This window comes from Mirounga leonina, unplaced genomic scaffold, assembly GCF_011800145.1.
Source record: "Mirounga leonina isolate KUSES-001 unplaced genomic scaffold, KU_Mleo_1.0 Mir_82, whole genome shotgun sequence".
NCBI classification, from domain to species: domain Eukaryota; kingdom Metazoa; phylum Chordata; class Mammalia; order Carnivora; family Phocidae; genus Mirounga; species Mirounga leonina.
In genome coordinates, this window is record NW_023270825.1 from 58,132,975 (window position 1) to 58,205,063 (window position 72,089).

At 36.5% G+C, this 72,089-nt stretch overlaps 1 protein-coding gene across 1 annotated transcript; it reads right to left on the minus strand.

Annotated features, from left to right (window-relative positions):
• Positions 1-5,433: 5,433 nt before the first annotated feature.
• On the minus strand, positions 5,434-46,095 carry TTC6 (tetratricopeptide repeat domain 6). Its single transcript, XM_034992250.1, has 11 exons — positions 46,035-46,095; positions 45,438-45,598; positions 41,618-41,752; positions 37,792-37,905; positions 34,854-34,973; positions 29,051-29,124; positions 18,592-18,802; positions 15,639-15,791; positions 14,407-14,577; positions 6,012-6,237; positions 5,434-5,570 (listed from the first exon to the last, which is right to left on the minus strand). Exons 1-11 carry the CDS (start codon positions 46,093-46,095, stop codon positions 5,434-5,436), a joined length of 1,563 nt encoding a protein of 520 aa, XP_034848141.1.
• Positions 46,096-72,089: the final 25,994 nt, after the last annotated feature.

Below are 72,089 nucleotides of genomic sequence, written 5' to 3' on the forward strand. Positions count from 1 at the left end.
AATGGTGAAATAAAAATGTCCTTAAGCCATACCTGAGTTTCTGGTACATAATAGGTTTTTAACAAATGATGATTGCCTTTTTCTTACCTTTCTTACTGCCTACATAATAAACTTTCTACTGTCATTCCTACCTGGCTTTTAATATTAAAGATAAAATGTAAGATATTGTCCATTGACTATATTTCAAATTAAAAGCTCAAGATAACCTTACTCCTATCATGCATTTATCTAAGGCTAATTTAGATACACAGATACATAGACACGTTGACATAGATATAAATACATCCATACATATGCCAGTACAAAAGAAATGTTAAAGACTGAAAATCCTTTCTCTGCACTAATGATCATTAGGCAGAAGGCTTTGATGTCGGCACGATAAAGATTAATAGACTGTGAGTTAATCTTGTTTTACTTCTCTCTAGTGAAAAGAACCGGGAGGAGCAGTGGCTTTTTGCTTTTTTTTTTTTTTTTTTTGAGAGGGGATAGAGGGAGGCAGAGAGAGAGAATCTCAAGCAGGCTCCAGGCCCAGCACAAAGCCTGACACGGGGCTTGATCTCAAGATCCTGAGATCATTACCTTAGCCAAAATCAAGTGTCAGACACTTAACCAACTGAGCCACCCAGGCACCCCAAGGAGCTGTGGCTTTTAGAGTAGAATAGAGATTGACTCGCAGCTCCATCTACAGCTATGTGATCTTGATCATAAAATCTGATCTTTTAGAGCCTCAGTTTCCTCATCTAATGAAACCTACTACCTTGCAAGACTGTTGAGATGATAGAGACGAGGTATACACTTTGCTTAAAGTAAATGCTAAAAATCATGATTATTACAGTTATTATTTTCAACTTTGACCCACAGCCAAACTATATAAATACCTCATTGCAGAAAAGATACTATTACTCTGACTCCATTCATGAGAAAAGAAAAGCTCTACATTCATTTCTTTTAAATCTTCGAAACTGTATCAGAGTTTGGCTATACATAACAGAAGCCGTTCTCATAATTTTAAGCTGAAAGAGATTTCATACAAAGAAAGCAGTGCTCACGTCATTGTTAGAAGGCCTAATGAAGCAGGTTCTAGACTGAGCCATCAAAAGAGCACAACAAAATTGGCCAAACCTGGGGAGTCTGCTCTGCCATAAAGAGAAAGGTAGAAAATCAAGAAATGGGCCCAGCAGCTATTGGCTCCAGGAAAATGTACAATTCACCCAGGATCAGAAAACCAGAGCCATCAGGGTTGGCTGCAGAATAATGTTGCTAGATAAGACACAGGGCGCCCATTTAAATTTGAATTTCAGATCAACAAAAAAAATTTTAGTGTGTGTCCCATACAATGCTCGGAACATACTTAGATGAAAAAATTTGTTGTTGATCCGAAGTTCAAGTTTAACTGGGTTTCATGTGTTTAAGTAGGAGTCCTGAATTACCCCTTCTTTATTTGAAAGTAAAATTCAACCAGCTGTCCTATCTGTTTATTTGCTAAAGCTCGAGTTCTGCTCTAGAGCCCCCCATAGCCTACTGTTTTAGTATCAGCAGAAGGGTGTCTTGCATGACGCTGCTTCAACTCAGCCTCAGGAGATTGTGTCAGATTGGCAGAAACTAAATCACATCCGCAACTCTGGCTGCAAGGACATTTGGGAGACGTAACTCTTAGCTTCTCAGTCTCTGTATTACGGCAGGCATGCGAGAAATGCAAAGGAACATATGACAAGCAAACAATTCACCACAGTAGCTACACGGTAATATTGATTCATTGCATTTGTAATTTCTTTTATTTTTACAAATATATCTTGAACATCTCTTCTTTTTTAGTCAGTATAACTATTAGGGATACAGCACTAAACAAAAAATAAATAAATAAATAAATAAATAAATAAATAAATAAATAAATAAATAAATAAAGTCCCTGTCCTCATAGAGCTTAGATTCTAGTGGGGAAAAAAAAAAAAAAAAACACTAAATTACAGAAAATAAAATTGAGAGTAAAAGCCACTTGTAATCCTACTACTCTTCTTCTAGCTTGATGTAACAAAAAAAGGTAAAAAAAAAATTTCTTTATTCTTTTCTCCCTCCAATTTTATTTCCCAAGGATTATCATCAGTAAAAGTTGTGTGTGTATGCTTGCACATGTATTATAAATAAGCTAAATGTGATCACTAAGTCCCATGATGGTGGGAAGGATACGCCTCAGTTCATCTGCAGAAGAGGTCAACATTACTCAAGCTAATAAGAAAAAGACAGAATCCAGATATCTCCTTCCTCTTCCCTTGAGGTCCTCTGTGCCTGATTTAGCTCCCATAGCTTTCTGGAAATCACTTTCTCCCTTGGTCTTCATCCTCTCTCCATCCTGCCTCTATCCTGCTGTCTCCTTTACTCGCCTTGGATCTTCTCAGGAAAGACAGATTCACTTGGAGTCAGAGTGGAGCATATACAGCACAGGGCAAACGTCTCTGCAGAGCCCTGATCAATTTTCATAGGTCCAGTTTTCATCTGGTGACGATAACATGTCCCCAGTCCATTATTGTGAGGATGGAGGGAGATGAAGGGGATAGAAACCTTTCTGTCACTCTCCCCACCTTATACCCCACTCACAGTTAAGTCTTAACTCCTCATTCTGGCTCCTTTGTCTAGCACTAAGGATTTTTCATGTCTGACTCTGATTATGTAAGCATGGTTTCCTGGTACCATTTCCTCACAAAGACTCTGCTCCAGCCACTCTCCAAACATGCTTTATTTTCCCATTTCTATCTCTGTCCTGACATCCAGTCTGTATGGAGGGCCTTTCAATCCAATGCCTCTGCCCATGGGCACTGACCCCTGCTCAGGATCCAGCTTCAGTGCCTCTTCCTCGGTGATGCTGCCTTAGATTCATTCTTGCAGAAGCTGACCCCAAGACCAGGATTTGAGGACCAGAGGTTTATTTGGGAGGAGGTTCCAGCAAGCTGGTGTTGGGAAGGAGAGAGTGAGGCAAGAAAGAGGAAAGCCAACAAAGAGTATGTACTGAGGAGGTTGTATGGTGGGCAACGGAATGGGGTGGGGTGGGGAGGCTCATCCTAATTGGAGAAGTCAGGGAGCAGTACCCCCCCAAGTCAAGAAAGCTAAAGTGTTTATCCCCCACCTTCCATCCATGGTTGCTGAAGGTGGCTCCTAGTGACGTGAACTCCCCTGTCGTTCTGACCCGGCTTATGTGTGGACTGAGAGAAATGCCTCAGGTGGAAAGTGCAGGTGTGTGCAGGACGCTGCCAGTGTGCACAGAAGCGGGGTGCCGAGGGGATCTGGACAGGGGGGACATGTAGCGTTTTGACAAGTTAGACATGATTTGCACCATTATACTATTATGGCCTTTGGTTTGTATCAGTCCTGCCTCATCTTAGAAGTATTTGTGTGTGATCAGAAAAAAAATATTAAATTATTCATTGTCTTAGCCTGGGTTAGCCCAGAAAGCAGATCCAGAGGCAAATGCTTCTGTGCTATGACTTTATCAAGACGTGCAAACTGGGGAACATAGGAGCGGTGACAAGAGGGAGTGAGGCAGGGAAGGCAGAAGCAGGGACACAAGGTACGTTTTGAAGTTGGCTGCAGGGAGCATCCTCCGGGAGGCTGTATACAGTGTCTCAGGACACCCCACCAAGAGAAGGGAGGGAGAAGAATCTTTCTTCCCATCATCAGAGGTTCATCTGACAGGGATTTAGGCCCCTGCACATCAGATGGGCGAGTACTGGCAGAATCCCGCAGCAATCCAACACCTCAGCACCAACACAGATGCCCTGGGGCAGGGGCCATGCGAAGCCTGAGGCAAGGGGTTGTCTGTGGGTGCATGAGCTCGGTCTGCATCTCACCTGTGGCCTGGGCTGGGACAAAACTGTCTGGAGACAAGTGAAGGCAAGTGATCCAAAGTGGCTTATTAAATGTGTCTGACTCACCAACCAAAACAACTCACTATGGGTGACCCAATCCTCATTGTGGACCCCACATATGCCTAGAAGATTATCCTGAAATAGTGTGATGCATCTCCACAGTGGCTTACAAATGAAAATCAACCTTCTATTGTGAAAATTTGGTACATCAAACTTAAAAAAAGGAAACTGAGTAGATAGAGATATTCTTTCTGAAATGTCTGATCTCTGTGAAAACAAGTCTCTGAGGAGCTAGAGATATACCGGAAGAATGAAATGAAGAGGAAAATAAGTAAGTGAAGCAAATGTGAATGAAATCTTTCTTGGGTGCCTGGGTGGCTCAGTTGGTTAAGCAACTGCCTTCGGCTCAGGTCATGATCCTGGAGTCCCGGGATCGAGTCCCACATCGGGCTCCCTGCTCAGCAGGGAGTCTGCTTCTTCCTCTGACCCTCCTCCCTCTCGTGCTCTCTCTCATTCTCTCTCTCGCAAATAAAAAAAAAAAAAAAGAAATCTTGTTCTTATCAGTAAGATAAAGAGAAGGGGTTCTCTGGTTCACTCAAAGATCCTTTATAGACATTCTATACAGAATTTTTAGCTGTCTTGGGGCACCTGGGTGGCTCAGTCGTTAAGCATCTGCCTTTAACTCAGGTCATGATCCCAGGGTCCTGGGATCCAGCCCCGCATCGGGCTCCCTGCTCAGCGGGAAGCCTGCTTCTCCCTCTCCCACTCTCCCTGCTTGTGTTCCCTCTTTCGCTGTCTCTCTCTCTCTCTTTCAAATAAATAAATAAATAAATAAATAAATAAATCTTGGAAAAAAAAGAATTTTTAGCTGTCTTTAATTTTTACTCATTAACTTCTTTGAAGAACTAATTATAAGTGTATACAAAGTTATTATATATGTTTATGAAACTTTCATCAAAGAGTCAAAAAGAACTATATCAAGGAAACGGGAAGGTCAAAATTTTTATAGATACTGTGCTGGAAGGGAGGAAACATGTAAAAGAGAAACGTGTTCATCTGGTGGAATAGTATAAGTACCAGGAAGAATACGGGTCTGTGTAGACATTGTTTACAGGAAGAGAGAAGAAATGTACTTAATTTCTTTATAGCCATCAGCTCTGTATTTATTTTTTTAAACCTGGATACTGTTAATACATTATGAGTACGTATTGATGAAAAGGTCAATGACACTTTTTCTATAATCATGAAGATTATATTATTTCAAAAGGAATTAATTTACCTTGAAGAAAATATTTTGAATGTTAATATTCCTTTAAAAACATCCCCATTTAAATGCTGCACCCTATGAAGAAATTGTTATTATTAGCTTTCTCAGATATGCAGAAAATGATCTAGATACTTTGTAATTAATATATAATATAAATATATTGTTAAAATGAATTGAAAGGTTATATGGATAACAAAACATAATGAATGCAATAATGGAGATAGCGCAACCTTTTAAACAACAAATAAGTTTCAATTTCGGGAAGAAGAGCTGTGTAGATTGCTGCAGAAACCATAGTCTCTGCAATCATATCACTGAGGCATATTCTTGAAGGTTGAGCGCTTGAATATAGTCAGCCACAGCTTCCTCAGTCAGACCTATTTTACCACGAACGTCTGCTCTAAGCTTATATACTAGGGGATCATCAGGCTTCAAAGACAGAGCTGTAAAAGAAAAACATTTCAAGATACGTTTTATGATAACCCTGGAAAATGGTCTCATGTTTTAAAAATAAAAATTGTATAAGAACTTTAGCATTGCTTATTTGGAAGCATTTTTCTTCAAATGCAAGTATTATTTGGTAAAATTAAAAAGATTAAATCTAAGAAAACTAACTTGAACACAGTACAATGTCTCTCCCTGAAAGGCTGGCATTGTTTATGTCTGGTTTCCCTAATGATTTTCTGTATCTCAGCTTATCCACGCTTTAAATTATTCCATGAAGGAATCTATACTGATGGCATTAAAGATACGCTATATAAAAACATTAATTCTTATGTAAGCTTACCTAGACAGATAGACCTGATGATTTTCTTCTTTTTATTGTCTAAAAACAAACATATCAACCACTGTGATTTTACCCCAAAGTTATAAAACAAAAATACCTTTACTTAGGTCTTCCTCAGCTAGTTCATATTGCTTTAAACAACAGTGTAAGTGTGCTCTGTTAAAATATACTGCAGCCCAGAAGGGACAGCTTTCAACCACATATGCAAAATCTTCTTTTGCTTCTTTGTATTTCTCTAATATTGTATTGGCAATAGCTCGATTCATGGTAGCACATTCATTTTCTGGATCAAACTTTAAAGCCATTGAGAAGTAGTCACTGGCCTATAAAATGTGAAGATGATGATAATTTGAATATATTTTAATTGGCAGCTATATAGCAATCTGAAGCACTTTTGCTCTTAATTTAAAATAAGGACATTGTCGAGGAATTCTTAATCTCAGGAAACAAACTGAGGGTTGTTGGAGTGGTGGGGGGTGGGAGGGATGGGGTGGCTGCGTGATAGACATTGGGGAGGGTATGTGCTATGGTGAGCACTGTGAATTGTGTATGACTGATGAATCACAGACCTATACCTCTGAAGCAAATAATACATTATATGTTAATAAAAAAAGAAGAAGAAGAAGAAGAAGAAGATAGCAGGAGGGGAAGAATAAAGGGGGGGAAATCGGAGGGGGAGACGAACCATGAGAGACTATTGGGACTCTGAGAAACAAACTGAGGGTTCTAGAGGGGAGGAGCGTGGGAGGATGGGTTAGCCTGGTGATGGGTATTAAAGAGGGCACGTTCTGCATGGAGCACTGGGTGTTATACGCAAACAATGAATCATGGAACACCACATCAAAAACTGATGATGTAATGTATGGTGATTAACATAACATAATAAAAAAATGCTAAAATAAAATAAAATAAGGACATTGGCATGCCAAGGAGGAAGTGGAAGCATTTCATCCCAGATAGAGTTGAAAAAGAGGTGCATGGGGCGCCTGGGTAGCTCAGTTGGTTAAGCGTCTGCCTTCAGCTCAGGTCATGATCCCAGGGTTCTGGAATTGAGCCCTGCATCCAGCTCTGTGCTCAGCGGGGAGCCTGATTCTCCCTCTGCCTGTGCCTACCTGTCTGCCTACTCATGATCTCTCTCTTTCTCTATGTCGAATAAATAAATAAGATTTTTTTAAAAAGAGGTGCATTGTCTAGACATTGTAAAAAACAATAATAAAACCAGCCAAAAGTCAGTTTGCTTTTTATTATCACCACGTGTTGGCAAATCTCGATAATGTCAGTGATAAAATACTACTCCTTGCTGAGGCGAAATGCTCCACTACTTACCCCTCAAATCCCACATCCTTATACAGCACCAGGAAAAGGTAAAATATAAATTAGAAAGGAAGGTCATAACAAGATAAAATGTTAGAAAATTAATATTTTTCATATAAAAGCAGAGTATCTAAGAGCTAAAAAGGTAAATGAATTTTCTAAATAAGATTCTAAACCATAACAAAAAGGGATAAAAACTTAGTGACACTATGAAAGTTATGAAGAAGGAAGAGAGGAAAATAATCTACTTGTCAAGAAAATCAGACTCTAGATCATTCTCTACTCATCATGGAGCTGAAAGGACCCTTCAAAGTGTGGTCTGTAGACTGGTTTTGGAGTCTCAGTCTGAGAAATCATTTACTACAGCTCTGTAAAGAGAGTAAGTACAGAAACTAAGAGTAAACCATTAGTACCATTTATAGCACTTTGACGTGGCTATGACATTCCAGCACATGAATATATTTCCACTAACCTGTTTATATTGTGTTTTAGTAACATATTGATGAATAATAAGTTAGAATTTTTAAATGGCCTTTCACCACAAATAGCTTCAGATGCTGATTAGACATCCTACTACTCAAGATAGGAATCTCTTCTCTAATTCCATGATGGATAAAAATTTGGCTTCTACTTTAAAACTTACTTCACTTAAAGGAAAAGTCATTTTTAACAATACGGGTTGTTCTCCGATTTTTTACTATTCAGTTTTTCCCAACACACCACAATCTTGTTTCTATCTATCTCCCCCTATTTTGTGAATTCCAGTCTTGCTAAGGCTGTAGATGTCCTCAAGACCAATGGACATTTTCTAGTTCTTTACTTTCGGCACATTTCTGTGGCATGGACACTTCTGATCTCTCCTTCCTTTGTAAAATTCTCTGTCCTTGGTATAAGAGTGTCTCTCTGGTTTTTCTCTTACCTCTCAGATCATTCTCTCTGTCTCCATCACTGAACTATTTTTCTCTATGTTTCCCAGGGATTTGATTTCAATTCACTTCCATCATGAGTGAAATGGAACACTGGTAGCATGGTGGCCAAGAGCTCAAACCACGGAGCCAGATTTCTAGGTTCAAATCCTGGCTCCACCACTTGTTATCTCTATATCTTTGGGTGAGTAACTTTTGTACCCAGTTTTCCTGTCTGTAAAATGGAAGTAACAAACAGAACTCTACTTCCAGTGCTGCTTTTAGGATTAAGTGAGGTTAATATGTAAAGTATATACAAAATAACCATATATATTCAAAATATCAATTATTTTCAACTCAATTATTATTGATATATCATTTCTTCCTAGTGTCTACAAACAGAGAGACAACATAACCCTAAGGCAATTCTCCATGAATTTTGCTGCCTCTGACTTTCAAGAGGCATTAGATCAAGATTGTATAACCCATCTCATTTTTGGATGAAACTATTCTATATGGCAGCTAAGTGCAATTAGAAGAATCTGTTAAGAGGGTGGCAGAATTGACATCTTTCTGTGAAGAGCTTAAAGAGAATTCACTCCCGAACAGAAGGCTGGATGATCAGAATCATCAGATCATCAGAAACGAGGCAAAGAAATGACTCCAAGTAGGGCCAAGACTTTCTTCAATAAGTAACTTAGGTTTCATTTTAATTAACCAGTAAATGATCAATAAAGGCCACACTATTCTACATCACAAAAGAATTACTTCAATCAGGTAGGAGCCAATGCCTACCTCAGCTAAGATAAAAGAATTCAGTAACACACAATAATATGGCTAACTGTGAATAATACAACTTTCTATTATGGCTTCTAAAATATATTGCTTAGAAAATAAAATCCTATCCATGAATGAAGTAACTTGAAGTATAGGAGTAATGGCTATGAAACAATTAAAGGCCAAAGACACCTACCACAATGATGGCCTTGATTTTTTAACAATTGGTCTAATGCCTTAATATCTCTAATTAATTAAAAAACAGACCCAGCTATTTTTTTAAAGTCACCATAGTTCATGACGCATGCACGTAGCTCATCCAAAAGTGATTTAAAATTATTAAGTCACTAATTAATGATAAAAGAAGCCAGAACATATCTAGATTTGCAGCTTCTAGGGATTATTTGATCTATTGAGGGACCCTTCTTCCTGCCCCTAAATCTTCCTTCCAGGACAGTTAGAAACAAAGGTTGAGGAGGTAGGGAGCAGGGAACAGAAGCCATTTCCTCCCCAAAGAGGCCTCTAGCATACTAAAATATAGCAGAGCTGCATAACTACTTGCAAAGTCTGCTTAACTCTGGAGGGCATGTACACTGTGAAGCCCAAGCATCCAGTATATATCAAGACAGAGAGGAAAGAACACAGAACTTAATGTTGTCTGGTTACTACACTTCCCTAGTATGCTCACCGTACTACTCTCTGTAACAGTTACTTCACATTTTCTCTTTTCTCCTCAGAACTCCTAGCCACCCCACCCTCCTTTTAAGGGTCCACGCCACTCTTACTGATAACTGATACTCATATCCCATAGAGAAAATATAGTCAATAAGTAGAAAGGCCTACTTGTCAAAATCTGCCTGTCTGCATTCACCTGTGCCCCAACTCTCTGCCTTCCCTCACAACATAATCCATAGTGTGTCCTGCTCCCTTCAGAGGTCACCCAACAACTTCCAAACTTTAACCTCAGTTCTCAAAGATTTTGATCCTGATTATCCCTGCCACTTTCTCCTGCCCCAACAATTTCTTCTTTTCTACTACATTTTTTATTAACATAGGAGCATGAATCACTATCCTTTATATTTACAAAATAAAGAGAACTTCTTACCGCACTCTACCTCATTTCACTACTTCTCATTTCACTACTTCTTGTCACAGAACTTCCTGAACCAGTTGAACTGCTCTAATTCTTCACCTCACATTTCCTCCACAACCCTTACCTACTCAAGGCTCTGTCTCACCACTGTCGCAACAATGTTCTTGCCAAAATCCTCAGGGACTTCCTCCAAGCTCCTCTTCCTTGACCTCTCCCAACAGCGTTTGACTCAGGACACTTTTCCCTTCTTAAAGCACATGATTCTCAAGGTGTTATCAGACTCTGCTGCTTTTCTTCCCATCATCCTGGCTGGATGCTCTCTTCTCGGCCTACTCTCTGGCGTCTCCTCTCTGCTTCACTCTTAAACATTGGTCTTCCCCCAGAGCTTGCTCCTTGAACCCCTTCTCTCCACTCAGGCACTCTCAATCTCCTAGAGGCCTACACATGTGCTCAGACTGATAGAATAATGCTTATGTGAGACTGTATTCAATGTTCATCACTCCTAATATTTTCTTGTTTGTTTTCTATTTCTTCCTCCAATAAAAAGTAAGTTCCATCAGAAAAAAAAAAAAAAGCCTTTCTTATCTTGTTTAGCTCTGCACCCTCAGGGTATTATTAATGCCTCATACGTGGCAGGTACATCATAAATATATGGAGATTGAAGGAATGGAGAGCTAAGTGGTATAAGGAAGTATTTGCTGAACTTTTCCAGCAAAATAGAGACAAGAAGCATAGCCTCTTGGTACATAAAGATGACCCAATGATCATTTTATTAAGGGATATGGTGGCAGTATTAGGTGGCACAAGAGAACACAGAGGTTACAGGTCTCAGAGAATGCAAGTAATAAAAACAGCTTTTTAAAATGAGTATGTCAGGGGCTCCTGGGTGGCTCAGTCGGTTAAGCATCTGCCTTCGGCTCAGGTCATGATCCCAGGGTCCTGGGATCGAGCCCCAGGTTGGGCTCCCTGCTCAGTGGGGAGCCTGCTTCTCCCTCTCCCTCTGCTTCTCCCCCTGCTTGTGCTCTCTCACTCTCTCTCTGTCAAATAAATAAATAAAATCTTAAAAGAAATAAAATACAATGAGTATGTCATCTTAGAAGGCAAGGGTTGTGAAAAGTTGTGAGAAACACAGAGCTTGTGGTAGAAGCCTTCCCAGACCAGCTAGGCTAGAGAGGACATTTTGTAAAGTCCTTTGTCATAGCATCAAAGGGAGAGCAACTTGGACAGTTACCATGGCTCATCACCCTGATTCCCATAAGAATCTCTGCTATTAGGCAAGGAACAAAATTTATCTCCTCCAAATGTGAGTAACGGAAAAGTAATTTGCCTGCCTTCGTTGTAAAAACAAGGATGAAAAATGATAGCTTAATTTTTAGAAAGAGAATAGAAACTCACCAGATAAAAAAGTATTGGTACAACGTAGACAAAAATTATAACATAACGTTTCAAAATGAACTAGAAAAAAATTGCTAAGGGAGCAATTGCCTTTAAGAAAAAATAAATCAGGGCGCCTGGGTGGCTCAGTTGGTTAAGCGACTGCCTTCAGCTCAGGTCATGATCCTGGAGTCTAGGGATCGAGTCCCACATCGGGCTACCTGCTCAGCAGGGAGTCTGCTTCTCCCTCTCCCGCTCCTCCCTCTTGTGCTCTCTCTCTCTCTCACTCTCTCTCTCAAATAAATAAATAAAATCTTAAAAAAAAAAAAAAGAAAAAAGAAATCAGAAATCAGAAATGAAGGATCTCAGAAATGAGGCAGCCAGGAAGGTAAGACATGGAAATGAGATGAAACTAGAAAAAAAAAATTTATTTTTTAAAAACCTGAACTATAAGGTCCACAGGGGATAATAGAGATTTCAGAGAACAAAGGAAATATTTAGAGGAGAGATGTGAAAAAGGCAAAGAAAATGAAATAAAAACTAAGAGATATAAAACATGAGAAAAAATAATTGGTATATAGAAGTCAAAGGGCATCTTATATATAATAATTGGCATTTATTCCCAATGAAGAGAATAATGAAACAAAAAATTTTTATACTAAATTCAACAAAACTTTTCTGAAATCTACATATTGAAAATGCACACTGTGTACTTTAAAACTGACTCCAAATGGTCAACTCTGAGACATATCTTGGCAAAACTTTTTACTTAAAAAAAGAAATCTTTGGTTATCTTGACAAAAAGAAGTCACTGATAAAATAATGAAAATCAGGTTTCCATCAAAAAGATCATTTTTTGACACCAACATACAAAACCAGAAAATAGGGAAACAACACTTAAGACACTCAAGGAAAGAAAAAGTGACTCAGAATTTTAAACCCAGACAAGCTGCCTTAAGTTGTAAACACTGCAGGCAAACAGCTATGAACATAAAAAAGATTCAAGGAATATTGTTCTCATGAGCCCTTCCTCAGGACTCTGCTAGAAGACCAATTTCAGGCAACTAAGAAATGAGTGGTTGGGAGGGAAACTTTGGCAAAAAGCCTGGTGATGAGAACTGAATATACTTAACTGGAGAACTAAGACTAAAATGTGAAATAAGGGTAACAAAATAGTTTGCAAATATTAAGCCCTTTGGCAGTGGAGGAATAATGAAACTCACAACAAAATGGGAGAATAGAGACAGAGTAGAAGGCTGGCGCCAGCTGACACTGTAAGCTTATACACGTTTAAGAATAAAAATATAATTTTTTTAAAGAGAAAGAATACTATTAACTAAAATCAACAAATGGATGAGAGGGAAGAGTAAGGGAAGAAGAGATTAAATGGCAATTTTATTGTTGTTCGTAATAGAGAAACTAAAGAAATAAGGAACTAAGAGTATAAAGGTATTTTTATAAAGGTAATCACTAAAGCAAAACTGTAAACCTACTTACCTTTGAAAATAATTAAAGTAGACCACAGAATAAAATATATCAAATACGTGTACAAAGGAAATATGACATTAAATAACAGAACGAAGATCAACCATGCCAAAATTTTATTATTATTATTATTAAAAGCTGAGTATTTTCAAATTGCCATCTAAAGCAAAATCTAACTCTATGCTGTATAAAAGAGATACAAACCTGAAATAAAGGATTCTGAACTGAAAATAAAGGGAAGGGCAAAGGAATACCAGGCAAAAGCAAACCAAATGAAATCAGAGGTTATGATCTTCATATCAGAATTTATTCCTAAGACCATTTTCAAGAAACAGAGGGCATTTGAAATGCATTCACAATTCATATGTAATGCATATGAATATCTGTATAAAATAATAATGTGGCAGCAATTTTCATAAAGTAGAAATTACAAGAGATGTAAAGAAAACACTAATTTTAAGGTACTTACACCTTTTTCACTCCAAAATAAACCAAATGAAAAACAAGTGTGGATATAGGCTAAATTAAAAACATAACTTATAAGCTAGATCTTATATGGATATTTTTAACTTTATATCCTTATAGTAGAAATTCTTTTTTGAAAAGGCTCCTGGAGCATTTTTTTTTTAAGTTGGCATATACAAGACCACATTAAAATTCAATAAACTCCAAAATTAGAAAATATAAAAGCCCTTCCACCTGGACATTTTAAGTGTCCTATTAATTTATTCTTTAGTCCAAGGGGAAATAACATTTCAGGTGTAACATTTTAGGAAAAAAACAAACAAACATTACAGGCTGAAATACATAGGATACTGCTGGAAGCAGTACTTAGGGAAATGGCCTAACCTTGACAACTCATCACAGTATAAATTAAAGAGTGACAATAAGTGAAACTTCTGACTCAGAGACAGGCAAAGAACAAGATAAGTTGAAAATAAAGAACAAAAGAGTGAATATAAATAAAAAGTTAAAATTGAGTTTGAATTATGTAAGTGCATTACAGTGCAAATAAAATAAATTCAAAATATAAAAAATATCATCTAATAACCCAATACTTTCATTTCAGACATTCTAAAATGATTAAGATGTTATAAAACCAGAACTGACATCCTTATCACCTCACTCCCAGTCAAATGCTCATGTGACTAAAATTTAGGAAAGGTAGCAATTAAGATGAGTTAGATAATCACATCAGTGTAAAAGAGTCTTGAAGGAAGTCTGAGATTTGTCTAAGTGGGAGCAGAGAGAGGATTCTAGGCCAGAAGCTGGCAATAATGGACAGCAAGGCAATGGCCCACATTTGGGGAAAGTCCAGAACAATGTTTACTGGACAAGTGTTGAATGGTTGATGATAATGAGGAGAATAAATCCATAGAGATGTGAACATGTAATAAATAATCACAAACATTCTTATGAAAGAGAACTTTTTAAAAAAGAGCTAATGAATGATTAGCCTGTGATGTAAGGATTGCTTTTTGAAATTCTATATAACAAAGAAAGCATTTAGTGTCAAAAATAAAATGTTAAGGAAAACTCATTACCTGAGAAAACTGCCTATGGTGAAAATAGATATTTCCTGCATTAAAGTAAGCCAGTGAATACGTGGGGTTTAGAGAAATTGCTGCTTGATAGTCTTTCATTGCATTCTGTTGTTGACCCATAAACTCGTTAATCACACCACGATTTGTCAAGAATTCTGCTGTAGTATTGATCTGCAATATAATAGTATGAGTATTTAGCATCTGGGAACAGTATGTATCTCCAATTTCATGTCTGTAAAAATGAATGTTATGAAATCTACTTGTGGGAAATGAGTAATTTTATAGTGCAGGTGAAACCCCATTAGAGCAAATATTTTGAGAAAGGACTCGGTATGAAGTTGATTCAGTGTCAACCCTTTTGTTGATTTGGTTGCAATAAAACAAATAATCTTAGTGCTTTACTCAGTTCCTTTCCAAAGGATAGACATGGTTGGCAGGAAGCTTATTTGTTTGACTCCGTTACACTGGAGAATAAATTAAATAGTTAACATGCTTATTTGTCCAAGTAGTAGCAATTATCTTTCAGTTCTTTCCTTTTTTCGCATCTCAAAGTTTACAAAATCTGCCCATTTCTACAGAAACAGAATCCAAAAGCTATAAGAAAAGAAAATTTTCTGTCACTGTATACAAAACCTGAGGGTTTTATTTGCCATTTAACTACAGAAGAATCTAGGGATTTGTATTGTTCTTTCTTTAGTTCCTTTGAACCCAGAACATTTTTTTATGTTTTGCATTCATTTTTTATGACAAAATAATATTGATGTCCCACGAAACTATAAATTGCATTTACTGAAAGGAATCAACATTTATCATGAGTTTATATTTTGGATTTTAAATGTACTGCAGTTATAAAATTGGCAAGACATAAAAACTCTTCAGGAATCTCTTGGGAAAAAAAAAATATATATATAATTTTCCCTACAAGTTACTTTAAAAAGTTACAGAGAGGGGCGCCTGGGTGGCTCAGTCGTTAAGCGTCTGCCTTCGGCTTCGGCTCAGGTCATGATCCCAGGGTCCTGGGTCCAGCCCCGCATTGGGCTCCCTGCTCTGCGGGAAGCGTGCTTCTCCCTCTCCCACTCCCCCTGCTTGTGTTCCCTCTCTCACTGTGTCTCTCTCTGTCAAATAAATAACTAAAATCTTAAAAAAAAAAAAGTTACAGAGAAGATACATGACCCTATTCATTAATGGTGTTAATTGATGCTAATGATAATATCATCTAAGTGGATTTTTACCTTTATGGCAGCATTAATATCTTGAATTGCAGCAAAATTATCACCCATCTGAAGACAGACCACAGCTCTTCCTTCATAGGCTAAGTAGCATTTTGGATCAACTTCTGTGGCAATGGTAAAGTGATTCCAAGCTTTCTGGAATTTTCCTTGGGCCTAAAAAAATTTTTCATTTACTTGAAGTAGGAAATTGTCCATAACATGACAAATGTTTATGGTTCTAACTTAATCAAATAAAGCCTTTAGTAAGGGTAAATTTATATTGTGCTAAATCTAAGCTATTTTAAACAAGGAAGTAGACTGTACTCTGAGTGCATTCAATTGACTAAATTACCTCTGAGTATTTATGCTAACATATTAATTAATTAAAACAAATCTCATTGTCAGAGTCATCTCTTATGCCAGTCTTGGACAACATACAATCATGGCCACCATATGAAACACCAATACTTCTGACAATCATCACCACAAAGTTTATACTGAACTCCACACACACAGGCAGAGATTGTATTTATTGCCTGGCATTGAATCTTCAGTTATACATTATATATATATATATATATATAATGAACATAATAAATAATAAATGTGTTGAATAAATAAGAGAACAAACTAATAGTGTGAGACCTATTTTGATAAATTGTACCAGCATCTGGCATTTTAGGGTCATTATACATATTCCACGGAAAATGCATTCAAATCTACCAAGTTTTTGTTTATACAAACCTTAGCACCAACTGGAAAACAAGAAAAAAGTTAGAAGAGGGGCACTGTTAATTGAAAGGTATCTGAATATTTCGTAGAGAAGACCAGCTAGCAACTAAATACATCATCAGTGTAAGGTAGTGAGTTGATAAATCCACTGAGTCCAGAGTCTGTCCTTTATTTGCATAGGCTAAAAATCCAACTTGCCAGAATCTCAGAAGGTGAGAAGCTGACTCACATTAACCAAACTGAGCCCAGTGACTCTTGCATAAAACTAATAAGATAACTACACGCTGTTCTTTAACTGGTAAATCTTCTCCCTCTGGGCAAATTATGTGAAAATCAACACTGTCATAACAAATTCATTGGAGAAACAAGGAATATAAGAATATTAAGCTGCAAACAGCCTCACAATGGGATATCTGTCATCTGTTCCTGAAATCTGTTTTAGCTAACCTCGCTATCCCTAGTGTGAGGCACATAGTAGGAAAATCTGTTAAGTATTTGTTGAACAAATGGTTACTCTTTCCCTTGGGCAGAACTTGGATGAACCTCTTTCTCTTTTCTCAGTCCTTTCTTTCCTGATTCAATCCTTCTTCCTACTGATGTGTTTCTCAATCTTCTTTCAGGTTGATACATACCAAGTAAGATCTTCATAAAACAAAAATCTGATGTTGTTGCTTCGGTTAATTATATTAACATTTGTAACTGGCCCGCAAGGCCTTCACCTCCAGTCATTTTCCAATTCTCTAGCCTGTCCTACAACACTCACTTCTTATCATAACCCTCCATCCACTTGGGCCCTCTGTCTCTTTCACAAGACTTTCTAAAGGGTTGTTCACTATGTCCTAGCTTCAACTCTTAACTGACTGATTACTAGTCTTTCACACTCAATTTAAATGTTAATTTCTCAAAAATTCCTTTCTTACCCCTTAAACAAATCTAGGTTTCCTTGTTATAAATTGTCCTAAAACCCATCCTTTTCCTTTGTATCACGAGTATAATTAAATAACTATTCCTATGGTTGCTTGATACTCATCTCTTTATTAGGTAGTAAACTCTACAGAAGAATCAAGTATATTTGGTTCACTGCTGTATCCCTAGGCCTAGAGCATTTCTTCTCCTATATTAGGGGCTCAGTAAAATGCCTACTGAATGCAATGAATGATGATGCTAACACATTTCATTGTATTGCAGTCAGCTCTTGCAGCCTTGGGAGTCATCCTGTCTCTTCAAGTTGACTGTAAATTTCTACTGTGATCCAATGATGGCTAATTTAGTCTCAAAGGGAAATCTTATTTCCCTTATTAATGAGTTCTTGGGCATATCCCACTATAACCACCAATCCTAACAATCACCTCCAATATTATTAATATTATTAGATCAGCCAAACTCATTTTCAAATTTTAAAAAATCAACTTTAATTGCAGATTATTAATAAGAATTTCTGCAGATTACGGTAATTTGAACACATTTTTTGCCCATTCTCTAAAATTTTGAATATTAAAAAAAAGAAGAAAATTTAAAATCGCTCCGTTCCTCTTCATGGAAAATATAGCACACTTAGCACTGTATTCCAAGAATGTCACTACATATTTATTAGTGCAAATAGGTTGGTGAGTGCATAGGTCAGGTCAGAGTGTTCCAGAAATCACTCAGAGACCTGCTTGGTAACAGACAGAGTAACACTCTCCCATTTTGCTGAAAAGACAAACACCTGGTCTCTTGCCTTCCCAGTATGGGCTCATTGCCATTTGGAAGATGACTTAAATCCCTATACAGTGGTTGTCTGATCCACTGCATGACTAAAGTCCACTTCAAAACTTTCGTACACTGTTTATTCTCTCTAGCTTGTCATTAATTCAACAGGACAATACCTATGGGGCCCAAGTATAAGTTAGTGAAACAAACGTTAGCCACGTTCTTATATATGAAACTCATCAGGCAAATTTCAGAAGTTGTATGTAAGAGTGGGGGTAAGGTAAGGCGGGGTACACGCATTAAGGAAACTCAGGTTCAAAGGGTCCACATCTCACTAGTAGGCCAGGTCCCTGGGTGTGGTCCACAGGTAAGCTCCCTGGAACTAATAAACCCCTGCAGAAGCTCTGCTCTGGATACTGATAGTAAGGGAAAGGTAAAATGTACATGACCAAAGAAATAACATATATCCCAATCACCAGTAAAGGGCTAAATATAGTCTTTCCCTTGTCTAAAAGGTGCTTTTATGGGTTAACATGTTGTTATACGTTACCTGCAAATTATAGCCAAGGCTAATTCTGGCTTTTATATATGTTGGATTAATGTGCAACGCTTTCAGAAAGTCCTTCTGTGCTTGTTTGGTGGCTTTCTCATGACCATATTCCATGTAAGAATTTCCCCGTCCAACGTAAGCATCCAGAAAACAGGGATTAATTTTAAGAGCCCAGGTGAAGAAATCAACAGCTTCTTCAAACTCTTTATTTCTGAAAATAAATGAAAATATTGATCCTTTCTGGTGAATTTTCTAAGTGCTTTTCTATATATAATTTTTTTCTTTTTTATTGTTATGTTAATCACCATACATTACATCATTAGTTTTTGATGTAGTAGTGTTCCATGATTCATTGTTTGTGCATAACACCCAATGCTCCATGCAGAACGTGCCCTCTTTAATACCCATCACCAGGCTAACCCATCCTCCCACCCCCCTGCCCTCTAGAACCCTCAGTTTGTTTTTCAGATAATTTATTCATGAAGATTTGCATTGACCCTTATAAAAAAAAAACTTTTCATTTTTATTATCCATCATAGGAAGTAAGTTCATATAACCTAAGAAAGTCTGACAGGATCTTTGAAGATTTGGGTGAAAGGAAAAAGGGAGGTAAGAGCCATTTTTATAACAGAATATGTTGGGATGATATTTTAGAGTTCTTTTTTCAGAACTATAAATGTCTGAATGGCATTCCTGAACTTGTTTTTAACAGCTATCAGTGGCCAATACAGAAAAACATATGCTATTATTGATGAAATACGCTATTAAAACAGATTAAAATAAATATATTTATGTACTTAATATTTCCTTATACAATGAAAGGAACCAAATGTTTATCACACGGGAGGCCTTACTTCAGATCTTTTATAAAGGCAAACACTTTTTGTGGATACCAGGAAAGGAGAAAAGAGAAAAGGTAAAATGCATTTGATTTATTAACTTGTGAATAGATGTGACCGAATGGTAACTCTATCTCTCATCCTTAATTATTCTCTTGTGGTGGGGTGAGGGCTAGAGAACGAATCAGATATTTGTTCATGGGCGGAGAGAGTCACTTTTCCATTTTATATGTGTATCTGATAACTACATTCAGTCTCAACAGACACGGAAAACATCTAGGATCTTTTCTAAAAACTAGAACAAGGGAGCTAACATTGAGTAACTGCTTACTTATCAGGTACTGTGCTAAATGCTTTACCTCTGCTATTTCACTCAGTCCTTCCAACAATTCCTAAGCTAGTTATAATTTTCTACATTTTATAGGTTAAAAGAAAATGGCTCAGAAAAAGTTTGTGCACAGTAAATAACACAGTAAACGGCGTAGTGAGGCTCAGCAGTGTCCATATCTAGGATTCAGACTCAGGTAAACCATAACTCCAAGCTTCATGCTTTTCCACACAGTCATCTGTACCTCACATTCTTCACCTTTACCATACCTGCTGCAGTTGGCACACAAGATTTGATATCTCAACAGGGTAGTCAGAAGGAAGGAGTGAAGCTCAGACCTAAACCTGAATGTGCAGATTAATACTAATTTTTCAAAGTTGTTATGAGAAACAAATGAGCACGCGTGAAAACCATTTAGCAAAGAAACTCTCAATAAAGATTATCATCTTCTTCCCATCCTCGCCATTACTTCTCAAAAAGGTTTCAAAATTTAATAAGATGCATCACTACTTTGCTAATTTTTCCTTTATAAAATACATGGAAACAAGGGAAACTGTTCTAGAGACTGTCATCTCCTAGATATTATGCAGGAATATCTCTTAAAGTAGTGTTTCCCAAACTTCAGCCCCTCCTTGGTGACAATTGCCCTATGTTCTACCTACGCTATCATTTACTGAATATTTTTCTCTGAGTCAAATCACTGTTTTACTTAACTCAATTTATTTCAAAAGACAACTTAATTTCAATCCCATAAATAGAAAATTAATATTTCATACCATAAACAGAAAGCAACCATAACAATAAACAACTATTGGAGTTGGATACTACAGTAGTCTGCAGAAAACTGAACCTGAGGACTGGACTTCAATTTCTCGCAATGTGATTGAATATTTTTTAATGCCTAAGCCATGAAGAATAATTGAGGTGATTATGATATTTACTCCATGTTTTGGCAAACACTACCCAAAGGTGGCGCATCAAGTGTTCAGCCTGAAGATTGTGCAAGAATCCGCAGTGAATACCAGGAACGCTTGGCTTCTGATAATTCAAACAGGCGGTAAGTGAACATTCACATATACGAGGCAGTTTATCTACCAAATTCTCTGTGGATTGTTACTAAGAAAACACAGGTTTACTTCCCTCAGTAGCTTACAGTGAAATTGTGCTTCTCTCCTGATAACTGGCACTATTGGAGAGGTGAGAGTTTGCTAAATAAGGGTAATAAGGCCTGAGGTTGTGTTCTGTTTACAGAGATCTTTCCCTCTGTACCTCTCAATCCCTTTCACCTATTTTCCCCTTTCCCCACCCCTGTCCTCGCTGGCAACCACCAACCTGTTCTCTGTATTGATGAGCCTGTTTCTGTTTTTGTTTGCTCATTTGTCTTGTTTTTTCAATTTCCACATTTAAGTGAAATCATACAGTTTTTGCCTTTCTATGATCTATTGCACTTAGCATAATACCCTCTAGGTCCATTATGTTGTTGCAAATGGCAAGATCTCATTCTTTTTTATGGCTGAGTAATTCCATTGTGTGCATGCACGGGCACACGCGCGCACGCTTGTGTATGTGTGTGTGTGTGTGCCCTATCTTTATCCATTCATCTATCCAAGGGCACTTGTGTTACTTCTATATCTTGGCTGTTATAAATAATGCCACAATAAACACACAGTTGCATAGATCTTTTCCAATTAGTGTTTTTGTTTTCTTTGGGTAAATTAATGGAATTACTGGATCATACAGTATTTCTATTTTTAATTTTTTAAGGACACTCCTTAATGTTTCCACACTGGTTGCACCAATTTATATTCTCAACAGTGTACCACAAAGGTTCCCTTTTCTCCACATCCTCACCAACACTTGCTATTTCTTGTCTTTTTGGTACTAGCTATTCTGACTGGTGTGAGGTGATTTCTCCTTGTGGTTTTAATTTGCATTTCCCTGATGATCAGTGATGTCGAGCATCTTTTCATGTACCTGTTGCCATCTGTATGTTTTCTTTGGAAAAATGTCTATACAGGTTCTCTGCCCATTTTAGTCTAATTATTTGGGGGGGGGTTGGTGTTGAGTTGTATAAATTCTTTATATATTTTAGATATTAACCCCTTATCAGATATATCATTGCAAATATCTTCTCCCATTCATTCTCCCATTCTCTGCCTTTTCTTTTTGTTCATGGTTTCTTTTGCTGTGCAAAACTTTTTATTTTGGTGTAGTCCCAATAGTTTGTTTTTGCCTTTGTTTCCCTTGCCTGGGGAGACATATCCAAAAAAAAATGTCACTAAGGCTGGTGTCCAGGAGATTACTGCCTATGTTTTCTTTTGGGACTTTCATGGTTTCAGGTCTCACATTTAGGTTTTAATCCATTTGGAGTTCCTTTCTGTGTATGTGTAAGAAAGCAGTCCAGTTTCATTCTTCTGCATGTAGCTGTCTGGTTTTTCCAACAGCATTTATGAGAATCTGTCTCAAAAAGAGACTGTCTTTCCCCCCATTGTATATTCTTGCCTCTTTTGTAGTAGATCAACTGATCATACAAACATGAGTTTCTTTCTGGGTTCTCTATCCTGTTTCATTGATCTATGTGTCTATTTCTGTGCTAGTACCATACTGTTTTGATCACTACAGCTTTGTAGTATAGTTTGAAATCTGGAGCTGTGATACCTCCAGCTTTGTTCATCTTTCTCAAGATTGCTTTGCATAACAAATTCTTTATCAAGAATAATTAGACAGTAATAATTCTGTATAAAATGCATTTAGCTGATAGGTTGTTGTGCTCAGTATTTCTATCTATGGGTAACAGCAAACTATTTACTTATGATGCATACCTATGGTGATTATGTAAACTGAAATTTCCACAGCAATCTCAGTTCTCTCATAGTTTTCTCATAAATCATTGAAATACTTCTAGTATATTAACATCCATTTGCATCATACACATTGCCCCACTCATACCCAGAAAGAAATTAAAAATCCTTTGTAAGAACATACACCAATATACGGTTTATAAAATACAATCTCACCTTTTGTATAAACTAACCAATTTTAAAAGAAAAAATGAAGCAATAAATTGAAGCTATTTTTCTATACCTATCTAGTTACCATCACTAAAGTTTTTTTTTTGTTGTTGTTGTTTAATTTTAGTTAACATACAGTGCAATATTGGTTTCTGGAGTAGAATTCAGTGGTTCCTCACTTCCATACAACACCCACTGCTCATCACAAGTGCCCTCCTTAATACCATCACCATCTAGCCCATCCCCCACCCACCTCCCTCCATCAAGCCTCACTTTGTTCTCTATCATAAGAGTCTCTTACGGTTTGTTTCTCTCTCCCCTTTTTTCCCCCTTTCCCATATGTTCATCTGGTTTGTTTCTTAAATTCCACATATGAGTGAGAGCATATGGTATTTGTCTTTCTCTGACTGACTTATTTTGCTTAGCATAATACACTCTAGCTCCATACATGTCATGCAAATGGCAAGATTTCATCTTTTTGATGGCTGAGTAATATTCCATTGTATATTTATATATACCCCCTCTTCTTTATCCATTCATCAGTTGATAGACAAATGGACTCTCTCCATAGTTTAGCTATTTTTGATAATGCTGCTATAAACATTGGGGTGCATGTACCCCTTCGAATCTGTATTTTTGTACCCTTTGGGTAAATACCTAGTAGTGCAATTGCTGGATCATAGGGTAGTTCTATTTTAACTTTTTGAGGAACTTCCATACTGTTCTCCAGAGTGGCTACACCAGTTTGCATTCCCACCAACAGTTCAAGAGGGTTCCCCTTTCTCTACATCCCTGCAAAATCTGTTGTTTCTTGTGTTGTTAATTTTAGCCATTCTGACCTGTGTGAGGTGGTGTTTCATCGTGGTTTTGATTTGTATTTCCCTGATGATGAGTAATGTTGAGCATCTTCTCATGTGTCTGTTAACCATCTGGATGTCTTTTTTGGAAAAGCGTCTATTCATGTCTTCTGCCCATTTCTCGACTGGATTATTTTTTCTTTGGGTGTTGAGTTCGATAAGTTTTTTATAGATTTTGGATAGTAACCCTTTATCAGATATGTCATTTGCAAACATCTTCTCCCATTCCATAGGCTGCCTCTTAGTTTTGTTGATTGTTTCCTTTGCTGTGCAGAAGCTTTTTATCTTGTTGATGTCCCAATAGTTCATTTTTGCTTTTTTGTTTCCCTTGCCTCCAGCGACATGTCTAGTAAGAAATTGCTATGGCCAAGGTCAGAAAGGTTTCTGCCTGTGTTCTTCTAGGGTTTTGATGGATTCTTGTCTCACATGTAGGTCTTTCCTCCATTTTGAATTTATTTTTGTGTATGGTATAAGAAAGTGGCCCAGTTTTATTCTTCTGCATGTTGCTGTCCAGTTTTCCCCATACCATTTGTTGAACAGACTGTCCTTTTTCCACTGGATATTCTTACCTGCTTTGTCCAGATTAGTTGACCATAGAGTTGTGGGACCATTTCTGGGTTATCTGTTCTGTTCCATTGATCTATGTGTCTGTTTTTGTGCCAGTACCATACTGTCTTGATGACTACAGCTTTGTACTATAGCCTGAAATCAGGAATTGTGATGATTCCAGTTTTTTCTTTTTCAAAATTCCTTTGGCTATTTGGAATCTTTTGTGGTTCCAAACAAATTTTCGGATTGTTTGTTCTAGCTCTTTGAAAAATGTTGGTGGTATTTTGATAGGGATTGCATTAAATGTGTAGATTGCTTTGGGTAGTATAGGCATTTTAGCAATGTTTGTTCTTCCAATCCATGAGCACAGAATGCTTTTCCATTTCTTTGTGTCCTCTTCAATTTCTTCATAAGTGCTTTGTAGCTTTCAGAGTACAGATCTTTTACCTCTTTAGTTAGGTTTATTCCTAGGTATCTTATTGGTTTTGGTGCAATTGCAAATGGGATCGATTCCTTGATTCCTTTTTCTGCTGCTTTATTATTGGTGCATAGAAATGCAACTGATTTCTGTGCATTGATTTTATATCCTGCAACTTTGCTGAATTCATGTATGAGTTCTAGCAATTTTGGGGTGGATTCTTTTGGGTTTTCCACATAAAGTGTCATGTCATCTGCAGATCGTGAGAGTTTGACTTCTTCTTTGCCAATTTGAATGCCTTGTATTTCTTTTTGTTGTCTGATTGCTGAGGCTAGGACTTCTAGTACTATGTTGAACAGCAGTGGTGAGAGTGGGCATGCTGTCATGTTCCTGATCTTAGGAGGAAAGCTCTCAGTTTTTCCCCATTGAGAATGATATTTGCTGTGGGCTTTTTATAGATGGCTTTTATGATATTGAGGTATATTCCCTCTCTCCCTACACTGTGGAGAGTTTTAATGAAGAGAGGATGCTGTATTTTGTCAAATGTTTTTCTGCATCAATTGAGAAGATCATATGTCTTTTGTCCTTTCTTTTATTAATGTGATCTATCACATTGATTGATTTACAAATGTTGAACCACCCTTGCAGCCCAGGAATAAGCTCCACTTGGTCATGGTGAATAATCCTTTTCATGTACTATTGGATCCTATTGGCTAGTATCCTGGTGAGTAAATTTTGGCATCCATCTTCATCAGGGATATTGGTCTGTAATTCTCCTTTTTGATGTGGTCTTTGGTTTTGGGATCAAGGTAATACTGGCCTCATAGAATGAGTTTGGACGTTTTCCTTCCATTTCTATTTTTTGAAACAGCTTCAGAAGAATAGGTATTAACTCTTCTTTAAATGTTTGGTAGAATTCCCCTGGGAAGCCATCTGGCCCTGGACTCTGGTTTTTGGGGAGGTTTTTGATTACTACTTCAATTTCCTTGCTCGTTATGGGTCTGTTCAGATTTTCAAACAGTTTTGGTAGTTTATAAGTTTCCAAGAATGCATCCATTTCTTCCAGATTGCCTAATTTGTTGGCATATAGCTGTTCATAATATGTCCTTAAAATTGTTTGTATTTCCTTGGTGTTGGTCATGATCTCTCCTCTTTCATTCATGACTTTATTAATTTGGGTCCTTTCTCATTTCTTTTTGATAAGTCTGGCTAGGAGTTTTTCGATCTTATTAATTCTTCCAAAGAATTCTTTCAGACCATGCTTTCGGTCCTGGGATTCTGCCCCACTTTGCCACCTGAACACTTTAAGCCAGGCACATCCTCCATGGCAGTGGACTACTAAAAGTTCAGATTTTACACTCCATGGCTTCTAATACTTTGTGGTAGCCTCTGTAAGCAGGCTCCCTCCCCACCAATGCATCCAGAGCTATATCTCCCCCAAGTCAACTCCATGTCTCCTACCTTCCAAAAGTGGTCACTTTTCTACTTGTAGACTTGCAGTTTTTGTTTTTTTTTTGTAGACCGCTGATTGATTTCTTGGGTGTTTAGAATGACTTGATAACTATCGAGCTGTGTTCAAGGGAAGAAACAAGCTTAGGATCCCCCTACTCCTCTGCCATCTTAACTCTTTTATCAGCACTAAAGTTTAATGAGCACCTAATCCATTCAGACTAATTAAATAATTATTAAACCTTAAAGTTAGAAAGAGACCTTGAAAGACACCTAGCAAGCTCTTCAAAGCTGACAATGACTAAAAATCAAGCCCAGAGGAGGTGACATTGTCAAAACCAGAGACTTCCCAGCCCCCTGTACAAATAGAAGAAAAAGAAAAAGAAAAGAAAGAAACAGATACCACTATAGAAATAGCAATCTCATTTTTTGAATATGTATATATCACACAATATCCTAGATTGAAGCTCTTGTTTAATAATCACATGGCAGTTAAACAACAGAAGAATGTGGTAAAGTATCTATGTTATATCAGGATACATATTCAGCAAGACATAAATTGTTAAGCATCAATTACAAATATAAAAGTATATTAAATTAGTTTTTCTAAAATAAAATGTTTCTATAAATCTAAAATAATATGATCACTGAGGAAGGTGCATGATTTTCATCGCAGTGTCCATAACTATGGACCATGTGCTAAGTGTGGCAGCGAGACCACAGACAGAAAGGCCCACTGCATTTTCCAAATTAATCACATACGTGACCAGATGTGCCCTACTGAGTTGTACAAATAAATCATAAATACCTCCCAAAACTAAAGAATGTGGCTTGCAGAGTCAAAGATTCAAAAATATTTTGTGCAAATATAAGAATAGTAAAATAGATATTCGGGGGTAAAAAGTGGATAGGACACGTAACTGAGTAAATCAGGCTCTCCGTCTGTGGCATATTTTTTTTTTCATCTAAAGGTGGCTTTCTCAAAGAGATCTAAAAATTAACTCTACCATAACACTCTTAGTGACCAAACTGGACAAGAAGTAGGATATTCAGCCTAAGGAATGTTGTCTCCTAGCAACCACAAGAGTGAGAGCCAGAGATATACAAAGGCATACTTCAAAAGTCTGCAACCCCATGAGTTCAAAGATCAAAGTCCTAAAATTTAAAGATTTATTCCTTTTCTTGAATTTTCTAAATGGGAGAATTTTTACTTTCCCCACTATAAGACATCAATAATGAATCTCAGTACTTAGAAACCAAGCTGCTGTGGTGTAAGTATGTTATAGCTTACCTTGAAAAGCAAAAATACTTTTCCTGAAATAAATATAACCAATCACCAAACATTCCTTATTGTTAAATTCAGTAAAACTCAAAACACATGGAATTGGGAGTGTGAGTTATCAGGGCTTTACTGTTGATTTAAATTCTACTTTTATTAAAGGACAATAGAGATTCCAGTCGGCTGATGAAAGTTGGGTTATTTGGAATTGCAAAGCAGTATCAGCTTAAGGAGGCTCTGCCATATAGACCCAGTGATTACATTTCATAAAAGAGATCAGGAACTGACACAGAGAGAACTTTATTGTCTTTAATAGTTGCTAAACATAGGAATGAGGTTGACAGAAATTTTGCAGTCTTTTTTTTTTTTTTAATTTTAAGAGAATACAATGACCTCAGACATTTTTGGTCTGCGCTCTCCCACCAAAACAAACATGTCAGTCATCATTATTCCATCTCTTTTTAAGAATGACAATTACCTAAAGAGATGAATTGTACAAAGGTTCCTGGATTAACATAGACAACAGTGTGACTATGTTTTGCTTTCTATATAAAATTAGATGTCTGAGACCAGTTTAGGTTTTTTACTTCAATGACACCTTTCACAAGTACCAGTTATTATATTACTATGTTCATAAAATAAAAAGTCTGACTCTCATAGGAAAATGTAGCTATGTCCTAAAAGGGAAAAAAAGAATGCTTATTTCCTAAATAATTCAAACTATGTACTATTCTCTAAATTTGATGTTTATACAGCCTAGCCTACATAATTAATGAACATCCAAATTTCTCCTCCTATTAATTGCTGTTGTTTCATGAAAAATAATGCTGTAAACTATTACTTAATCAAACGTATCTTATCCTACCTTAAAATCTTCATGTGCTGAATCTCTATGCTTTTAAAAGCAAAATAACCAGAAATTAATTTTTAGATGCCAAATGTATATATAGAAATGTAAACCCTATAGTTAACAAAATCTATCTACTCTAATATTATCTGAGTAAATTTTAAACTGATCATCATTTGTACTTGAGCCTATTCTTTTCTCCGCTTCTATAACTTACTTTTTTTTCTTTTTTAAGTAGGCTTCACACCCAGCTGGGCGTGGAGCCCAACACAGGGTTCAAACTCACAACCCTGAGATCAAGGGTCAGGATGCTTAATTGACTGAGCCACCAGATGCCCCATTACTTATTTTTATAATAACCCCAGAAATAGGTAATAATATTTTAAGTAATATGTTTTTTGTAGATTTTATTGTATTTTGTGGATATTTACTGGTATTGTTGTAATTAGTTTTAGATTTAGAACTATGTTTTCTAAATGCAAAATTTTCTTGAAAATATATTATGTTTTGAAATCACTCTCTCTTCCAGGAAACAGGCTTTTTAAAAGTTAGTTCCATTTTATGAACAAAATTAATGAATTTGATTTTGTTCTTAGCTATTTCAAGCTATGCATGATTTTATTCTCTATATTACCAAGGACCTTTCCAGTAAATGGGCTTGTATCAAATGGGTACCCCAATGCCATGATGCAGGTATTTTCTTGAATATTTAATGACACATTCAGGTGTGCTCCCCATTTCTTTACAGGGAATCTTTGTGTCTCTCCCCATTTTTGTACTCTGTTAGTTCCACAACATTTTCCTCTGTTTCTTCTATTCTTCTATCATTATAAATGTGATGGTTCTACCCGCTCTCACATCAACATAAATTGCACTCCATACCTGTGATGGCACATGGCAGTGGCTTGACAAAGGCTCACATTAGTCTTGCTTATCAGTGCAGCTTGTTTAAAATCCTGAAAGAGTTTTATAAGTTTTTGTTAATTTTGCAACATCATCTTTTGTGCTTTCTTAAACTTCCTTCTAACTTTGATTCTATCATGAATATATTTAACACAAGCATTAAAATATACATCTTCCTAAGACTTTATTTTTCCTTTTAGTATCACAGCTAGTGAGAATGCATGGAGCATAGCTGAAAAGTCACTCAGAATCTTATGCTACTGGTCTCCCCTCTTCTTGTGGCTTTGCCCCGCTCTGTGTAATGAGATATTTCATTTGCTTTCATTTTATTGTTTTTTCCCCAGCACACACCACCAGAGACTTCCCCATCTAGATAGAAATGGAAATTCAGGGGCACCTGGGTGGCTCAGATGTTAAGTGTCTGCCTTCAGCTCAGGTCATGATCCTGGGGTCCTGGGATCGAGCCCCACATCGGGCTCCCCAGTCCGCGGGAAGCCTGCTTCTCCCCCTCCCACTCTCCCTACTTGTGTTCCCTCTCTCGCTGTGTCTCTCTCTGTCAAATAAACAAAATCTTTAAAAAAAAAAAGAAAGAAAGAAAGAAATGGAAACTCACTTGGAGAGAAGCTTTGACATTACATGTCATAGGACACATAGGTACCTAGGTCCAGGGAAAGTGTATAACTGGGCCTTTTGGTGTGGATTAGCTAAGGCTGCTCCTACCTTTGGAGTCCACACTTCTGGGAAGTGTGTTGTTTTGTCCAGGGATCCTAGAAGCTCCTGGGAGAGAACAATGTAGACTTTAACCCCAAGATTTTGAGTTAGAGAAGTCAACTAAGATAGACCGGAATGGCCCAGGGGAAGAGGTTGTTAAGAGAATTACAAGTGCTAAGCCTGCAAAATGTCCTGACTTTGTGGCCCTAACACTCACTGTCCTCCCTTAGGCACTGGAGAGGAGCCAACCTTCATAGATGGTCTCCCTCTCCTTCTCCTTCTCCCTTCCCCTTTCCTTCTCTTCTCCCCTCTTTCTTCTACAAACCTTCCCAGGCTGTGCCACAGGGAGGAAGCTGGCTCTCTTGTGCGGGTAGAATGAGTTTTCTGCAACTACTGGCTGGAAGAGGGAGCAGTAGGGTCAAATGAGCACCCTGGGATCCTACTGGGGGAGGAAGGTATTAGTCACATAGACCAATCTGTGAATGCAGACTCCCCATTTAGATTCCTAGAATATATTTTGATATTAAATGGAAATATTTGGGAGAAAATAAAAAAGTTATTGTCTACTCAAATACAATCTAATCAGATATGCTGCCAGCTAACTCCCCTAAAAGGATTGTTTAGCTAAAATAGAAGCAAATTTACAAGTGTGAGATTTGTTACAAACATTCTTATTAATTTGAAGAGTTGTGGGAAGTGACCACAAACTTAAAAGATTGAGAATACCAAGTTTCATTTTGTAATCAGATACAATTTACAAATGTCAACTTGACTTTATATACACAACCATTATTATGCTATATGGTAATTAGGCCTTAATTATCAGCAATAGACATAAATGATGACTTAGCATTACTTAGAATAAAGCTAACAGAATTTTTATGATTTTTCTTATCTGCATGAATCTTTTCTCTGATATGGAGATCCTAAATAACAAACCACACGCAGTCACTCATATACAAAGCAAAATCCCAACTCCCATTCCCTCCACTGATGAATTTATTTGTACAGACCTTCACCCACACTGTCTCACTTTCTGTGTCAGAGAGTGAGCTCTTGACTTTATTCCTTCCTCTCTCCTCTGGAAACTTGCTCCATCATAGTCCTGCTGCTTTCTGTATCTTTAATTGTTGGCTCACTGCTCTGCCCTAATGTGCCTTCCCTCAATCCTCCCTCCCCAAAATCTACACATGGCCTTGTCATTCTAGTTTTTGTCATTACCAATCTCCTTGAAAGTATGGTCAACACTCACAGCGGCCATGTCCCCATATCCCCTCAACTCATTATTCTTGTTTAATAAGGCCAATTTTATTTTATAATTTGTAAACTGCCTCTGAAGGCATTTGTTGTCTATTTTTATTCTTATCCAAAGTAACCTTTATATACAATGCATAGGATCTAATAAAACTAGAAAATGTGCAAAGCTTATAGTGACCCCCCACCTCCCTTCTTGCTCCCCCTCTCCTTACCCAAGTCCACTCCCCAAGGATAATTGTTTTTACAGCTTGCTGGGTTTTGTTCTGCTATTTACCTTCAAATTTCTCAATAACATGAGTATTGTATCATGTTTGACTTCTGACATAGGCTAATATTTAGCTATCTTACACCATCACTCCTTGTACTTCCTCTTTTGCCACCATCCCATACACCTATGGGCAATGCATTTGTTTGTTTTAGTCTCTGTTTCACTTCCCTCAAGTGTAGGATCCTTGGCTACCCATTCATTTTTAAGTTTGAGGTATTAAAATCTTGAGTGGTAGTTTTTGGTGCCCTCAACAGCTCTTCTCCACTATTTTTATCTTTGTGGAATTAATACCTTTTTATTCCTTTACTGTTTTCCTGGTAGGTTTTCAAGAGGACAAAGAGATAAATAAATGTTCTCAATCCAACCAGCTTAACCATTAACTTCCTAAACAATGTCAGTCTAAATGTTGCATTCTAGTTCCTGGTCAACGTGTTCCTATGAAGGTAGGACATACAACTTTCAATTAATTAATGGGTTTTCAGTATTTCTCCTACTTAACCACACTATTTATCAATCACTCCCACTAAAAAAATTTCCCTAGATAGGTTTTAAGACTCTGCTTTCCTTGGTTGTTTATCTAGCCCTCTTATTATTAAGTCTTACATTCTTTCACTGGTTCTTCCTCAACCTGCATCTTTTTTTTTTTTTAATTTAATGCTTCAAATCAGTATTTTTTACTTTACATTGAGAAAAAAATCTTTTTTTAATTTTTAATTAGTGTTTGCAGGGCATGCTTTTTTTCTTAGCCTTTTACTTTTATCTATCTATATCATTATATTTAAAGTATGTTTCCTACAGCCAGAATATAGCTAGGGCTTTTTTTTTTTTTTTTTAAGATTTATTTATTTATTTGAGAGAGAGGGATGTGGGGAGGGGTAGAGGGAGAGGGAGAGAGAGTCTTAAGCAGACTCCACGCTAAGCATGGAACCTGACTCGGGGCTCAATTTCACAACCCTGAGATCAAGACCTGAGCTGAAACCGAGTCAAACACTTAACTGTGCTACTCAGGCACCCCTATAGTTAGGGCTTTTTAAAAATTCCAATCTGACCTCCTCATTATTTTAATTGGTATATTTTGACCATTTCTATTTAATGTAAATACTAATAGGGTTAGATTTAGGTCTAAATTTTATTTTTTGTTTTCTGCTGGTTTCCTCTGTTTTCCCTTTCCAGACTTATTTTGAGTTATTTTTATTTTTTAAAAAAATTCCATTTTAATCAATCTATGGTCTTTTTGACTAAGGAGGCCACATTTGGGCAGAAATCTGAAAGGAAAGGAGGGTATGGACCACACACAGATCAGTGGGAAGAGTGTTCTATGCTTAGGGAATAGCTTGAATGAGGACTCTGAGGCAGGAAGAGAGCCTGGCATTTCCAAGGAATAGCAAAAGGCCAGAGTGGGGTGACCTGAGTGAAGAAAAGAAGAACATTTGACAATGAAGGCAGATCAGTGGACAACAGTCAGATCATGTAGGGTCTTGGCTGGCATAGTCAAGAATTCAGATTTTATTCTAGATGTTACGGGAAGCCAATGGAAGGTTTTAAGCAAAGGAATAACTCGATCCTCTTTATGTTTTTAAGAGGTCTCCCTGGCTGCTGTGTAAAGAACAGCATGCAGAGGAAAAAGAGCAAATGCAGAGAGGCCAGTTAAGAAGCTACTACAGGGGCGCCTGGGTGGCTCAGTTGGTTAAGCGACTGCCTTCGGCTCAGGTCATGATCCTGGAGTCCCTGGATCGAGTCCCGCATCGGGCTCCCTGCCCGGCAGGGAGTCTGCTTCTCCCTCTGACCCTCCCCCCTCTCATGTGCTCTCTCTCATTCTCTCTCTCTCAAATAAATAAATAAAATCTTTAAAAAAAAAATTAAAAAAAAAAAAAAAAGAAGCTACTACAGTAGTCCTGGGGAGAGATGGTTGAGGCTTGAATTAGGAGGATAGCAGTGGCAAAAATGAGAAGTGATGAATTCAAAATATGCTTTGATGGTAGAGCTGACTGGACTTGCTCGTGATTTAGATGTAAAGAAAGGGAAGGGTTAATAATGATTCCCACTAGACCATGAGCTCCTCTGTCTTAGTGATCTCCATGACTTTATGGCCAATGCCAGGTACTTGCCTTGTGAGAAAGAACATAGGATTTGGAATCAAGAAAGATCTGAGTTCAAATCTTGCCCCACTACTTCCTAGCTGAAAGATTTTAAGTACTAAATGGTATTTACTTGTTAGATAACACAGGCCCTGTATTTAATTCTCCAACAACTGAGGTCTTTTGCTCCCAAGCCCCATTTTCCTCACTTGTTCCACCCCAACACTGTGGCCCAGAGTTCCATAGCTTACTTGCCTACTCCAAACAAAGTTCTTTAGCTTCTCCTACCTGAGGGAATTCTGAATGGTATAACAACACCAAAACCTAAAGGAGTTCAACTCTTGAAATTACATTTCATCATAGTGTAAGTTGCCTAGAATAAGATTTCTCAGACACTTCCTTAATAATAAGTATTTCTGTGGGGGCAGAATCTCAAAAGATAACTCCAGGGCACATAAAAATAATAAAAGCCATCTCTAAAAGTGAAAAAAATGAGGGAACACTCACTACATAATATTCTGTCATCATTCCTCAGAAACACAAAAGCAAAACTACCATTATTTAACTGCATACTTGAAAATGCTATTTGATTTTTGCTTCATATTTCTTAATCTTAATTCCAAAATTAACTTAAAATAGATGATACAAATAAGATAAAAATGAGAATGGTGAATTTTGTTTAATTTTAATTAATAACAATTACCAAAATACATTTTAAACAACCTGTTTTTCTTTTGATACACTGCAGATGCTATTTTATTGCAATTCTGAGTGTCTGTTTCCACTATCTTTTTTTTTTTTTAAAGATTTTATTTATTTATTTGCGAGAGAGAATGAGAGACAGAGAGCACGAGAGGGAGGAGGGTCAGAGGGAGAAGCAGACTCCCCGCTGAGCAGGGAGCCCGATGCGGAACTCGATCCCAGGACTCCAGGATCATGATCTGAGCCGAAGGCAGTCGCTTAACCGACTGAGCCACCCAGGTGCCCCTGTTTCCACTATCTTAAAAGTCTATTCCCAGTAGCCTATTTTGAGCAGCCATTTTCTGCCCTATGCAAAATAAACAGATTTATTTTGATATATTTTCAATGGGGAATGAGGAAAATTTTGAATGAGGAAAAATTAGCACTGAGCAGCAAAATAAATCATTACACAAATCATTTTATTTACCAAATAATTGAGTTTTATGTGTAGCTAAGATACTCCCTGGGAGAAGGTGGGTGTATTGACATTTCATCAAATCAGAAACACTTTTTAATATATTAGCTGTAATCAAAACAAAGTAAAAATACACATTTTTTGGCAAAGATTCTATTATTCATTCGAAGTACTTCAATACAATTCTTGCTAAGGTTGTTACTGCTCATTAATACGGCCATTTGATACCAAGAAAAAATGGTTCACTAGTTTTCTGAAAAGAATGTGCAAAATCAAGTGGGTTCATTTTTACAAGTAAACAGGAAGGTTTACCTCCAATGCGAAACTATACTGGTCTAGCTCTATGTAGATGAGTCCACGATTAATGAAAGTGTTTAATGTCACAGTTTCTCCAGCATCAAGAAGAAGCACAATTCCATAATCTATTAATGCCTGAAAACAAAATAATCACTTACAACCTAGATTTAACTCTTTAGAGCCTTACCACATTGACTATGAACAAATGTGTTTATGACCAAACTAGGACCTAACATGGATTCTTTAATTTGACTTACGTTTATGACCAAAAATAATCATTCAGATTTAAAGGGTCCCATTACCTAAATATTACAAACACTATTATGTTTTAATAAATGGTCCACACTGTGCTCACCTTTCACATGTTATCTTTGGATCATCTTAAGCATTTTTATTGTATATGGTTTGGAAGGGGAGGGGTGCAATACCCTTCCCCCACTCAGTAGTTTCACCAAATGACTGTTGACATTAAAGCAGAGCACTTGCTACCTTTTAAAATTTAATTTCTTTTTAGTGTTTTATTATTTTTACCACTGAAACCCTGAAACCTAAGTTTTATGGAGGCAGAGCTTATCTATTTTGTTCACCATTGTAAAGCAAATAACTAGCTCAGTGCCTGCCTATAATAGGCAGTAGATAAATTTTTGTTGAATGAATAAATCATGAATCAATTAAAATGAATTTTAATACACTAACAAATAAGCACTCGTTGGAAAATTACTTCAAAATATTTTGAGGGGCGCCTGGGTGGCTCAGTCATTGAGCGTCTGCCTTCGGCTCAGGTCATGATCCCAGAGTCCTGGGATCGAGTCCCACATCGGGCTCCCTGCTCAACGGGAAGCCTGCTTCTCCCTCTCCCACTCCCCCTGCTTGTGTTCCCTCTCTCGCTGTGTCTCTGTCAAATGGATAAAATCTTAAAAAAAAAAAACCACTAGAATGTTTGCAATTTTCCTGTCACAGAATCCCAGAATGTAAAACTTGTAAGATGCCTTAGAGATCTACTAAGCAGCTGAATATGTGACTCAAGAGGAAACAAAAGGTGGGAAATGAGATGTCCTGAAGGTCAATGAGCACGATTTGGATCATGCCTCTCTTATTATTACTACCTCTTCAATCTTGGGGAAATTACTTAACACTAAGCCTCAGTTTCCTCATCTATAAAATTGGAATATTAATAACTTATCATATTGTTGTAAAAGTCCTCTTAAAAATATTTTGATTGTATGTTGGTAAAGCATTTAGCTCAGTGCTTGTCACCCAATAAGCCCTAAGTAAGTGGTAACTGTTATTTATATTAAAATGAGGTGGTAGGAAGCAGAATTCACCTTTTCTTAATTTTTTATGAAAGCATATCTTGGAAGAATGCCTAAGTGCATTTTCTGCACAAAGGTACTTGGGTTTTCTCACTCCAGTGATGGCAGGAATGCTGAGAAACAGGTGGAGGGAGACAAAAAGGGAGGAGGTGACACTGTTAAATGACATCCGGTCCACATGCTGGAGGTCAACTGGTTTTACAAAGCCACATAAAGACTGTTAACCAGAAGCAAACAAACCTGTGAACACCAATACAGGTTTCTACTTTCTGTGACTTGGGTGTGTTTCTAACTTCTCCCTGCTTCCATTTCCTCCTCTGTAAAGTTACTCAGTTGGAGGAAATGTGTTGAGTACCTGGCAGCTCTAAAATAATCAATGTGTTATTATTCTAGTTAGATCTCTAGGTAGTTTTTCATTTTCTCTATTCATAGAACACTGATTCTGCTATATATCAGAGATAACAAAAATGGGAGTTCCCTGCCCCCACCCAGTCCATTGTTTGTGGCTTCAGAGTTACCCGGAAAAGGCAGGAATGGGGGTGGGGAGCCATCAAAGACACCTGCTGTGCAGGTTACTTGATAAATGATCCTTTAATTAGCTCTTAGAATCTTAACAACTCCTGTGTTAAAAATTAGTTATTCATTTGTCAACATTTCTGGAGGAAACTTGATAGACTGGCTACCAGGAATTCTACAGTCTCTTAGGTAGAAACAATGGTTCTCAACTTCTTCCCTTCCACAGCAAATATGTTTCTAAATCTCCAACTGTTTTAAACAGACTTCACTGTCCAAATTTCAAGGAGGTTGGAGGAGTGTGTCCACAGAGAACAGCAGGAATGCAATGTAGTATCTTAGGAGAAAGCTTCATTGACTATGGAAGTAGAGAGAAATAAGAAGGGAAGACAAGCAGACGACAGAGGAAGAGAAGCGAGAGGATGGGACAGAACACTGAGAGACCAAGACCAGCTGACCAGTGAGGAATCTTGACTGGAAAAGGACCAAATCTACAAGGGTAGGGAAGAGAAGAGTAAGATTAGAAAACAGAAAAGAGGGTTTGCACAGGTAGAAGGTGGATCAGGACAAATAGAGAAAAAGATTTACTGCAGCCATCAGATGGAGCTTCAAAAGACACAGGCAACACTCGTCGCTGGTCTGGGAGCTGGAAACCATCATGGAAAACTCCTTGCTGTGTCTGTGGTCCGAGCGCTGTACAAAAAAGTCCCTGGACAAATTGTTCTAGCTAATGTTGAGATTTTGAAGCAATGATATTGCTAGTGATCACTGCTTAAAAATTCTCCAAGCAGTATATCAGTAGAAAATTCACTCAAATGAGAATTGTGTAATATATTTTAATTTATAAATGCCCTTAAATGCTTATAAGAGCATTGTAAAATTAATTTTCATGTGACATTGCAAAGATCGTATAAAAATATTTGCTGAGGACCAATAAAACATTAAATATTCTCTGAAATGGTTCTTTGGTTTCTCAAGTTTGTTGTGTGTGTTTGTGTGTGTGTGCATTTCCACAGGAATTACTTTTCAAAATTACATAACAGAAATAAGAAAATGCTTTACACATGCTTTAAATGTGTTTATAAATGCATACACTAACGTGTAGTTTAGTAAAATGGTCATCTTACCATTCGAAGTTCATTTATCTTGGTGTAACATAATGCTCTGTTATAAAATGCTACATAACTATTTTTGTCCATATTGATAGATGTAGTTAAATCTGTAATTGCTAGCTTATAAGTCTACAAAGAAAAAAATAATTAGATAAGAAGGGTTAATCATAATGGACTGAAATTTAATTGCAAAATATATTCTTGATTCTATCAGAATTTTTGGAACACTCATTTACCTATTCTGTGCATCATCTGGGAAATTAAGACAATTAAGTTAATCTTTCACAGAGTTAATTAAGATCTCTTGGTAGGAATTATTATAATAATGTTTCTCCTACCTGCAAATATAATTCAATATATAATTATATATATAATTTAGATGATTATCTTATTGCCAATATTGCTAATTAAGAAATAAGCCACATTGGCCAAACCTTGCTTGCTTCTGTCACTCATACTGTTATGTAACATAATGGTCATGTTTTCTACCCATGTTCTCTTTCACTTCCTCTTTGATGCTTCTCTGATACCCTAGATCATTCAGTACATGGAATTGACATGTAATACAAGGTCTAACCTTTGCTTTAAGGCATTATTTGCCATATATTTCACATGAAATAGTTACAAAGAAAGGTCAGAAAAGAAAAGTAGGGAGAAACAAAGTATTCCATGAAGTATCAGATATCAATGGTGCTGCTCACACCATTTGAGCCAGTAATTTCTGTTTAGGAATCAATCATAAACTCAAGCAATGACTTTATTCTCAGTGTGTGTAACTGTATTATTTAAGATAGTAAAAGAGTAAAACATTGAACACAACCCAAATGTCCAACAATAAAAATATACTATGGTAGAATATTATTTGGTCATTAAAAATAGTATCTTCAAAGATTGTGAGAAGAAAGGCACAACAAATTTATAAGTAGCATAATCCCAATTTTGGAAAATATATATCATATTTTCAGAGAAAGAAAAGACTAAATGTAAATAAACCAAAATGCTCTCAGGAATTATCATTTGATGGTGGGGATAATAGGTGATTTTAATCTTCTCCTTTATTCCCCTATGTATTTTCCAAATCCTTTGCAATGAATATACACTACTTTCTTAATAAGATAAATAGTAAGTGCTATTTAAAATATAAATATCAAAAATAAATAGCACTATTTTGTGCAAAATTATGAATTGAAATCCCTTTGAAGTACTGTGAAAGTATAAAGTGTTCTAAGCAATTCTGCCCTTTGTACCACGGTGATTCTCCTCTCATGGAGAAAAAGAGGAAACAAGTCACAACTTGGCATCTGAGCATCTGCCCACTCTAAAATCTCAGTTAACAAGGCAAGAAACAGCCCTACCTTGTTGTAGTATTTCAGAACTCCTCTGTAGATATAGGCACGCACACTCTGAGGATAAATTTTGATGGCCTCATTACAATTCAAGATTGCTTTGGAGTATCTGCCTTTCAAACCATAGAAGGCTACTCGGCTTAAGTATGCCTTTTCAGAAAAAGAGCAGAGGAAAGTAGGAATGGATATTTTAGTAAAAGCATCAATTCTCCCAAAATATATTGTAGTTTGAACAAATCCATGCCATCCAAAGATGGTATAAAATATAGTCTTTTTTCCCACTCTCTTGTATTAGAAAATATTTCAAACAGGCACCTGGATGTCTCAGTCAATTGAGCATCCGACTCAGTTTCAGCTCAGGTCATGATCTCCGGCAGGGTAGTGGGACCAAGCCCCATGTAGGTTCCATGCTCAGTGGGGAGTCTGCTTGAGATTCTCTCTCTCTCCCTTTCCCTCTGCCCCTCCTCCTACTCATGCACACACTCTCTCTCTCAAATAAAAAAATAAATCTTTTTTTAAAAAAGAAAATATTTTGAATATATAGAATAATTGAAAAGATAGTACAATGAACATCCATACGACTACCATCTGGATTCAACAATTATTATTTTACAGTATTTGTTGTATCTCTTTTTTCTGAACCATTGGAAAATTAAGTTGTAGACATCATAATACTTTGCTCCCAGGTTTTCCATTATGCAAACATTCTCCTACATAAGCACACTACCATTATATATCTAAGAAAATTAATAGTATTCTCTAAAATCATCTAATATTTAGTATATTTAAATTTCACAGGCTTTTAAAATCAGGATCCAATCAAGCTTCACCTATTGAATTTTGTATTATCTCTACAGTCTCTTAAAAGGCAGGAATAAATGTGATAGCTAAAATTGAAGTAAATAAAATTAATAACAGTTATATAAAATTATAATTGTTAATAGGTACAATAAAATATTAACAATATTTATAAACATCACAATTCACGAAGCACTTTTACATAAAGTATCATTGTTGGAAACAAAATTTTTAGTTCAAGGGGAAATACAGATATACAAATTATCAAAACACAGCTGAAAAGTAGGTATAAGTAACCGATTCTTGCTAACTAATAACAGTGACATATAAAGATTTAATAGTTTTAACAAATTTGACACACTCTCCAAATCACTGAAATTGTTCATTTAAATACCTGGTAATGTTTTGGATTGAGGGTAATGGCACGATTAAAATCCAGGACCGAACTATCCTTATGGAGTTTTACTTTACAAAGCCCACGTTGATAAAAGCCTTCTGCAAAATCAGGATTTGCTTTCACAGCTTTTGTAAAACAATCAAATGCCTAGAAGAGTATTTTGTTAAGTAATGAGTAAAATATAGTGAGTAGAATATATTAATGAGTAGAGTATATTAATTTAAAATGTTAATAAATTATAGTGTGTAATGATTGTTGAAAAGTTTTCACTTATTTTTGGTCATTTTAAATACATTTTTCCTAGTGAACTTTGTGAAGAAAATAAAAGTAATATAAGCAAGTCAGGTTTACTACTATAATTTATAGGTCCATTTAATCCCAGACTAATGTCAACCTAATCCATGTTGTTAGATAACAGTACTTTTAGAGGTATAATTTTAACTGTTATTCTTCATACTGTTTTTATTCAAAGAAAGTACAACCTGTACATTTATTTTTCATGAGGGCCCAAGATACATAGTTATGAAATTTCTTAACAATGGAACTCAAATTTTTCCCAACATTGTAAAACAAAGGTTGGCTTGCTCTGGTGTCCAAAAGGGCTAAAAACACAGAAAAGATTTATAATTAACCTTACATTTATCGGGATTTCCTAATGGAACAACTAATCAAGTGCAACTCTTTTTCAAGTTTGGAGATGCAAGTGGAGATGCAAGACCCTACGAATACAAAGCCTGGAATGGTGTGCATGTGCGTGCTGGTGTGTGTCTGTGTCTATATGTCTGTGTTTAGAGAGATTAAATTATTAAATATCCAGTATTAACCATTATAAAATAGTAATTATTTTATTTATCACATCACTGACAATTTTAAAATGGAGTCTGCTTGAGATTCTCTCTCTCCCTGTCCCTCTGCCCCTCCCCTGCTCACTCTCTCTCTAAATAAATAAATAAAATCTTTAAAAAAAATAAAAAATAAAGTGCCTATAATTTAATAAGTAAGGTCATGCTAATGTGATTAAAATATTCTGCTATAATAATTTCTTACAGTTAGATTTATTGTTGTGGTAGGAAACAGACATTAGTCTTTGGAATACTGTTGACAAACAAGCCTCAGATAAAATGTGTTGAATAAATAAAACAATAGAGTAGGCATCACAGAGTGCACACTGATTGTAATACACCAACCTCTGTAAGAAATTTGGTCTAGTCACTCACTATATAGGTCAGAAACAGAATTGAATGCAAGCAATCAATTTCTAAAATCACAAATAATCTATGCTCCTAAATGCACAAAGTACCATTTGTACGTTGCCTTCCTCCATGTAACAAAGACCCAAGTTATACAGACAGTCTGCCGAAGCTGCTATAGCATTTGGTCCTTTATCAGAATGAGAAAAGATATCCAACGCCTTTTTAAACATTTTCACAGCTTCCTAGAATGATTTTTAAAAAAAGACAGAAGAGAATGTTTCTTTCTAGTATTTATTTAACGTGATGAACATGACACCTTAAACGTTAAAGGGAATCCTGAGCACACAGCCTGACTCTCATTTCACCCTAGGTACACAGGCCTGGTAAAGACACAGGCCTTGTCAGTGCACTGCCAGATGAGGACCAAGGAGGAGAATCTGCCGGCAGGGAATCCCACCAAGGTGCCTCCCCTACAATCCGCTACTTAAGCAGGTTTATACACGTGCACTTTTGAAACTATAATTTCTAAATTCTAAAGGTTATTTCCTTGTGGTCTAAAATCAACTTAAATTTATAGACTAGTTTATGATCAATTTTTTAGCAATTTTCCTGGAAGAAATACTGGACAGCTATTAGATGGTAAGGGATTTCCAATGATAATATCTGATGTGGTTTTAATCAACCTTTATTTTGTCCTACTGTGCTCTTAATGGGATTCCACTGGCACCAGGAAATAAACTAATATCAAAAATCACCCATTTACGTGCACCCCGATGTTTATAGCAGCAATGTCCACAATAGCCAAACTGTGGAAAGAGCCAAGATGTCCATCAACAGATGAATGGATAAAGAAGATTTGGTATATATATACAATGGAATATTATGCAGCCATCAAAAGGAATGAGATCTTGCCATTTGCAATGACGTGGATGGAACTGGAGGGTATTATGCTGAGCGAAATAAGTCAATCAGAGAAAGACATGTATCATATGACCTCACTGATATGAGGAATTCTTAATCTCAGGAAACAAACTGAGGGTTGCTGGAGTGGGGGATGGGGTGGGAGGAATGGGGTAAATGGGTGATAGACACTGGGGAGGGTATGTGCTCTGGTAAGTGCTGTGAATTGTGCAAGACTGTTGAATCTCAGATCTGTACCTCTGAAACAAATAATGCAATATATGTTAAGGAAAAAAAAAAAAGAAGAAGATAGCAGGAGGGGAAGAATGAAGGGGGAGAACTCAGAGGGGGAGATGAACCATGAGAGACGATGGACTGTGAAAAACAAACTGACGGTTCTAGAGGGGAGGGGGGTGGGAGGATGGGTTAGCCTGGTGATGGGTATTAAAGAGGGCACGTTCTGCATGGAGCACTGGGTGTTATGCACAAACAATGAATCATGGAGCACTACATCTAAAACTAATGATGTAATGTATGGTGATTAACATAACAATAAAAATTATTTTTTAAAAAATCACCCATTTAAACTATTTAGTCAAAATAGTTGAAATTCATTAATGAAAAAAATATTCAATTTTCCCAATAGAAATGACTTTTTATAGTAAACTAATAGATGTATTTATCTATATGTTTACATAAATATTTATGACTCTTTAGCCCATTTCCTTAATCATATTAAATTACTAAAGACACCATGAGATTTAGCATGGATATGCTAAGTGTCCTCTGTGCCCTCCACTTAGCTTTTACTTCTTCTATTTACAGCCCACCTCAATGTCCACCATTCCATCCTCACTCTCAGCACACGACCTTGCCATAGAAAAAAGACATCACCTTCTTTCTCCATTTCCCTCCTTTTTATTTTTCAATATATCTATATCTTTCTTCATTTCCATCTTTTTTTCTCTCCTGTCTTTGAATGGTTTCCTTTCTTCTCCTTTTCAGAGCTAATTCCTCAAGCTGTGTCCTTGACCTCAACTCCTTCTGCCCTGCATGAACACAAGTTATTTCCTTCCTCTTCTGGATTACTGCCCCTTCACTATCTCTTTGAGTCCATAGAGTCTTCCATCCCATTTAAATTAAAGTGAACACATCTTCACTTCCTCCTGCTTCCTCTCGTAGCTGATGTTCTACCTGTTGCTTCTTAATGACTCTAAAAAAGACCCCTGGGGAAGCTCTGGAGGGGCTTAAGATAAAGCATATTTACATTCTAAATAGAGTACTGCCACTGTTGTGTGGATAAAAGCTTGGAAGAGAGCAACATGGTTGCTATCATTCTAGCAAAATAAAAATATGCTTTTGATTGGGATAATGACCATAGAAATAGAGAAAGGAAGTAGGATTGAGAGATATTTAGAAAGAACCAAGAGAACATCACTATTGATTGGATAGAAGAGGGCAATCAAAGATAACCCCAGGTTTGTTTCTACAGAGCAATGGGTAGGGGCAGAGGAGGTTAAATTAAGTATATGAGTATTCCAAAAAAGAAATTCAACATCATAAAGGTGTCAGTTTTCCCTAAAATAACCTAGAGATTGAATATAATTCAATCAAAATTCTGACAGAGTTTTTAACAGATCTTGACAAGCTGAATTTAAAATGTATATAGAAGAGTAAAGGCCCAAGAATAAGCAGGAATTTTCTAGAGAAGAATATACTGTAGGAACTAGCTCTACCAGATATCAAGAATTACAATTAAACTATAATAATTAACTATCATAATAATTAAGACATTGTAGGGGCACCTGGATGGTTCAGTCGGTTGAGCATCCTACTCTTGATTTCAGCTCAGGTCATTATCTCAGGGTCATGAGACTGCAATGGGCTCCATGCTCAGCAGGGAGTCTGCTTGAGATTCTCTCTCTCTCCCTCTGCTCCTCCTCCCCCTGCTCTCTCTCTCTCTCCCTCCCTCTAAAAATAAATAAATCTTAAAAAAGACATTGCACTATTGAGCCAGAGATAGAAAAACTGACCAAAAGAACAGAATAGAGAGCCCAAAATCAGATCTGCATATACAGGAATAGTTATGAGAGATGTACTGCTTCAGATCTTTGGGTTGAGAGAACCTCTCAATAAATGATACTAGAACACTTGAATATCCATATGGGGAAAATAGATATTTTATCACTTATCTCACACTCAAAGAAATCAATTTAAGTTAGAGTAAAGTCTTAAATGGAAAAAGCAAAACTTTTAAGCTTTTAGAAGAAAATATGGACCTTGGGATAGGGAAAAACTTCTTAAATGAGAATTTTTTTAAAGCCATGACAATAAAACAAAAAATGTATTTATTCTATTACATTAAAATTAAGAACCTCTATAAAACCAGCCACAAATTGCAAGAAGATACATGGCACACAAAACAACCAACCAAGGATTAATATACAGAATTTATGTTTTTAATGCCTAAAATCAATAAGAACAAGATAAGTAAACAAAAAATATGCTTAAGATATTGACGGGACAGGAAATATGAGTGGTTAATAAACATATAAGAAGATGTTCAATCTGTGCTCAAACAGAGAAATGTGAATTAAGACCACAATGAGACATCAGTCTTTATCTACCAAATTGACAAAAAAAAAGTCTGATAACCAATTATAGTAGAGGATAGAGATCAATAGGCATACACATACATGACAGGTAGGAGAATAAATTGGTACAACCCTATGTAATAATGTGTCACTTTCTTGAAAGTTAGATATTCACATTCTCTACATACCAGCAATTCCACTTCTAGGAATATATCCTAGAAAACTACTCCACATGTTAACAGAATACATGAAAAAGAATATTTACAACAGCCCTACCCTTAAGAGGAAAAGAAATAACCCAAATGTTAACACAAGAACCAATAATAAATGTTACAATTTAGTTTTATAAAAAAAAAGTATGTAAGCCATCATTCTAAACACAATATAAAAACTCAATTAATAGGTTTAGTAAATGTTACCCAAGACTTTTCACCTTGTTTCTCTTGGCCTTCATTTGGGCTTTTGCTAATAGAGTATACATGGTGAGCTCAGGCCTGTTCAAAGTGATCCCATCCAAGACCTGGATGGCCTTGTCATGGTTTTCACAAAATGAATAAATGAGTGCTTGCTGTATAGGACTCAACTCAATGAGACCTAAAAGGAAAAAAAAGTTTATCAGTACCTTTGCCAAGTATCTAGGATTTAGATATAATTATTTTAAAGAAGTCAAGCAATTCAATAATTTACCTTTGAAATACGGATTAATAAATCAATACAATACTAACATGTTTACCACCAACACACAATAAGACATTCCAATTACAAACAACAACAAAAATTTTTAAAAAATGGAAGTATAAACCCTGGCATCTCCTATAATAATCTCTCACAAAACTCACTTCATTATGAAGCACTTAATAGTTGACTATGTACACGTGAAACTGAAGATATAAAGTTTCAAAATCTACATTTGATTAGAAGTAAACCTTTCATGTTATCCATACATAGCTATTGCAAACAGTATAAACATTTTTAGGAGGTATTTATTTTTTAATTAAGACAATTATAATTTTGCATTAATTATATTTACCTTTGTTCATTTCTGCTACTTGATAAATAGTAAACTTTGCAAGATCATAACATTTCATCATAAGAAGATATTGTCCTCTGGAAGAAATAATAACTTTTTAATTCTAAGCAGTTAAAAATAATTTTTTCTAAAATAAAATGTCTTATAACATGTCACTTACATTTTTACAATTACAATACTTTTATTCATACTTACATATGTATGATAAAAACAATGCAAAAAATATAAACATTTTATGTAGTCTAAATAGACCAATTAGCATGCAGATGTGATGAAAATTTAGGAAAAGCGAAGCTGAAAGAAAAATACTCAATTTTTTTTCCCCAATGACCTGTATTTTAAATTTTATACTCTAAGCCCACAGCTAACATAATACCTAGCAGTGAAAAACTAAGTTTTCCACTAAGATCAGGAATAAGACAAGAATGCCCATTCTTGCCACTTTTATTTAACACGTAAGTCCTAGCCACAGCAATCAGACAAGAAAAAGAAATAAAAGGCATCCAAATTAGAAAGGAAGAGGTAAAACTCTCACTATTTGCAGATGATATGATACTATATATAGAAAACCCTAAGTACTCCAAAAAAAAAAACTATTAGAACTAATAAATGAATTCAGTAAAGTTGCAGGATACAAAATGAATATACAAAAATCTGTTGTTTCCATACACTAAATAAGGAAAGATCAGAAAGAGAAATTTTTAAAAAATCCCATTTACAATTGCTTTAAAAAGAATCAAATTCCTAGGAATAAATTTAACCAAGGAGGTGAAAGATCTGTACTCTGAAAATTATAAGGCATTGATGGAAGAAACTGAAGATAACACAAATAAATGGAAAGATATTCAGTGCTTATAGATGGAAAATTAATATTATTAAAATGTCCATGCTACCCAAAGCGATCTAGAGATTCAGTGCAATCCATATCAAAATACCAATGGCTTTTTCATAAAACTAGAATAAATAATCCTAAAATTTGTATGAAACCACAAAAGACCCTAAATAGCCTAAGCAATCTTAAGAAAGAAGAACAAAGCTGGAAGTATCATACTCCCTGATTTCATATTATACTATAAAGCTATAGTAATCAAAGCAGTATGGTACTGGCACAAAAACAGACAACAGACAACAGAAGAGAATAGAGAGCCCAGAAATAAACACACATTTGTATGGTCAGTCAATCTATGAAAAAGGAGGCAAGATTCTACAATAGAGAAAAGACAGTCTCTTTAATAAGTGATGCTGGGAAAACTAGGTAGCTATATGCAAAAGAATGAAACTGGACCACTTTCTTACACCATACAAAAAAATAAACTCAAAATGGGTAAAAGACTTTATCTAATGTAAAACCTGAAACTATAGAACTCCTAAAAGAAAACGTAGACCAAAAACTCTATTATTGGTCTTAGCAATATTTTTTGGCTCTGTCTCCTCAAAGGAAACAATAGCAATAATAAACAAATGGGACTAACTACATTTAACTAAAAAATAAAAAGTTTTGCACAGCAAAGGAAACCATTAACAAAATGAAAAATCAACCTACTGAATGGGAGAAGATATTTGCAAATGTTATAGCTGATAAGGGGCTTATATCCAAAATATATAAAGAACTCATACAACTCATTACCAGAAAAAAACAAATAATCTGATTAAAAATGGGCAAAGGACCTGAATAGATATTTTTCTAAAGAAGACATGTGGATGGCCAAAGGATGCTCAACGTCATTAATCATCAGGGAAATGTACATCAAAACCACAATGAGATATTACCTTATACCTGTCAGAATGGCTATTATCAAAAAGACAAGAAATAACAAGTACTGATGTGGAGAAAAGGGAACACTTGTGCACTGTTGATAGGAATGCAAATTGGTACAGCCACTATGGAAAACAGTATGGAAGTTCCTCAGAAAATTAAAAATAGAAATACCATATGATCTAGGAATTCTACTTTTGAATATTTATCCAAGGAAAATGAAACACTAATTCAAAACAATATATGCACCATTATGTCATTGCAGCATTATTTACCATACCTAAGATATGGAAGCAATCTAAGTGTCTATCAGTAGATGAATAGATAAAGAAGATGCATTATGCTAAGTGAAATAAGTCAGACTGGAAAAGACAAATACCGTATGATTTCACTTATACGTGGGATCCAAAAACCAAATGAACAAACAACAAAAGGAGAAACAGACCCATAAATACAAAGAACAGTTGCCAGAGGGGAGGGGGTGGGGGGGTAGGCAAAATAGGTGCAGAGGAATGGGAGGTACAGGCTTCCAGTTATGAAATGAATAAATCATGGGATGGAAGGTACAGCATAGGAAATATAGTCAATGGTATTGTAATAGTATTATTTGGTTGGTAGCTACACTTGTGGTAAGCATAGAACAAGGTATAGAGTTACTGAATCACTATGTTGCACACCTGGAACTAATGTAACATTGTGTGTCAACAACACTTCAATTTTTAAGAAGAATATTACTCAGCCATAAAAATTTCATCCATCCCCTCCACCCACCTCCCCTCTGGTAACCCTCTCTTTGTTCTCTATAGTTAAGAGTTGACTTTTGGTTTGTCTCTTTTTTCCCCCTTTGTTTTGTTTCTTAAATTCCACATGTGAGTGAAATCGTATGGTATTTGTCTTTCTCTGATTGGCTAGTTTATTTTGCTTAGCATTATAACCTCTAGATCCATCCATGTTGTTGCAAATGGCAAGACTTCATTCTTTTTTGTGGCTGAGTAGCATTCTACTGTGTGTATATGTAAATGTGTATACGTAAATATAAATATATATATATTTACATATACACACATCTTCTTTATCCATTCATCTACTGATGAACACTGGGCTGCTTCCATAGTTTGACTATTATAAATAATGCTGCAATAAACACAGAGATGCATACATATCTTTGAATTAGTGTTTTTGTATTCTTTGGGTAAATACCCAGTAGTGGGATTACTGGATCATAGCATAGCTTAAACAGTTGTGTTTTGATGCAAGGATAGAGCAAAGAGAAAGACTTAGTTATTTTATAATATAAATTATCTTAAAATTTAACAAATACAATAGCTCTATCTGACTTGCTAGTTGGAAGACGGCCATTGCTGGGAGATTAAATGTAAAAAGAGGAGACAAGAAGGATCAAGAGAGAAGTAAAGATCCCAATAGCTAGATCATGTGCCACGTTATCCCAAGAAAAACTCCATTTCTATGTTCATACCTTATTATATATAATTGGATTCCATCTGGCTGAAGGTGGATAGCACAAGATAACTCTCTTACTGCCTTTTTCAGTTTATGCAACTGTTGAGTGATAAACAGAAACTTTGCTTGTAATAAATACTGATTGCTTCCCTCCTGATGTTTCCCTCCCACCCTTCAGCATAGAAATTTTGCAATAACATCTCCTAATACACACTTTTTAAGAATCATCAAAGCAAATAAGATACAGAGAAGTTTAAAAAAAGTTTATGATGCAAAGTCTTTGGTTCTTTAAAACCATCTATCTTTAATGTTGAAGAATGATTACACATATATATGTATATAATTTTACATAAATGTGATTATATCATACTTTATAGTTTGTTTTCCCTTTTCATTTAGCTTTTTGGTTTTTCTCCTTCAACCAGAATATCTTTTCCACTAAACTTTACTTCTGTTAATAAACTAGCATGCAAAGGATGGTAAAATAAAAACTAAAAGTAAATTCTACTTAAAAATAAGTGAGGTAAGGGGCGCCTGGGTGACTCAGTTGGTTGAGTGACCAACTCTTGATTTCAGTTCAGGTTATGATCTCAGGGTCATGAAACTGAGCACTGTCTCAGGCTCTGTGCTCAGTACATGGAATCTGCTTGAGATTCTCTCTCTCCCTCTCCCTCTGCTCCTCCCCATGCTTGCATGTGTGTGCTCTCTCTCCCTCTAAATAAATAAATGAAATCTTTAAAAAAAAAAATAAGGGAGGAAAAACAAGTTTGCACTTAATAAGTAAATGAATGAATAAAATAAAATACAAGAATAATGGAAATCATATGTTTAAAATCAATATATAATGCAAAGTAAACATTGAATCTTTCCTTAATACAGGTCACAGGAGAATAATCAGGATTTGTACAAATGTGGGAACAAAAACCTACTATAACTGGGAATATCACAAAAAGAGGACTATAGAGACCCCAGCAAAATGAATCTGGGACATCAACAACTCCTCTCACAATGCTGACACAGTGATACAAAGAGGAGAATGCATAGAACTAATGTGTGCACAGAAGTAGGCAGTAGCTCTTGAAATGTACAAGCTGGTCGGAGGAAATAGTGGGTGGAGTCAAAAGAAGGAACCCAAAAATAGGGAGTTTGAAATGTGTTTAAATAAATTTGAGAATTTCTGTGGAACTTCTGTGCTTCTCAAGCTGACCCTGCTCCGCTTGGTGTAATTAATAAACCATCTAGTCTTATTATGTCTGCATTGTTCCACCTGTTCCAATATCTATACATTGAGGAACCCTGTTTGGAAAAGATGGAGGCTCACTGTCTGATCTTTATCAGCCCTCCTGGGTGGGACTTCTCCAGGCAGCCTTAGATTAGGTTCACTCTGGAGGCGAACCCACCTAGTAGCCATATGCGTTCTTCTATATACAAACACAGGGTTTGATCTGCAATTGTTTTATTTACATGGGATCATATTGTACACACTTAACACTCTTTTCTGAGTCTTGCTTTTCTTATTCAACAATATCTCATGGAAACCCCTCTAAGTCGACGGTATTGTTCTAAGCACTATTTTTACTGACTAAATATTATTCTATGGTGTGAATACAACACAATTTATTCAACCATTACCACGTAGAGACTTTTTCCCCCTCAGAATAATGAGACTTTGAATAGATGTCCTTATATCCTGATACCATGCTGGTGCTTTGGGTTATAAGTGTGCCCAGAGGGAGTTCCAACTTCCCCAGAAGCCATCAGCTCCATCAACATGGAGTTAAGCAAAAGGACCACACACCACAAGTATGTCCATCCCTTCCCCAACAATAGTCAAGAGCAAACTTTCCCTGGGGACAATACTAAGTCTGCCCTGGGTCTTCTACCTCCATCATCAGGGTGGGAAGGACTTTGTGTGGGACTCTAGTCACACTGGGTCCTGAGATGTGGACAATGGAGAAGACCCTCTAACCAACTCTCAGTGGACAAGCAGTGTGAGCAAGAAATAAACCTTTGTTATTTTATTACCATGATTTTTTAAGTGTTTTGGAGTTTTTTGGGGATGTGTGTGTGCATGTGTTAGTGTATGTATGTGTTTAACCATAGCACAAACTAGACTATCCTGACTGAAACCAGTGTGACAAGAGGACTTATAGAGGACAAGAGTAGAAAGGTAATAAGGAGCCAATTCCTGTGACTCTTATAGGCCTTTGGCTTTTGCAGGATTGGCTTTTATTCTGAGTGCAAGGGAAGCTATTAAAGGGTTGGGCAAAGTGAAATAACCTGACTTATGTTTTAACAGGATCATTATAGCTGCTGTGTTGAAAATCCATCAAAAAGTAGTAAAGAACAGAAGCAAGAAGACCAAGAGTTCCCTGCAATAATCCTGGTGAGGAATGACAGTGTCTTGGACAGGACGATTAGTGGTGGAGTGGTAAATAGGGATATCTATCTTGAAAGGTAGAAACAACAGTAGTGTTTATCTCTGAAAAGCCAGATTTGGTTGGAATCAGGGAGGATTTTTCTATTTATTCCATGGTTTGACTTCATAACACTAAAGATAAATTACATTTTTTATTTAAATAACTTATAAAATTTAAACAAAATTTAAAGGTAAGTGTGAATGAGTAGGATCTCATTATATGCATGGATCCCATTCTACAAACCCACCTGCTCACTATAGACATACACACACACAGTCTAAACCAAACGTTAACAGTAGTTGTCTCTAGAGAATAAAATTATGGATGGTTTTCAACTTATTTGCATACATATATTACATGAAATAAATATATATTGTTTTTGGAATACAGAAAAGGTTATTTTTTAAAAAATGAAAGACAAAAATCCATGCCTTATAAGTAGAGGCTTTATACATAGGTAATTATAGTTAACTACATCTACTTAATATTTATTGCTTGAAAATGCATCAGTCTCTATAATTAACTGAAAACAAATACATTAATATACAAAAATTATATTGAACAGGTGGATATCCAGAAAATTAAAACTTTTTTTAAAAAAATCAAGGTTTTCAAGACTTAATACCTTCTGATAGGTTTCTGCTCGACAAATATAGCTTTGAATATGTAAAGGATCAAGTCTAATAGCCTCAGAAAAATGCCAAGTGGCTTCAAAGTAGTTATCCAAGTACAGCAGATGTATGAGGCCAATATTTATGTAAGCCAAAATAACAGTTCTAAAAAAAATGAGAAAACAAAATCTTGTTAGACATTTTAATTATTCCAAATGTTTCCCAATTTTGTATGAACCTAGTGAAATGCATACATCAATATATATCAGGTTTTTTTAATGTTTTACTAAAGCAAAGTAAATCAATTCACGATTCTCTATTAAAAACTAGAAACACCTTTATAAAATCCTTAGTACAGAATCAACATGTGTAGAGTCTATGCTAGGAACAGAACTCCTGAAGTCCCCAGGCAATACTTTACTCTTCCTTGACTTAATCTTGACTTATCTTGAATTATAAGCTTAGTTTTTCTCAATTTAAAAGTTTCCACTTCAGGCTATGTTGCATTTGCCCTGAGTAACAGAGAAACAGTAATATTCCCAAAGCCTGGAGTTAAAAATCCTCTCCATGTAGGTATAACTCAGCTTCCTTTCTATGTCAAATAACTGTATTTTTTCTCTCTTACAATCAAAAAATGTTCAATATAGAAATGGTCTTAGAAATTACTTTGTCTGATGCCTCTATTTCAAAATGAGGAAGACTATATATCCTATAGCCCAGCTTTATTAGAAGCCTGGACCCTTTGCCTAAAAGACATCAAAGTTCGCGCTGCCCATTTTTTGGCTTTTTTGCAACTGAAACTCTTTTCCTTCCTTTCCTGGCTCAAAAATACCCAAAAGAAAACTACTGTGGCCATTCTGGAGCCATTCTCCATGTCTTTCCTGAGTCAAGCTTAAAGTTTACCTTATCTAAGCTAGATAAACAGTCTGCTGGTTGGCATGGAATTGGCATGCTTTGTTACTTTCTTGACACCTTTCATTTTAATGAATGCTTCACTGAAAAGAAAGGAAATTAATTCTGTGTTTTAGAGCTGAGGTTTCTGACTAGTGTGTACAACTTTCAGTCTTTGTTTCTTACTGAACCTATGTTCTAATGGAATTGGTTTTTTTCTTTGGCTTTACTATGCAAAATGGAGTCGGAGGTTCTAAATAGAGAGTTCTTCCTATTGAGTCATATGTGCTGTGCATAGCAAAAACAAGCAGAATATTTTCTCATTATTTTAAAAGCTGGTGACAGTCTTTCATGAAGTTAACTTCAAAAAGCCCTAACCTGGGCATCCCCACACTGCTGTAAATAATTTTATGTTGTTATCTGCGGATTGGATTCCTCTCAAATGCATTCGATCTCTAAAATTTGCAAAAGTATCTGAAACAAGCCGATGTTGGAAACAGGTCTTATTTCAGAAGTAGTCTTATTTTCAGAAGTAGTATTCTGTTTCTAAGATGGCTTTACAATTATCTCATTTTACAAGGTTATTAATGATGTGGGGAAAGGACTTCTTCTTTCATTTTTTTCTTAACTTTATACAAAAGTGAAATCAATAAGACTATAAGGAAAACATACCTTTCTAGAGAAATAACAGTTTCAAAGTCACAGATTGCCAGCAACCAAAGTTTTAGATCTGCATAGAGTATGCCCCGATGTAGAAAACAACCAAGATTCTCATAGCCATCATTTATGAGAACTTAAAAATAAAAAATATATAGTTTATTCAGGTTCTGAACAAAAATATCTGAGTTATATTTTAGTCTTCACCCTTCCTATCACTTATTCTTCAAATTTTTTTTTATTTATTCATTCGAGACACAGAGATACAGAGAGAGAGAATGTGAGCAGGGGGAGAAGCAGAGGGAGGGGGAGAAGCAGGCCCCCTGCTGAGCAGGGAGCCGGATGTGGGGCTCGATCCCAGGACCCTGGGATCATGACCTGAGCCGAAGGCAGACGCTTAACCATCTGAGCCACCCAGGCGCCCCACTTATTCTTCAATTTTAATATTTTATAAAACAGGTCTGTGATGAGTGTATTTATTTGATGAGTAAGAAATAGCATTCACATAAAAAATGTTATGTGCTATAAGTAACAATGTGGCTATCAAGTTTCAAAAACTCATTAAAACTGGAAGAAATCCTGGTGGTAATCTAGGATAGTCCACTCACTTTGTAGATGAAGAGATTAAGGTACAAAGGTACACAGTCATGTTGCAAGTCAATGGCAAAGATGGAATCTAACCTCTGATTGACTTCAGTGGATGGCAGTCAGAAGGGCACCCTTGCCCTTGATGGCCTGTTAATTATCAGGAGGGCATTGCTATTGGCCTTAAAACAGGCTCTGGTACAACTCCAGACTGGGGCAGATGGCAGAGATCAGGACACTACTCATCAACAAGGGAAGGGCAGCTCAAAGAGGCTACTCCAAGGCCAGCAGAACTTGGAGTTAAGGCAGGTAACTCATCTGTGCTTGTCCCAAATAATAGGAGTATGGGGCAAAAAGAATCCTCTCTCAGTTCTCCAGGTGTGAGTCTCTCATCTGTAACTGGTCTAGAGGTCATCTCATGTCTCTTCACTTACTAATTTTCCCTTCACTTTCAAAAGCATGTTAGTGAATTATATGGGTTTTCCACAACACTTGATCCATATCTTCTAAGCTTCTCAGGCCCATTCTGGCTGAGAAGGGAAAGTTTTGCCAAAAATGTGCATAATGCTCACAGTCTGGGATACAAATATTCACAGTACTAGACTTTGGGAAGTATATCTAGTGTAAGCAATGATCATATAGATTAAATAAATAATCACATGAAGGCAATCTGACTGCTCCATTCACAGTATGATTGGCCAGCAAAGAGCAAGTCAGCTGCAGTTTTGGTGGTTGGTCTAGGAAAATTTAAAAATTATTCCTAAGGAAAAAAATATTAGAATTACTTCACTTCTCTGTGCCTCCATTTCTTCAACAGGGATGAAAATAATACCTACCTCATAGCATTATTCTGCATATTAATTGAGACACTCCATATACAGCATTTAAATAGTGTTTGGCAAGTAGTAAAATGCCCAATAAATGTTAGATATTATTATTACTTGGAAAAATATCTTAAGGGTCCTTTTTGATTGTGGAAGATAAAACTCTTTAGGCTAGCTTATAGAAAAGGATTAAAGTAAAAAATCAAGCTGGTCTGCTCTGAATAGTTAAATAACAGGGATTTTGTATTCTTGTGATAGTCTAGAAAAGAGGGAGTGAGGAGTCAACAACTTGGAGAAGAGGGAAGTATGAGAAAGAGACTTTTAGAGATGACTGAAGAGAAAGGAGGTTGGCCAGATGGCAGATGGACAGGGCTGACAGACAGAAACAAACTTCAAGAAATAGGGGTGTGCTTGACCTTCAAATTTAAATGTCTCTGCTAAATTTATCCTTTGAACCCCAAGGTGTTCATGAACAGTAAACACAAGAATTGTGTGGATGAGCAAAAATGGAGTATCAATCAGGGAGCAGAAATTAGATGCAAAGATTATACAAGAAACAAAAATTTAACTTAGTCCTGCCTTCCAAAAATCCTTAGAAATAGAAGGGAGAGCACCAGAATCCTCTCAGAACATAAAATGGACTTTGAGTTACTTTATTTGAATATTCATGGGAAGGGTGGCCTCAGAAGGCAATCATCTTATATTGCCTTCCCTGAGGAGCTGTGCAATTCTCTTTATAAGAGTCTAGTTGTCTCTTAATCTCTAGATACTGCCTCATCTAGAATGATGGAATTCTAGCGCTTTGCACCCAGGGGAACACAGCCATGTTTGGAATGCTGGTCTCTGGCTAGAATTATCCAATCACAATGGGCTAATTTATTCAGCTGGGAACTGTGTACTGAGAACTTACTCTATGCCCAGAATTGTGTGGGGCATATTTATATACCAAGAATACATTGCTATAGGGTAAAGTGGAAATGGTTACTTTTAGCTATTGGCATCCTATCACTAAGGATTCTCAAAGTTCATTTTTAGTGTAAGTTACACACACATGTAAGTACAAACACATTCACATTCACTAAAACGGCATATAGGAACACTTTTAGCTAAACCATTGTAGCTTGTAAATACATATGAAAATATATATATATATTAATATATACCTATATATAACTACATAAAAATATACATAGTTTATTAATCATCGCATATTAGTAGTACATTCTATGAAAGTGAACTGCTGAACTTCAAATTCTTATTTATGTGCAGTTGAAGGTGAAGTACCTGAAACACTATAATCCTGTAGTGCTCTAAAAGGGCTACTCTTTCTAAATAAGCAGGCTCTATAATACAAAGCTAACCAGTTATTAGGATCTAAGTGAATTGCAACAGAAAAATCTTGAGTTGCTTGCTTATAAAATTGCCGTTTAAAATATGCTCTTCCTCTGTATGTCCTAGAAAAAGAAAAAAAAATCATTTTACTATCTATTGCAAAATACACATTTTCTCTTTTTGGTAAATGTTCACAACTAATTTTGTATTTGAATAACAATCTGTGATTATTTCCACTTGCTTCCCAAAAAAGTTTAGTGATGATGCTAATAGCAAAAAAAAAAAAAAAAGAACTTTTTATAAATAATCAATTATACTTTATTGTACATATAATTATATGCTTATTAATAATATGCTATATGCTTAGTAACTATATTATATTTCTTGCACCTATCAGAGAGGTGTGTCAAAAAAGTAAATATGAGATTTACTTATTTTTATTATTTGAGTACCCAAAATGTTAGACTTTAATTTGTATAACATTGTTCTCTAGAAAAACCAAATAACCCATTTTGAAGGAAACGGGCCTCAGTGAGTGGAGTTGTTAGATTTTTCCCTGGCACTGAAGATACACCCAAATAAATGGGAGGCTGCTTTACATGGATGAAATGTATTTCATCACTTGTGTGATTGGATTTTATCTCTATTAAGTTCTGACTCCAATTCTGAAATTATCATTGACCTATATCAATTCCTGAAAATTCTATTTTCAGTCATTTAATAATGTAAAGCAAATCAGCTTTTAGAAATAAAATAGACAATTAAGGAAAAACAGGAAGTAGGTTACCTGCTGTGAAGAAGTTAAATCCAGTTTGGTGAGGTGGGGGTGGGGTGTGGGTAGGAGATAAAGAGATGTTCAAGAAAGTTATATTATGAAACCAATGATAATTTGGAGAAAAGAGTGCATACAAGACAGGTAACAAAGGTCTTTCAAAAGCACTAAGCATCTAGAGGGACACCTGGGTGGCTCAGTCAGTTAAGTGTCTGACTTCAGCTCAGATCCTGATCTCCCACTGAGCCTCAAGAGGGGACCCACCCCAGCTCAGCAGGGAGTCTGCTTGTCCCTCTCCAACTCCCCCTCCCCTTGCTCATGTTCTCTTTCTCTCTCTCAAATAAATAAACAAAATCTTTTTTTTTTTAAGATTTTATTTATTTATTTGAGAGAGAGAGAATGAGAGAGAGCAAGCACATGAGAGGGGGGAGGGTCAGAGGGAGAAGCAGACTCCCTGCCGAGCAGGGAGCCCGATGTGGGACTCTATCCAGGGACTCCAGGATCGTGACCTGAGCCGAAGGCAGTCGCTTAACCAACTGAGCCACCCAGGCGCCCCAATAAACAAAATCTTAAAAAAAAAAAAAGCACTAAACATCCTGAAACCCAGGATATTTTATCCTGCAGCAAAATGTTTTTTGCCTCATCTTTAAGAGATGTCTTATTTATTTTCTAATGAATACAAGAATTTTATATTTATTTTTAATGATTTCTGTTTGCTAAGAATAACCCTAATATTTTTCAGCATATACATAATTCTGAACTTAAAATTTACAGAATAAACCTTCAGTAATATTTTTGTAAGATGCCATTAAGTCATGTCAATTCTTCAAACACACTGACTTTTACATCCTTTCCTTATTTTGTTTCCATTGCCTCATACTTCAGATCCTCATCAACTCACATCTGTGCTACTATTTTACTCCATTCCTAGCTCTAGAGTAATAAGATTTATCAATAGGTAATAAAGATCTCTTTTCTCAAAAATTTTCAACAAACCTCTATTGACAATGGAAGGAAGCCAAATTCTATATAGTCTTCTGTAAGATAGTACCATCTTACAATATCTTGAATTAATCTTCTTGTTCTTCTCCAACTAATTTGATGCTGTTTGGTGCAAGAGTTCCAGCACCACAGTTAGCGAAGTTGTGAGTACAAAGGAAAAGTTCTTGAAGGAAATTAAAAGTGCTACTCCAGTGAACATTATGAATGATAAGAAAGTGAAACACCTTATTGCTGATAATGGAGAAAGTTTGAGTGGTCTGGATAGAAAACCAAACCAGCCACAACATTCCCTTAAGCTAAAACTAATCCAGGGCAGGGCCCTCACTCTCTTCAGTTCTGTGAAGGCTGAGAGACAGTGGGAAGCTGCAGAAGAAAAATTTAAAGCTAGCAGAGGTCAGTTCATGTGGTTTAAGGAAAGAAGCTCTCTTCATTACATCAAAGTGCAAGGTTACTAGACATAAAAAGAATATCACCACATTATTCTACTTAAATAAAGTTTAAAAAACGGGCAAAATTAAACTAAGAATGTTTAGTGATACACATACTTATGTGATGAAACTATAAAGAACTACAGGAGTCATTAAAATGGAAACCAGGACAGTGGTTACCCTCTGGGGGAGGCAAAGGCACAAAGGGGTCTCTAGGGTGCTGGAAATGTTTCTTGACCTGGTAATAGTTACACGGGTATTTACATTGTGATAAGTCATTAAGTTGTACATTTGTATACTTTTCTGGATGCATGTTTCATGTTACTATAAAAAATTTCAATATTGAACAAATTGTGAGTGAAAAAAAGAGCAGGTATGACTATATACACATTTTAAATCTCTTCAAAACAAAATTTAGATTAAAAGAAAAGCAACAGGGGTGCCTGGGTGGCTCAGTCATTAAGCGTCTGCCTTCAGCTCAGGTCATGATCCCAGGGTCCTGGGATGGAGCCCCACATCTGGCTCCCTGCTCCGCGGGAAGCCTGCTACTCCCTTTCCCACTCCCCCTGCTTGTGTTCTCTCTCTCGCTGTGTTTCTCTGTCAAATAAATAAATAAAATCTTTTAAAAAAAATTAAGAAAAAAAAGAAAAGCAACAAAATGAGAATTGTATTATGCACCACAAGGTTGGAAAAACAAAGTTTATTATTGAAGTTATGATATTATAGAAATCTACATAAACAGTTCTCTGTGCTCCGTGAATAAAAAGGATATGAAAAGAAATTTAAAGAAAAAATATAGGTCAATATTTTAAAAATTGATAATGTAACTAGCATTTAGGAAATACAAATGAAACCACTCTAAATTGCCACTTTATGACTATTAAATTACCCACTACTGTTAGGATATAGTTAAAGATTTTCATTCACTGGTAGCAGTGAAAATTGACTTCACTATTTCTAGAGCTGTCTGATGTATTTCAAGCAATTTTCTTTCCTGGGAATGAATTTTTTAAAAATAATAATTTCAAAAATCACATCTAAAATAATTCTTACCTGGCTTGAGAATTTTGGGGATCTATATTTAATAGAGCTGTAAAATCTTGTATGGCTGAAATCCAGTTTTCATTTTCATAGTGAAACGTCCCACGTTTCAATAATGCATCTGTTCTTTTGGGATCATAAAAAATACACTACATGGGGGGTAGAAGGGAGGCACAAAAACATAGCACATTATGAAAAAACAAAAAACACAAGAAAAGTATATGATCTCATAGCAAATTAAGTGTACTACAACTACATTTTTAAACTTCAGATTACATAAAAGCAAACTACTTTAAGATGTCTAAACTTTCAAATTTGCATTTAAAGACCACGTCTTTAGTCTTTAGAGGTGCTTGGGTTGCACAGTCTGTTAAGCATTTGACTCTTGGTTTCAGCTCAGGTCGTAATCTGAGGGCCGTGAGATCCAGCCCAAGTGGGGCACTCATTTGCTCTCTCTCTCTCTCTCTCAAATAAATAAATAAATTTTTAAAGACCATGTCTTTAGGAAGAGCATTTATCATCAAATTCTAAAAAGGGGAGGTTTTCTGAGGGAGAAAAAAAAAAAACGCATATATAAGGAGCCAAGGCTTTTGCCCACTGAACTTTTTACTGATAAATCTTCTTTGGGGTGTGTGGGTGGCTCAGTCAGTTAAGCGTCTGACTCTTGATTTCGGCTCAGGTCATGATCTCAGGGACATGGGACCAAGCCCCGAGTCAGGCTCCACACTCAATACAGAGTCTGCTTAACATTCTCTCTCTCCCTCTCCCTCTGCCCCTCCCCCTGCTCTCTTGTAGTCTCTCTCTCAAATAAATAAAATCTTTTAAAAAACAAGATATGATAGATCACAGCATTTATCCTAATTAAAGATGATACATATTAGACCACATCAAGGCTGACTCAATCAAATCAAATATGTATTAATCTAGTCCCTAAAATGGTGAAAAGAAATGAATTGGTATTGGTTTATTCATTTCACAATGACATACAAGACAAGAGCAAACAGACTAAATCATTGTGTACTCTGTTGTAAACTCCTTGCCTATTGATAGTGGGGGTGAAAAAGTGAAGCACAAGGACTACTGAGTATTTTTAAAACAGGAGGAAAAAAAAACCTAAAGATTTTGAAGATTGTTTGACCTCAAGTGGCTGCATTAGTCAATGCATGGAGGAAGTGAACAGGAATAGATAATCTAGTGATTTCAATATTTTCAAAAGAGATTTTTGGTCACTTCTAAAGTAGAAGTGATCAAAACTTACAAGCTTCTCCTGAAGCAAAAGAATGTCAAGTATGTGGTTAACCATCATGGATTAAGAAACAGGGCAGCTGGCTGTTCCCTTGCTGTACAGAATCTTTTTATCTTGATGAAGTCCCAAAAGTTCATTTTTGCTTTTGTTTCACTAGCTTTGGAGATGTATCTTGAAAGAAGTTGCTGTGGCTGATGTCAAAGAGATTACTGCCTATGTTCTCCTCTAGGATTTCAATGGATTCCTGTCTCACATTGAGGTCTTTCATCCATTTAGACTTTATCTTTGTGTATGGTGTTAGAGAATGGTAGAGTTTCATTCTTCTGCATGTGGCTGTCCAATTTTCCTAGCACCATTTATTGAAGAGACTGTCTTTTTTCCATTGCATATTTTTTCTTGCTTTGTGGAAGATTAGTTGACCATAGAGTTGAGGGTCCATATCTGGGCAAAACAAAGAGGCAACCCACAGAGTGGGAGAAGATATTTGCAAATGACAGTACAGATAAAGGGCTGGTATCCAAGATCTATAAAGAACTTCCCAAACTCAACACCCAAAAAACAAATAATCAAGTCAAAAAATGGACAGAAGACATGAACAGACACTTCTCCGAAGAACACATACAAATGGCTAACAGACACATGAAAAAATGTTCATCATCATTAGCCGTCAGGGAAATTCAAATCAAAACCACACTGAGATACCACCTTACACCCGTTAAAATTGAGAAGGCAAGAAACAACAAATGTTGGAGAGGTTGTGGAGAAAGGGGAACCCTCTTACACTGTTGGTGGGAATGCAAGCTGGTACAGCCACTTTGGAAAACAGTGTGGAGATGCCTCAGAAAATTAAAAATAGAGCTACCCTATGACCTAGCAATTGCACTACCGGGTGTTTACCCCAAAGACACAGATGTAGTGAAAAGAACCCCAATGTTCATAGCAGCAATGTCCGCAATAGCCAAACTGTGGAAAGAGCCGAGATGCCCTTCAACAGATAAATGGATAAAGAAGATGTGGTCCATATATACAATGGAATATTACTCAGCCATCAGAAAGGATGAATACCCAACTTTTACATCAACATGGATGGGACTGGAGGAGATTATGCTACGTGAAATAAGTCAAGCAGAGAAAGTCAATTATCATATGGTTTCACTTATTAGTGGAACATAAGGAATAGCATGGAGGACATTAGGAGAAGGAAGGGAAAAATGAAGAGGGGGAAATTGGAGGGAGAGATGAACCATGAGAGACTATGGACTCTGAGAAACAAACTGAGGGTTTTAGAGGGGAGGGGGGTGGGGGATGGGTTAGCCCAGGGATGGGTATTAAGGAGGGCATGTACTGCATGGGGCACTGGGTGTTATACAAAAACAATGAATCATGGATCACTACATCAAAAACTAATGAATCATGGAATACTATATCAAAAACTAATGATGTAATGTATGGTGATTAACATAACATAATAAAAAAAACTAATGATGTATGGTGACTAACATAACATAATAAAATAAAATTTAAAAAAAAGAAACAGGGCAGTTGGGAACATGGAAAAGCTAAATTATTTCAATAACTTCTAAATTCTCAATTGTACTACAAACTAGAATTTAGAGTGAAGTCAGGAGATGAAGATTACAATTCTGCTGCAATCAGGGGAATATTTTACCGGACTCTAGCCTCAAAGTACAGTTCGTCTATTTACTTCTTCAAGGGGATTCCCTGATATTCCCCAATATAAATATATAATTAAATATCTCTTAACCCCTCCATCATCTTTATTTCCTTCATGGCACTCATAAATTGTAACTATGCATTTATATATGTATTTATTTCTTTAATATCTGTCCTTTAAACTATAGGCTCCATGTAAGCAAGAAACATGTATTTTTTCTTATTATGTCACATTAGTCACCATATAATACATCATTAGTTTTGATGTAGTTTTCCATGATTCATTGTTTGCATATAACACGCAGTGCTCCCTGCAATATGCACCCTCCTTAATACCTAACACCGTGCTAGCCCATCTCCCCATTCCCCCTCCCCTCTGAAACTCTCAGTTTGTTTTCTGGAGTCCAGAGTCTCCCATGGTTCATCTCTCCCTCCAATTTCCCCCCCTTCATTTCTCCCTTCCTTCTCTTAATATCCTCCATGCTATTCCTTATGTTCCACATATAAGTGAAACCATATGATAATTATCTTTTTTTTAATATTTTATTTATTTATTTGACAGAGAGGGACACAGCAAGAGAGGGAACGCAAGCACGGAGAGTGGGAGAGGGAGAAGCAGGCTTCCCGCAGAGCAGGGAGCCCAATGCGGGGCTGGATCCCAGGACCCTGGGACCATGACCTGAGCCGAAGGCAGACGCTTAACAACTGAGCCACCCAGGTGGCTTTCTCTGCTTATTTCACTTAGCATAATCTCCTCCAGTTCCATCATGTCAATGCAAATGGTGGGTATTCATCCTTCCTGAATGCTGAGTAATATTCCATTGTACATATGGACCACATCTTCTTTATCCATTTATCTGTTGAAGGGCATCTCGGCTCCTTCCACAGTTTGGCTATTGCGGACATTGCTGCTATGAACATTGGGGTGCATATGGCCCTTCTTTTCACTACATCTGTATCTTTGGGGTAAATACCCAGTAGTGCAATTGCTGGGTCATAGGGTAGCTCTATTTTTAACTTTTTGAGGAACCTCCATACTGTTTTCCAGAGTGGCTATACCAGCTTGCATTCCCACTAGCAGTGTAAGAGGGTTCCCCTTTCTCCACAACCTCTCCAACATTTGTTGTTTCCTGCCTTGTCAATTTTTGCCATTCTAACTGGTGTAAGGTGGTGTCTCAATGTGGTTTTGATTTGAATTTCCCTGATGGCTAATGATGTTGAACATTTTTTCATGTGTCTGTTAGCCATTCATATGTATTCTTTGGAGAAGTGTCTGTTCATGTCTTCTGTCCATTTTTTGACTTGATTATTTGTTTTTTGGGTTTTGAGTTTGAGAAATTCTCTTTAGATCTTGGATACCAGCCCTTTATCTGTAGTGTTATTTGCGAATATCTTCTCCCATTCCGTGGGTTTCCTCTTTGTTTTGTTGACTTTTTCCTTTGCTGTGCAGAAGCTTTTTATCTTGATGAAGTCCCAAAAGTTCATTTTCGCTTTTGTTTCCCTTGCCTTTGGAGACATGCCTTGAAAGAAGTTGCTGTGGCCAATGTTGAAGAGGTTACTGCCTATGTTCCCCTCTAGGATTTTGATGGATTCCTGTCTCACATTGAGGTCTTTCATCCATTTAGAGTTCATCTTTGTGTATGGTGTAGGAGAATGGTCAAGTTTCATTCCTCTGTATATAGCTGTCCAATTTTCCCAGCACAATTTATTGAAGAGACTGTCTTTTTTCCGTTGCATATTTTTTCCTGCTTTGTCGAAGATTAGTTGACCATGGAGTTGAGGGTCCATATGTGGGCTCTCTATTCTGTTCCACTGATCTATGTGTCTGTTTTTGTGCCAGTACCATGCTATCTTGGTGATCACAACTTTGTAATATAGCTTGAGAACAGGCAACGTGATGCCCCAGCTTTGTTTTTCTTTTTTAACATTTCCTTGGTGATTTGGGGTCTTTTCTGGTTCTGTACAAATTTTAGGATTGTTTGTTCCAGCACTTTGAAAGATGCCATTGGTATTTTGATTGGGATGGCTTTGAAAGTATAGATTGCTCTGGGCAGCATAGACATTTTAACAATGTTTTTTCTTCCAATCCATGAGCACGGAATATTTTTCCATATTTTTGTGTCTTCTTCAATTTCTTTCATAAGTGTTCTGTAATTTCTAGAGTATAGATCTTTTACCTCTTTGGTTAGGTTTATTCCAAGGTATCTTATGGTTTTTTTTTTTTTTAAAGATTTTATTTATTTATTTGAGAGAGAGAGAATGAGAGAGAGCGAGTACATGAGAGGGGGGAGGGTCAGAGGGAGAAGCAGACTCCCTGCCGAGCAGGGAGCCCGATGCGGGACTCGATCCCGGGACTCCAGGATCATGACCTGAGCCGAAGGCAGTCGCTTAACCAACTGAGCCACCCAGGCGCCCGGTATCTTATGGTTTTTGGTGCTATTGTAAATGGAATCGATTCCCTAATTTATTCACCAACATTTGTCCACTACATTGTACAGCGCCTTAGTTGATAAATATTTGTGAATGAATGAATGAATGAGCCAATGAGCACAGCTTCTTTAAGAGCAGATAGGTTTGCTGCAGAAAAGAATCAGCCATGTCTCAAGAGTAAGAAGTGGAAAATAAGTTTCTCTCTTGTTTGAAGGGAAGAAGCAATTTTCAAAAGTTTCTCTAGCCACTATTTCATGCTTCAAGAGGAGAGAGCTGGAAAAGTCATGCCCCCTCCCTCCCAGAGTTGTCTCAATGCTCCCACACCCAACTCTTTGACATAAATTCATTCATTCACTAATAATTTTAAAAAATCATTGACATAGTGTTAATATCAATCCCAGTACTGAGTGCTCTAGGTCCTAACATAATAAATTAGTTTTGATTATATAATGTATATAAATGAAATTCAATGATTCGCTATAATATCAGGATGAGAATATCATGATCTAAAATATATAAATGTCAGCATTATATGTAATACAACTTACTTTAGAAAAGTCATCAATGGCCAGTACTTTGTTTGATATTTCATACATCTCACCCCTCCTGAAATATATATCAGCATCCATGGGCTTGCACTTAATTGCCTGGGTATAGTTTAGAATTGCTAAAGTAATGTCTTTTCTTCTCCTGAAAATTTCCGCCTTTGACAAATATGCCTCTAAAGAAAATTAAAAAGGTAAAATTTAGTGTTACGGTCCTTTTATTAACTATGAAAATTTTAATCTCTCTCCCTCTAAAAATGTAGTCTTAGAGTGATGTTTCTCTATTATACTTTCTTAACCATTTCATTTAAGGGTTTTTTTTTTTTTCTACTTCAACAATGCAGAACTTGCTCTCAAAGGCTGATAAATACTCATTACTGTTAAAAGTATTTTCAATTTCAATCCTAAGTAACAAAAATTACCTTTTACCTTTTTGTATATCTGAAGTGTTTCATACTCTTTTAATGTTTATAGTAAAACAAAATTGTATGGACTTTGGCAGAAATAGGCATAGATCAAAAAATATTTATGAAGCTCAAGTTATATTCTAGGGGTATGTTGTGTATGCTGGGGATACAAAGATGAATGTGACATTTTCTCATTCCCAAAAGGTTCTATGTTTTTGGGTTCCATTCAAGCTGGTTAGAGGATGGTACATAAAGGCAAATGTACAGATTCCATCCAAGAAGTCACGGAACACTACAATGCTTCAGGGATTTGTAGTCAAGAAAAGCTTTATGAATCATGTCTATAACTAAAATTTTTAAGTTCATATCCTTCTTGTGGGATGAGCAGTAGGAACAAATTTATTGTAATGTACACAAGGACATTAGCCTTTCAAAGCATGATGAGTATTTTGGAAATAGTATAGGATCATACAAGTCCAATATATACAATATCAAGAGTAAATTTAACTTTTAAAAGCTATGACCATTTTTGGAGACTTATATCTATTAACTTATATATCTTTATAACACCACTAAATGACCAAAGCTTAGATAAAGATATAAGTAATATAAACGCACAGACAACCCACCTGCATTATTTTTATTATATTTATTTATATAATTCAAATCATCCAAAGCTTCATTAATTTTGTCTTGGAAAAGATAAATGAAATGTCGGTGCCAATAGGCATTGAGAAACAATGGCTCCAAAAATATAGCCTAGAAAATATATGTATATAAATTCAATTAAAGTTGTTTTATTAAAGGAAAATATCCTATCAAATAAATTTTGCAAACACTATTGATCCAAGTGGCTTTCTATGTATATAATATAAAATGATACTTCCCAATCTGACAAAATGTAGTGTTTTTAATATCAGTTATTGAAAATGCCAATAATTATAGTTTCACAATCCCACATGTATACTGCAAATATTCATGGTTCAAAATTCTAGTAGAAATTATTATATAAATTATTACATAGATAGAATTATAATTATAAATATAAGTATAAATTGTTAGTATTGTTATTCTGATTAAATAAAACTTACTTCCTGTAGATCTTTCATGGCACTCTGTAACTTTCCCAGTTTCCTATAAATAGCTCCACGCCTACAATATGCAAATGCAGGATATTTTTTCTTATCATTTATTTCTTTAGTCAAGATCTCCACTTCGGATTCATAATGTTTAATAACTTCTGGAGAAAGACTAGACTTCAAAGAATCACTCAATTCTATTTTTGGTGGTTCTTTCATTCCTTCAGACAAGCCTTCATGGATAGATATTTTAATAACTTTCTTTTCTGTGGTTGTCTTCTGATGTTTATGATAAGAGAACATATCAAGAGCCCATGTTCGAAGGTCACAATTTTCTGGAATTCCTCCCTTACTTTGGACAAATTCATCAAAATTTAAACACATAGGTAGACTGGGACAAGGAATTTTACGTTCATATAATGGAACTTTGAGTAAATATTTCTTCTGTCCAGGAAGGATTCCATGAGATGTTGATCTGGTTATTAAAAGAGTGATTTTTTAAATTATAGAAATATAATTATTTTTATAATCAATAAATCAACTCAGCCACACATGAAATTACTATTTCTCTATTATTAAAATAAAATTACATGCTATTTTTATGCAAACCAAGTCCTCTCGTTCATCAAAACTGTAACACCATATGAAGAATCTACACAGAAACTCTATAGAGTTTATTAAAGCAGACGATTGTTATCTAAAGATGTAGCCTTCTTACAGTACTGAAATAAGGTGTTGATGCTCCTTTCAGATTTAATTTATACCCCTGCCCCCAACCAGAGAAATTACAATGGGGAATTGAAGAGGTAAACTGATGTAAGAAAGGAAATGCCATCCAAGAGGTTGGAGAGCACAGGAACTTGAGGAAATGGGAAGAAGGAAAGATTTGACTAGACAGTAAACTACTAAATTAACATCCCAGACTTCACCCTTCTTTAGTAGACTATGAAATTAGAGAATACCTAATACGCTTTCAATGGACATTTCCACCTCCACATTCATCTCTACCCATCTCTACTTTGTCCTCTGCCCAGGGGACTAATCTGTACAGATTACATCCATAAGATCCCTTATTCTCTGTCTTCTAATGGGGTATGTCCAATTAGAAATCCCAAAGAGGTAAGTAGGAGAGTGAAATCAAGGTATTTATTCCTCTGGTTCCCTCCTGAAGAGTTGCCTGAAACTGGCTATGATCCTTGACCAAAGATCAAATGACCAAAGATCACTACTTTTTTTAAGGAAACCCTTTCTACACAATTCCTCTTGAAAGTTCTGGTAATCACTCCTACTTTTTGTCCTCTCAGCCTTAGGAGTAGATAATGGCTCTGTTATTTTTAGCCCTGGATACTACATTATCATTTTTGGTTTCCCTGCCCTGACATTTTTGTAAATTGTCCTTTTATTATACTTTCCTAGAATTATCCTAAATTGAGAGTGCTCTTTACTGGGCACCCTGACTGATAAAATAATTGGTACCAGAGGTAGACTCAGGAAATACACACACAGAAGGATCCTAGGATAAACTTCTTGCCAGGATCAAATAGGACACAAATAATCCATGGTATGTGGTGCTATCGAAGCTCCTCAAATTATCACCAGTGTTAGCAGGGGATGGTGTTCAGGTGGAAGGCAAGGTATCAGGAAATCAAATAGCTACCACTTAGTCATGACGATAATAGCAATGATTATAAAAATTGTGGAATCATTTTACTTCAGACCAAAGAGAAGAACAGTACCTATTAAATACCCAAATTCCCTAAACCTTGTATACCAAGGTAATGAAGCTACTAGGAAAGGAGTAGGAAACTGAAATATAGGATGTGAATATTTGAGCAAGCATAAATGAGCCTGACAATTTTGAATCTCCAAATTCCACTCATCTTCTCTTAACAGAAGAGACTGGTTGAGGGACTGTCAGATTCCCCAGTCTGAGAGACTAAACCTCTCCTGTATAGATATCTTTCAGTGAGTACACTGAGACATTGCTTCATATGTTATATTAAATTTAATTTAAGCACTCCCCAAAATCACTCAGCTGTGACCTCCCGAACCCTTTCATGGAGCTACAACTACCACTGATCCGCCTCCTGCATACCTCCTCCGCATAGGTGGCCTTGGATCGGTGGCTGCTAACCCTAACCAGTGCAGCTTTGCTAGAACTTCCAAATATACTCTGAGTGATCCCCCAACTTTAGCATCAGTCACCTGGAAGACTCGTTAAATATACATTTCTGGTGTAGATTTCTAGTGAGATTTGGTGGACAGAATTTTTTTAAAGATTTATTTATTTATTTATTTGAGAAAGAGAGAGAGCAGGGGAAGGGGTAGAGAGGGAGAGTATCCAAGCACACTCCTTAGTGCAGAGCCCAATGTGGGGCATGATCTCAAGACCCATGAGATCAGGACCTGCGCCACAACCAAGAGTGCGATGCCTAACCAACTGAGCCACATAGGTGCTCCAGACAGAATTTGAAGTTATAGGGATCTGTGGCAATAACTAAATGACTGCCAAGTCCTCAGAAAATAAGGTAGATGGGCAGCCTGCTAAGGTGTTCTTTGACTTACACAGATGAAAAACTTTTAGGTCTTCTGGGCATAAGCCTAACCAGCTATAGTGGGGTTTTACAACCTCTTACGCAGCTCTCAGACCTCAGCCAGTTCATATCTAAAACCTCTCAGCTGACAGGAAGGCCAGACCAGGTTCCGCTGAGGAAGGATCTTGCAATGTGGCCTTGATGTATTTAAGGAATTTTCCCCAAAAGTTTCCAGAGGTCTAGGAAAGAGGAAACACCCAAACCTCCTGGGAATTATTAGATACCCTAAACTTATGCTGATCCACAGATACCCATTGTGGATGACACTGAAGTCCACAGACAAATTAGGGAATTATGATGGTCAAGTGATATAAAAAATCTTGGCCTGAAACCATCTAACAGAATCTAGTGAGACATGGACCCATTCTGAGATAATTTCCCTAGTCCCAGAATGTGTAGTAGGAATGAATCAACTTCATAACTGCATAAACTATATACTGAAGAAGATAATAGTAGTAAGGATCAAGTGGAAATCTCTGTAACTGCCCCATTCCATCCTATACCACCATCCACCAAGATAGTATATCAAAAGCAATACCAGACCATCAGGGAAATTACGGATTAACAGCCCAAGGAAAATATGTCATCTCCTGCTTGTGGGGGAAATAAATTCCGCCTCTCTTGGGGGTGTAGCAGTGGCAAGATGGGCCAAGAAAATCAGAACTGAGACCACAGATTCACTTTCAGGAGCTAGTCAAGTTTGGAAGCTTTGATAGTGGAAGTCAGGACCACGGCCTGACTTATTCTAGAAAGGGAAGAGGCAATGCATTCACAGAAATAGGAGAGCCAATAGCAAAAGGGCTGGCCTGGATCTCAGATCAAGTATGTTACTCAATCCTGGAAGACAGAACATTTGCAGAGATCCGAGAGGCTAACAATTCATAGAAGTCCAGGTCAGAGAGAAGGCAATGAGTACAAGGGAGTCAAGGTGGGCCAGGAGCCATCAACAAACACAGCTTCCTGCCACATCAGTGAGCTGCCAAAGAAGGTCTCTGCTAGTCGCTGACTGGCTGGTCCACCAATACTGGGATCAGAGACCAAAGCAGAGAGAAACTTCCAGAGAAATGGTGAAGCAACTAAGTTACTGCAGACACATGGCATCCTGCCATGACCTAGATGAGGGGCCAGGCAACAGGGATAACCTATAGTAAGGGGACTGACAGAAAATGCATGGGTCTGGGTTTAGCTCAAATAGACTTTGGCAGGAGTTACTTTCCACAGTCAAGCTTTGACTTGATATATGAGTACATACATAGTCTGTTTTTAACCATTTAAGGGAGCCAGCAAGAATGAGGATGATTAAACAAGCTTAAAGGTCAGATATAAAACGGTAAGAAGGATAATTCTGTTTTAACCACAATAAGATTAGTGAAAAAAGATCTCAAACTATAGGAATAAAATGATTTTTAAAGTTTCTCCATAAACTTGTTTTAAAAATAACAGTTTTTTCATAGCTATACTTTTACGCTAAATTAGTTTAGATTAAGATATTTTTAAAAAGTAGTTAGGGAAGCTGTACTAATATATTATCCTAGACAAATACTCCCGTGGTTTGTTTTACTACCTCCACCAAAAGGTGCATCCTATTACACCTGTTGGCAATATATACAAATATCAAATTCAGTTGTTAAAAGGCAAATAAATCTCTTTATAATCAAAGTGATAAAGAATCAGAATGAAGTAAAATACCACACAAAAATAGTGCTTCACCTGCTTATATCCTTTAGAGAGACAGAGTCACTTAGCTCATGGCCAAAATGGTGCAGTATTTTATCCTCTCTAGGACAGTAAAGATTCATATGCCTTGAAATCAGCAAATATATCAAAAATGTATAAGCAAATTTCTGGTTCTTATCAAAAACATTTGCCAACTTAAGAAAAACCTATCTGAAGTCTTCTAAAGATGAGCTAACAAAAACAGCTCCACACTTTTGTTGCAGGGAAAACTCAGGCATAAGTAGCGTGTAGGGTACTCAGGACTTGAATGGCATCCTCCCCTAGGGTCGGTCTCTGTTCCATCATGCTTACATAGGTTGTTCCCAAGTCTTTTCAGGGACAATAAGTCACCACATACCAAAACATCATTAATTTAACCGTTTTTCAGAACCAGCAAGTCTTTATAATAATGAAGTAAACAAAAACACGACTCTCTTATCAACAGGAAAGTCTTTACTTTTCAAAAAGGCATAAATTTAATGAATTCTTTGTCATCTGAGGATATCTAGAGAAATAAAGCCCAGAGCTTTTTGCAAACTATTTTGTACAACCCTTCAGTTATAAGAAAGTTATACCCTGAACAC

Bases quoted from the DNA above. Each gene is read 5' to 3' on its own strand.
- TTC6 (XM_034992250.1), bottom strand. From the start codon at position 46,095: ATGATGAAATGTTATGATCTTGCAAAGTTTACTATTTATCAAGTAGCA. The intron at 37,906-41,617 runs GTACTTTGTGCA...TTTTCTTTGTAG, and splicing joins AGGAAGGCAACGTACAAATG to ACTTATAAGCTAGCAATTAC. The intron at 34,974-37,791 runs GTAAGATGACCA...TTTTGTTTTCAG, and splicing joins AGATAAATGAACTTCGAATG to GCATTAATAGATTATGGAAT.